General features: G+C 38.0%; 3 protein-coding genes across 4 annotated transcripts in view; 2 read left to right on the top strand and 1 right to left on the bottom strand.

Annotated features, from left to right (window-relative positions):
- Positions 1-23,063: 23,063 nt before the first annotated feature.
- Positions 23,064-44,680, top strand: sgsm3 (small G protein signaling modulator 3). The gene is made up of 21 exons (XM_086153195.1): positions 23,064-23,215; positions 28,267-28,367; positions 28,443-28,528; positions 28,617-28,680; positions 29,555-29,766; positions 29,844-29,951; positions 32,259-32,402; positions 34,558-34,753; positions 34,854-34,999; positions 37,783-38,016; positions 38,097-38,279; positions 39,182-39,337; positions 39,412-39,466; positions 39,563-39,612; positions 39,691-39,843; positions 39,972-40,042; positions 41,145-41,193; positions 42,296-42,381; positions 42,465-42,587; positions 43,026-43,086; positions 43,889-44,680. The coding sequence occupies exons 2-21, from the start codon at positions 28,361-28,363 to the stop codon at positions 43,970-43,972; spliced, it is 2,268 nt and encodes a 755-aa protein (XP_086009321.1). The 5' UTR covers positions 23,064-23,215; positions 28,267-28,360; the 3' UTR covers positions 43,973-44,680.
- A 538-nt stretch (positions 44,681-45,218) lies between these two features.
- Positions 45,219-58,157, bottom strand: gtpbp1 (GTP binding protein 1). 2 transcript variants are annotated; one of them, XM_086153196.1, is made up of 14 exons: positions 57,843-58,157; positions 55,748-55,859; positions 55,088-55,268; positions 54,813-54,996; positions 53,937-54,101; positions 53,566-53,689; positions 52,229-52,343; positions 51,982-52,126; positions 51,352-51,534; positions 49,552-49,687; positions 49,284-49,462; positions 47,831-47,986; positions 47,519-47,569; positions 45,219-46,555 (listed from the first exon to the last, which is right to left on the bottom strand). In XM_086153196.1, exons 1-14 carry the CDS (start codon positions 58,035-58,037, stop codon positions 46,442-46,444), a joined length of 2,040 nt encoding a protein of 679 aa, XP_086009322.1. In that variant the 5' UTR covers positions 58,038-58,157; the 3' UTR covers positions 45,219-46,441. The 2 variants fall into 2 exon arrangements, with proteins under 2 accessions (XP_086009322.1, XP_086009323.1); XM_086153197.1 differs by lacking the exon at positions 47,519-47,569 and having other exon boundaries at positions 57,843-58,156.
- A 9,573-nt stretch (positions 58,158-67,730) lies between these two features.
- lgals2a (lectin, galactoside-binding, soluble, 2a) overlaps positions 67,731-72,089 on the top strand; it is a 5,421-nt gene continuing 1,062 nt past the window's right edge. The window contains exons 1-3 of the mRNA XM_086153198.1: positions 67,731-67,880; positions 70,866-70,951; positions 71,028-71,196. Coding sequence (XP_086009324.1) covers positions 67,875-67,880; positions 70,866-70,951; positions 71,028-71,196 — 261 coding nt within the window. The 5' untranslated portion in view covers positions 67,731-67,874. The remainder of the gene's footprint in view (positions 67,881-70,865; positions 70,952-71,027; positions 71,197-72,089) is intronic.

Raw genomic sequence — 72,089 nt, 5'->3', positions numbered from 1 at the left:
GCAGTGTACATAGGGGGTAGTAAGTGTGTGTGTGTCTGTGTGTGTGTGTGTGTGTGTGTGTGTGTGTGTTTCGCAACGTATCCACAAGTGAAGTCCAACTGAAACCAGCTAGCATAGCGCTCGGAGTGTGTGTATAAATATATATCTATATCCTATATTTATTTATTATTTATTAAATTCGCTCTCTGCAATTATTAATTATTTAATAAGAATATTTCATTTATACAGATCTAGGATATGTTATTTATTTTTTATTCTTGCTATTATTGCTATTGCTATAATTATTATAATTGTTGTTCCCTTTATTTTATGAGCAATGTGTGTGTGTTTATAATATACCCAACAGTATGTGTATATATATATATATATACACAGTACATATACTTTCTATATATATACTATATGTGTATATACATAGTATATACTATATATACACATATAGTATATATATATACATACGGTATATATACTGTTTATATATAGTATATATACTGTATAGTATATTATAAACACACACACACGTTGCTCAAAAAATAAACGGAACAACAATAATAATAATAATAATAGTAGCAAGAATAAAAAATAAATTACATATATCATATGTTCATGTATATATATATATATATATACACAGTTGTTGACAAAAAAAAACAATATAGTGGACTCTTGCTACTTTGCGGTTCGGTTTTTGCGTCGTCGCTTCTTCGCTTTTCTTTCTTCGGTTCTCATGATTTATCGTTCTTTAGCGTTTTTTTTTGCAGTATTTGAATTTCTTTTCGGGCTGAAACAGCTAAAGTGTTTCGACATTTTAATAGCGACATACAGATAGACAGCAATACGGTCTTAATGCAGAGCATGCTAGCAGTCAGCCGTCAATGCACAATCTCTGCTGAGGCTCAACGGTTCACAGCCTCACCGCACGTTCTAGTATTTGAACAGTAAATGTGAAAATCCAGCAACGTTGAACAAAAAACAATCTATAACTGGTAAAGTGAGATGAAAAATACCGTGTATAGTGCAAATCACTGACCAATATAACAATTTAATCCTTTTTTTTCATTTTCCATTTTTCCCTTACATGATTGCCAAGTGAGGCACGGCCTCTCCTGCCTCCCCTGACTGCACGTCACTGCACATAGATAGCATATAGCACGCAATAGGTCGATGGTGGTTTGCCTCAATATTTAGCGATATGTATGAATATATATATATTTATATATATATATATATATATATATAATATATATATATATATATATATATATAATCGGTAGCATACATACAGATAGTAGGTTAACTTTTAGGCTAGGCTACCGTATGGCTATACAGTATGCTATGACGATTGGAGTTGACATAAAGGGGATCAGAGGAGTGAACGTATAGATATATATCATTTTAAAATGTATATTAATTCCCCAGTCCGTGTCCCCCCCCTTCTTTTCACCTTATTTCCCTGTCATAGCGCTCTGGTCTTTAGGGATTTACTCGGTTATTGATTCTAATTGCAAAGCAGCGAGTTGCATGAAAAAGGCTGCTCCTCGGATGATTCATTCGGTTAAACGCTTTCATGTAACAGGATTTATTTTTCTCCTGAGTAACATAGATACAGGGTATGAAGAATAAGCTACCGCAGTCTGAGTCAGTCTTTGGTTTTTCATAGCAACTTGAGTTAATTAATGACAACGGGTGTATTTGTATTGGATCGCCAACCTGTGCAAAAGTCTTATTATTTTAATCTCCAAAATTAAACATTCCATTAAAAGACCGCAGTCGAGCTTAGAGGAACTCAGGAAATACAAAGCTTGGGCTCCATCGCCGACATGAAAGAGTCGCTTATCAAAAAATTAAAAGGCGAGAGCACCGACAAACACACGGCTCCGACTGATCGCTTCGCTCTGTCATTTGAAATGCTGACACAAGAGTTTTTCTCATCTTCTGAGTCTTTCGCTTCTCTAAAACACACCAGATAGACTCGATCGGGATCGTTTTGAAGCCGATACTCCGAGCCCCGGACCTCGGGCAAGGACTCGGAGAAACCTACAGAATTGTATCCTCAATCTGTCAGTCATTCATGTTTTTAATCTTGTTCCGTCTTCCTTTTTTTTTTATCCTCCCGCTGTGATTCTGCGATTCTTACCTTCCTGCATCGCTTTCCCTTTTTTTTCCCACTTTGTTAGCATTTCCTATGTCTTCAACTGTGCTATCTCACTAGCGCCCCTTTCTTTTTTTTTTGTTTACATTTTTATTTAGTCTCTAGCTAAGGGAATTCTTTCTCTGGTGTCCTTTTTCATCTCACTGCATCTGAGATTTATACTTTTTCAAACAGGTGAGACTGTCAAGAGCAGCAATAGCAGCCAAACTTTAGTGCAACATCAGTTCTTATTTTACCCTCTACAGACTCTTAGCATCCTGAAGAGGAAGCATATTCACCAAACTATTTATCTGTGTGTGTGTGTGTGTGTGTGTGTGTGTGTGTGTGTGTGTGTGTGTGTGTGTGTGTGTGTGTGTGTGTGTGTGTGTGTGTGTGTGTGTGTGTGTGTGTGTGTGTGTGTGTGTGTGTGTGTGTGTGTGACCATTCATCAAGATCAGACCTTGGCATTCCACATCCGGCCTGTTTTGCTTTTTTTATCCGTCCCGCCGAACCATTTTCTTTGAATATTTATTATTCTAATATTATTTTATCATTATTTTTTATCTTAATATCTATTTCTTTTTTATTCAATGTTGAATTTAGAAATTTATGTTTGTTTCGCATTTTTAATACAAAATATAGTCATTATGGTCATTAATGATTTGAAAGTTGAAAATAAATGCCAAAAATATTTAAATATTTTTATTTTGTTCAATAAATATTTTCATTCAATGTTGAATTTAGAAATTTCCGTTTTTTTTCATTGTGCATTTTTAACACAAAATATGGTCATTATGGTCAATTAGGATGTGAAAGTTAAAATTAAACGCCAACAACATTCAAATATTTAAATTTTAATTTTGTTCAGTGAATATTTTCATTCAATGTTGAATTTAGAAATTTATGTTTGTTTAATTTCGCATTTTTAATACAAAATATGGTCATTAATGATTTGAAAGTTGAAAATAAATGCCAAAAATATTTAAATATTTTTATTTTGTTCAATAAATATTTTCATTCAATGTTGAATTGAGAAATTTCCGTTTTTTTTCATTTTGCATTTTTAATACAAAATATGGTCATTATGGTCATTAAGGATTTGAAAGTTAAAAATAAACGCCAAAAACGTTCAAATATTTAAATTTTAATTTTGTTCAATGAATATTTTCATTCAATATTGAATTTAGAAGTTTCCGTTTGTTTAATTTCGCATTTTTAATACAAAATATGGTCATTATGGTCATTAATGATTTGAAAGTTGAAAATAAATGCCAAAAATATTTAAATATTTTTATTTTTTTCAATAAATATTTTCCTTTAATGCTGAATTTAGAAATTTCCGTTTTTTTTCATTTTGCATTTTTAATACAAAATATGGTCATTATGTTCATTAATGATTTGAAAGTTGAAAATAAATGCCAAAAAAATTCAAATATTTAAATTTTCATTTTGTTCAGTTTACATGATACCCAGTTGGTCTGTGCATAAAAATTAAATAAGAAATGTGGCCCAACAGCAAAAATAATCGCCCACTTCTGATCAAGATGCTATTTATGTGTAGTGGAAGTTATACAGCGTAGCTATTCTTATTTTTATTTTTTTTTGTTATTTACTGCTTCCCCAGCATTTAAATACAATAAAAATATCAAATATTTATTTTTGTATAAGACATTTTTTGTGTATTGTATAACAGGAAGAAAAACACTGAGATTGTTTTCTTTTTTTTTTTTTAATTAGATGCTTATAAAAGCTCAGCAAACTTTTGTTTAAATTTTATCCCTCGGAAATCAAGCAATTATCGCGCGCGTCATTATCAATCTCATTATAGATTTTGATCTAGCGGAGAATCTCCTACTCATGTCTTGCATTAATTCCTCATCAAACAGTTCCAAACTGCTTTTACGTTTTTATAAAGTATATGAAAATTCGATCTATGCAAGACATTTTACAGGGAAGTCGAGCCGGCAAACCTGAGAAAATATGCCTCAGGCATGAAGTATAGCATTATTCATATCAGTGTCTTGCTGCCTCAGCACTCCTATTTAAAGTGAAGCTGAGAGACACTTTAAATTTCATTACTTCATGGTCGGTGCTAGACTTTCACCGGGCTGATGACTCATGGTAAAAAGGGATAAATCAAACTGCGTGTGTGTGTGTGTGTGTGTGTGTGAGTGTGTGTAGGGAGAAACAGAGGCTGCGAATTAGGAATGACCTGTGTTGAGAGGAAATAAACCTATATATTCAATCATTTTGTGCAAACATCTCTCACTTTTTGAGACACTAAGACCTAAATTTTTTTTTTTTTCATTTTATTTTCTAGTAGCTACAATAGTATCCATGTTTAGAAATTTTGATTTTTTTTTTTTTATTTGTTTCATACACATAAATGTATTTATTCTTTGTTTTTATTTTTTAAAATATTTATTACAGTTAATTGTTTGTGATGTATGCACATTTGAAAAAGAAAATAGCAAACCACAACCTGACGATTTGGCAAAAATAAATATTTGTAGTTTTTTTTATTTTTTTTATTTTTTTTTTATGCAATGTAGCTTTTACAGCGTATTAAATGCAAATTTTCACATTAAAAGCGAGTTAGCCGCAAAACCAAGCTTATGTTTAAAAAAAAAGGAATTTTAGTTATTTATTTTTTGTTGTTTTTTTTTTGTGGGGGCACGGCAAGGTGATGTCATCATGATCATAAGCAGATATTAAATATGGGGACATTAAAAACATAACAAGAGAGTGCAAGAAACCGCAAGTTTCAAACTATCTTTGCGAGAATATTCATTTCAGCTTTAAACACAAGTCTTAATAGAGTGATTTCTTATACAATTAAACCACTCAGGTATTATAATTCGCCACCATATTAGCACTGAATAACAAAACACAAACCCTTTCATTACTAACAACCTGACGATTTGGCAAAAATAAATATTTGTAGTTTTTTTTTTTTATTTATTTTTTATTTTTTGCAATGTAGCTTTTACAGCGTATTAAATGCAAATTTTTGCATTAAAAGCGAGTTAGGCACAAACCAAGCTTATGTTTAAAAAAAAAAAAAAAAAATTAATAATTTTTTTTGTTGTTTTTTTTTTTTTTTGTTGGGGGACAGCAAGGTGATGTCATCATGATCATAAGTAGACTTTAAATATGGGGACATTAAAAACATAACAAGAGAGTACAAGAAACCGCAAGTTTCAAACTATCTTTGCAAGAATATTCATTTCAGCTTTAAACACAAGTCTTAATAGAATGATTTCTTATACAATTAAACCACTCAGGTATTATAATTCACTACCATATTAGCACTGAGTGTCTGCAAGCCTCTTGTCTCTTTCTGCAGTCCGCTCACATTCTTGCAGCGTGGCAGGGAGGTGAGCCATCGGAGCAGAACATTGCACCACCCAGCTTATAATCAGCTGAAGAGGTGGCAGACAGCGCCGGTCAGCAGCTAAGAAAAGGGTGGAACCGGTTAAAATGCCGAAAGGGGGGCGGGAGACGTTGCATCACTGACCGGGGAAGACGGGCAATAGAGGTTTGCATCCAAGACGGGATGATGAGAACGATTGGGATGAAGATGGAGAGAAATGGGAGGAAGATAGTGCAGAGCGGAGAGGGAGACGCAGCAGGCGGCGATGCTATCCTTTCCTGAAATATTAATCAGGACTCAAACAGACAAACAGAGGTGCAGGATAAATGTAAAGATGGATATGCACATTTTTTTTTTTTTTAATGATAATATTAACAATTTTGGAATAATAAAATTCCAAAATGTGCTCAAGTATTTCTCAGCAAATTAAAAAAAAAAAAAAAAATAGAAAAAAAAGAAATAAAAAGACGGCTGCAGAAATGAAATGCGGGGGAAAAAAAAAAAAAAAAAACAATGTAATGACTTGCTGTCGTGTCACATATGTTTCAGTGTCACATCAGAAGCTGCGAGGCACGTTTCCATGGCGCCACATATGGTGCAGATACAGTGTTTTACAATCTACATACCGTGTACAAGCACATACATTATTTATTTTTGCACATCAAATAGAAGAAAAAGAAGAGTGCTGCATCCCCTGATCATTTTATGGATTAACACCTTGTCAAATGAATTAGCTATCTTCAAAAAAAACAATTGTTGATATGTTGTTTTTAAAACAGAGGTTGCTGTAGATACACTATAGCGTGCGCTTTAAAATGTTAAAATGTTATTTGCAAAAACGATATACATGGACTGCGTTTAAATCACATTTCTGTAAATGATGGCGTTTTTCTTTTTTGCTGTGAAGAAACACATTTGTGTTTGTTTTAAGTCACAAGTCAAGTTCCATTTAGCTCACATGAATATTACATAAAACAGACAAACAGTATGTTTATGTTTACATATATTTACAAATGGCACAAATGGATAAAACCATTGTTTCTATTTGTTGCACATTCAGGTAATTTCTCGTCAGTTATGCCATTCCTTACTTATTTATTCTTAATGATTATAATATTATAATTATTCATATTTTCATTATGCTTTTTTTATTGTAAATGACTTATTTTTCATGTTTTAACACCGAACACAAATTTAAAGTTTTTACCCAAATCACTTTGTCTGCCACAGTTGAATATCACATAAAATTAAGGAAAAAGTGTCTAAATATAATAATAATGATAATAATGGATTGTTATTATAAATAAATATAATGATAAATTTATCATTAGTAGTAGTAGCAGTAATAGTGGTAGTCATGATAATAATAATAATTATTATAATATTGTGATATATTATAAGTAATAATAACAGAGATAATAAAATTTATAATAAAAATATTGATTATTCTTATTATTATAAACACAAGAAACAGGGACATTCCAAAGTATTTATATTAGTATAAATTAATGTTTGATGTGTTAAAGAAGATCTGTTTTGAGACTATATGTATTCCCACAACATTAAATGTGTGATTCAACGTGTGTAATTTATCATCTAAATGTCAGTAGAGCTGTGACATTAGCGTTATAATTGGATGATTAAGAACCTCGGAAATTGCTTGTTTGTTTATATCTTTTCTCTTCATAATTAAAAAACAAAAGGTTGGGCTTTGCATAGAACATACCGAACATCCATCCCAAAAAATTCATCGTGTCAAGATTTCCAACACATATTCCACCTCGCTGTCTGAGACTCCGTCGGTGCAAATATTTTGACAGAAATATGTCTGAGATCTCAATAAATATTTTAAAATTACAATTTCACGTCAGCCGATGTCTCTGCAATGTTTCCTTCCTACAGACGAGGCGATCGTCGCCCCGCAGCGCTTTCACGTCAACAACTATCTTCGGCTTTAGCATTAGCATTTCGCTCTGTCCACTTTTGCAGCAGCTGGTGTTCCAGCTCCAGGATTTTTTCTTCTAGAAAAAAAAAAAAGTGTTCGATTTATTCTCTTTACCTGCCAGTCTTCCTCTCATTGTCCGAATGCTCAAGGCAAACATGACAGTTTGTAAACATACATTTCCATCCACTCTCTGCAGAAAGAGTGCAACAACGTCTGCAGAGCTACTTATGCCGGTGTCAAATCTTTATTTTTGCCGTGATCGCATCCTGCAGAGGCAAATATTCAACTGAAAAACAAAATGTCTTCTTATCCAGGTTGCAGATCCACCAGGACAGGACTTGGACCTGCACGGATGGAAGCTGCGGCAGCTCCAACCCCGAGGATTTGGAGCCTCGGATGAAGCCTCAGGCGGGTTCGATAGAGCATCACGTTACGGTTTTTGTCAAGAAAATGTATAAATGTTTTCGAATGCACATCGAGGTCCAAACTATTTGTCCCCTGAAATTCAGGCCCAGTTGCAGAAGAATTCCAGGGTGAAATAATGGGGAAAAAAAAAAACAAAAAAACATGGTTGGAATATTTGAATCAAAGGTAGTGAAATAAATTGGAAAAATGCAGCCAGCATGGGAAACACAAAATAAAAAAAAATAAAATAAAAAAAAACACCAAGCGGTGTGTATCTGATAGTATTAAAAAAAAAAAAGGCATTCAATAATGGAATTAAAATAATCTGGAAGCAGATCCTGACATTAAAATGGATCTGATACAAACCCATCTTCTATTCTAGATGATATATTTAAATAAAAATCTTCCAATGTGAGCTTAAAATACCTGCAAAATTAAAAAAAACATAGGGGTAGAGCATCATTCCAAGGATAATATTGGTATTAAAAAAATCTGGAATCGCTCGGAAGCAGATCCTTACATTAAAAAAAAGACCTGATACAAACCCATCTTGTTTTCTAGATTAAATGTCAAAGAAAAAACCTCTGATTTCCGTTTAAAAAACTTGCAAAATTAAAAAAACAAAAGGATAAACCATTATTGGTACGCCAATAATTGTATTAAAAAAATCTGGAATCACTCTAAAGCAGATCCTGACATTAAAACAAACCCATCTTCTTTTCTAGATTATACATGAAAAAAAATGTCAGTTTAAGACACATACAAAATATGTTAATTAAAAACATCCCGTGATGCTGCTAATTTGGCTGTTTATTCATATTAGCACGTCTGAACTGAGTCATAACAGCCCACCAGCAAACCACATATGACACTTCTTTTTAGTCCCATTGTTCCCCATATTTTTGACATTAATTCAGTAATTCTTTGCCTATAAATGTACATATATAAATATAACTATTATATATACTATTATATTATTACTATACTATTATACTATACTATTATATCTACTAATACAAACTATAATATATAACAGTTATGTAAAAAAACACAATAACAATAATAATAATAATAATAATAATAGCAATTATATTATTATTATTATTAATAGTAATAATAATATTATGATAAATATTGTGCTTTGTACCAAATTATTATTATTATTATTATTATTAATATTATTATTATTATTATTATAAATATCAATAGAGAGACAGTTAGAGGACAGAAGATAGCAAGATATCTACAAATAAATAGACAGCGGGGAGAACACCAAAAATAATAATAATAATAATTATGAATATGAATATAAATAGAGAGATGGATGACGATGATGATCAAGCTGTTAACATGTGCCTTAAAATAAGAATAAGAACAACTTTATGTATCCCGAAGGAAATTGTTGTGCCAGAGATTCAAGTAAAACATAACAATAATAAATAATAGTGAAAGATTGTATAAACAGTATAAAAAAGGGGGGAGAATAAGAAATACAAATAAAACTATAAAGTGTCTAAGTAACAATTTAAGGCTATAACGAGTCTTAAGGTATTGCGTACAATGATTTTGAGATTAAATCAGGATTCAAATCATGACAATCCACCTTTTAAAGACAAATATACTCAGACTACATAACACAGTTCATTAAAATACAAATACGTCAAAAAACTGTGCTTGTTATCAACTCTAAAACACTCGGCGTCTCATGAAGAAATGGGGAATTAATGAGAACAGCTTTGTTTTTCTTTTCGCCAGCTCTCATTGTAATTGCGCTCTTGTTGTAAAACGTTTTAAATCTGGAATTAATTCAGTTTAATTCATTTCATTTCATTTTAGTTGGCAAAGTGTTCCAGAGTTGACAACCCTTGACTGAGACATCGGACTGCTCAGATATATGAGATGAAAGATATATGATATACATATATATATATGATATATATCATATATGAGCATAACATACTTGAATAGGCAATGAAAACATAATAATTAAAAAAAATAAAAAAAATCTGAGTGCATAAAAATATATAGAGTAATATATGTATATATTTACCTCATATATAACAGGAAATAAAAGCAAAAATGTGGTATTTTGGTTACCCTTCACCACAACCTGCGGTTATTTTGTAAATATCGTATCTTTGGCTCGTGCCTTAAAAGAGGCTCCGGGGCTAAACGGTTAATTTATTGTTAATTAATTTGAGAAAACAAAGATTGATGAAACTTTTCAAAGTGAACTAACGGGTTGGTGTTTCGTCATTTATTAACCTGTTTGCAAGATTTTGGAAGGAAAACTTGGGAAAGAAAAACGAAAACCAAATTCTAATTATTATTCTTATTCTAATTATTAACACAGATACTGGATAGCTGGGAGACACAAAGAATGCGTTGCAAAAAGTCCAATGTTAATGTCATTTCCGGATTATTGAGCGCACCTGAATATAAGCCGCAACGGCTAAAAATAAGAAAATAAATATATGTATGTCTATAAGCCGCAGGTATAGCATGAGATATTTACACAGAAACAGTTTTTTTTACTTTGAATTAGATACTTGCCGGGAAAAAAATGCTATTTTCCAAAGAGTGCCTATCATGCTACTGATAAAAAATATGAAAAATAAATAACACAAGGAAAAGAATCGCTATCTTCTGCTAAAACATAAATCTGACAAAATGCATATAAAACATAAACTCTCCACATGCATAATATGCAGAATAGAAGTATCGTCATGTCAGTGAAACAATAATAGAAGTCATAAGTTGTCACACAAAGTCATTCAAATTAGTTGGATTGATATTGTGTCAAAGGTAATAAGTGACAATAATTTGTTCAGTTTCATCATTTCTGCGCATAAATACATGAGAATTCGATTATAGGTCGGGTTTATTTCTCTTGCCACAATTCGAGCAACAATTCTTATTTAATTTTTGTGCGTGGGCCAACTAGGTATCATGAAATTGAACAAAATGAAAATTGCAATTTAAATATTTACATTATTTGGCATTTAATTCAAATTTTAAAATCATTCACGATCATATAATTTTTATTTCATAACAGCTACATGTACAATATTTTTTCATACTCCTTATCTTTCACTTGTTACTTAAGACACTTTATAGTTTATTTGTATTTCTTATTCTCCTTTTTTTTTCTGTTTATACAATTTTCTGCTATTATTTATTATTGTTATATTTTTCTTGTAACTCTGGCACTACAATTTCCTTTGGGATAAATAAACTTGTTCTTATTCTTATTCTTATTCTTAATGTATTAACATTATTTTGAATTTAATCGTCCCTACAAAATTAAACAAAAGGGAGAAAAAAAGGCGTTTCTTAATTCAAGATTAATTGAAAAAATATTCAAAAAATATTCAAAAAATATTCAAAAAAATATTCAAAAAATATTCAAAAAATATTTAAAAAATATTCAAAAAATATTCAAAGAAAATTGTTTGGTGGGCTGGATAAAAAAGCAAAACGCGGCCGTAAACTTCCCAGGTCTGGCTTAGCCTGAAAGTTAACCTGCTGTTGGTGAAAAGCTACAAGTTAGCCTAGCCTAACGTTGATAATAGGGTTGGTATTATTGGTATAGATCTTTAATTAAACCATTATTCAAACCGCTAACCTTTTCCTTCCTTATACCTGTACTCTACTCACGCTCCTACAAGAATATTATTGACATTTGGTACGCTAACACTGCACCCGGCAGGTATACATCGACGTCGCAACTTCGAGATATTTCGTTCAATGAATATTGGTCAATGTCGTAACTCCGAGTTGTCGTGGATTGAAATACCCGGATACAGACGGTCCAGGTGTACATGCGGCACGCTTGTTTGATAGACGGGAATGTTTATTTTCTGTAAGGTAAGTACAAACACAAATAAGACCCATTTATCAACAGCAAGAGTGTTGACAGAAAGTAAACGGCAGCGACTCGGGCGATACGTATCGAGGCTCCGGGGGCCACCTTTCATTTCTATTATCGGTGATTTACTGCGAGCGAGCGTCTTCCTCCTCATGATTCTTATCAGCGCGAGCGAGTTGGAAGATCTCTATCACGCCGCAGCGACGACTGCCGAAGGTGCGGACATTTACGTCCGACGATATGATTTATCATCGTTTCATACGGTCGGAGCATACCGACGATCAATCGCAAGGGGGGGAAACCGGGAAGTCCGACGAAAAGGGTTCTGTTGACGCCGAGGTTCGCCCTAAATTATCCCAAAGGAATATTTGATGACAGACTAATTCATGGGGAATCTCCGTGCGGATCGTCTTATAATGTTAAAAGGGAGGAAAAAACAAATCTCCGAACCCCAAGTGATTAATTCCCTTGCTGGAAGATGAATGAATATGATTTTTAAGTTATACAAATGCTGCAAGATAGTTTTTAGTCCATGTTGAGCTGCATTTTGTAATAACAGTGCATTTTGTAATAACAGTGCATTTTGTAATAAACGTCCAAAATGTAATAACTTTTTCATTTCATTTTGTAATAACAGTGCATTTTGTATTAAAGCCGCATTTTGTAACAAACTGCCCCAACGCATTTTGTAATAAATTTTGCCGCATTATGTAATAAGTTATTACATATTGAGAAGATTATTACAAAATGCACTTGCAACTTTTTTATTTTCTAGGAAATGTAATAACATGGTGCATTATGTAATAACAATTCTAAAGCATAAGTTTGTTAATTGTATTTTATTTTTCTTAAAAGTATTTGTAAAAGCTAGGCCTATTATTAGCATCACTGTATTAGCCTAGTAGCAGTACTTAGCAATTACTATCAGTACACTATTCAAAGGTTGCATTAACAGAGAATATTCTATAAATTCCATGTTATTACATTTCCCAGAGAATAAAAAGTTGCAAGTGCATTTTGTAATAATCTTCTCAAAATATAATAACTTATTACATAATGCGGCAACATTTATACCAAAATGCGTTGGGGCAGTTTGTTACAAAATGCGGCAGTTTATTACAAAATGAAATGAAAAAGTTATTACATTTTGGACGTTTATTACAAAATGCACTGTTATTACAAAATGCGGCTCAACAGGCTTGACTTGCTCATGAACTGAGGTCACGTGTCATTGCTAATCCACAGGGTTCAACATGTTGTGGGTCCACCTTTTGCAGCTAGAACAGCTTCAACTCTTCTAGCAAGGCCGTCCACAAGATCCAGGAGTGACTTTATGGACATTTTTGAGCGTTCTTCCAGATTTGTGATGTTGGACAAGAAGGCGTATAATTGACCCCAAAGGTCTTCTATGGGTTTGAGGTCAGGACTCTGTGCAGGACAGTCAGACTCTGTTATGGATCTTGCTTTGTGCACTGGTGCACAGTCATGTTGGAAAAGGAAGGGTCCAACTCCAAACTGTTCCCGTGGAATTGTCCAAAATGTCTCGGTATGCTGATGCTTTCGGAGTTCCTTTCTGAGGGGAAAATGTCTCGGTATGCTGATGCTTTCGGAGTTCCTTTCTGAGGGGAAAATGTCTCGGTATGCTGATGCTTTCGGAGTTCCTTTCTGAGGGGAAAATGTCTCGGTATGCTGATGCTTTCGGAGTTCCTTTCTGAGGGGAAAATGTCTCGGTATGCTGATGCTTTCGGAGTTCCTTTCACCGGAACTGAGGGGCCAAAAACAAGCCCACACCATAATCCCCCTTCTCAGACTAGTACCGTTGTCCTGGCGACTACCGAACCCGGACTCGTCCATCGGATTCCCAGATGTAGAAGCGTCTCCGCCGCTCTAGAGTCCGGTGTTGACTTGCTTTACGCTTGGCATTGCCCTTCAGATGCGGTGGAAAGCCATTCTATGAAGCTCTCTGCGCGCTCTTCTTCAACTCATCCCAAGGCCAAGTGGAGTTTGAAGGTCCGCGGCGAGTCGCCGACCTCTTAGCACGAACCGCCTCAGCATCCGCCCACCACCTCGCTCCCTCACCTTACTCTTTGGCCGAGTTGCCGTGGTTCCCAAACGTTTCCATGTTCTTGTAACGCGGCTGACGGTTGACGGTGGAATATTTCAGAGCGACTGGATTTGTTGCACATCCTATCACAGCTCCACGCTGGAATTCGACTCGTTCTTTCACAAATGTTTGAAAAACTGCACATCTGAGGTGCTTGATTTCACACACCTGTGGCCGTGGATGTGATCGGAACACCCGATTCCCATGATTTGGATAGATGAGCCAATACTTTTGGCCATATTGTGTATATTTATTGAGATATTTTTACCCGGTGCATTTTCTATTCAGGTGCGCTCAGTCGTCCAGAACTGATGGCGGATGTGGGCTGACATATTTTTCTGAGCAGTTAATTTATAGGAGTCGGAAAAGACGGTCTGTTTTCAAACTTTTCAGAAACTCGAACTTGAAAATGATAACGTAACCTTTAACTCAGGGATTTGTATGAAATCTTTAAATCTTATTTAGCTCTATTTTCCAATCCTTCCATCACTACATGGTTCCCGGGCCGTTTTTGTGTTTTTTTCTTTCAATTCGCGAGTCGTTCCTGCCAAACATTTTCTGTTTGCGCGAATTTTAATGCGGTTTGGTTAAATTGACTTTGCATGATTGCTTTTCTGTTTTTCCGCCTGTCTCGCGCAATGATTTTCATTCTCTGTTTGATATCATTTTATTTTCTTATTTGTTTCGCCCGTCTATTTTGGACGAACATTAAACGACGGCAAATTCACAAGTTCGTATAATGATTGGAGGGCGATCGGAACCCGGGAGTAGCGCAAGTAATCATCGTCGGCCGGTAGAAAAATAAATGAATAATTGAAGAGCGAAATAAACGAGGAATTCAGAAACAGTCGATGAGTCAAATTTCAGTCAAATTTCGCGATCGAGAGAATTTCCTCGAATCAGAAATCAACTCCATCGTTTGACTGAAAAAGACTTGGAGTAGGACGACGGCACGCTGAATATCTCAGAATAAATCCAAGGATAAAACTGTGCATTTGGATTTGCGTCGCCAGACTCGCCGACGTGTCCATTTAGTCGTTTACCTTCATTTATCTTCATTGACCGGTCGCTTTGCTTTGTAACATTCGATTCCAGCCATTGTCGTCGCTGGGAGGTCGTATGAATGCACGACTACGAGTAAGTTTACGGAGCCGCGCTTTTATCCTCTTAAACTGCACTTAGTGATAAATATGAATCACATAAATGTGCATTAACACTCGCAGATGTGAAGATGTACATCACCATCCCTGCATACATGTCATCTCTGGAAAACAGATATATAATAGCGGTGCTCGCGGCTCTTCTGCATTTGTATCTTAGTCGCCGACGATTTAAGAATATTTTCATCCGTCGGACAACGAGGCGTCACTTTGGGATAACGATCCGCAAATAGATCAAAACGCGACGTATCGAGGAGAGATTCTTCTCAAAGTTCACGACCTCAGGATGAATGATTGACATTTTTTTGGACGCTTCTTTTGCGTCGTCTTAAAAGTCTTATCAGGTGTTTCGGTCTATTTGCAGACCCTTTTCTGAATGTGTTGTGAACCATTTGCCGCACATATTGTTTCTGTTCTCGTATATATGTATACAGATGTGTGTGTACGCATATTTGCATACACACACACTGTATGGACAAAAATAGTAGCTTGACTCGCATATGAATGCTATAATTCCTAATCCACAGGGTTCAACATGTCGTGGGTCCACCTTTTGCAGCTGAAACAGCTTCAACTCTTCTAGAAAGGCTGTTCAAAAAGATCCAGGAGCGACTTTATGGATATTTTTGAGCGTTTTTCCGGGTTTGTGATGCTGGACGAGAAGCCCTTTCGTTCACCCCAAAGGTGCTCTATGGGGTTGAGGTCGGGATTCTGTCGCCCGAGTCGCTGCCGTTTACTTTCTGTCAACACTCTTGCTGTTGATAAATGGGTCTTATTTGTGTTTGTACTTACCTTACAGAAAATAAACATTCCCGTCTATCAAACAAGCGTGCCGCATGTACACCTGCACCGTCTGTATACCGGCATTTCAATCGATGACAACTCGGAGTTACGACATTGACCAATATTCATCGAACGGTAATATCTCGAAGTTGCGACATCGATGTATACCTGCCGGGTGCAGTGTTAGCGTACCAAATGTCGATAATATTCTTGCAGGAGCGTGAGTAGAGTACAGGTATAAGGAAGGAAAAGGTTAACGCTTTGAATAATGGTTTAATTAAAGATCTATACCAATAATACCAACCCTATTATCAACGTTAGGCTAGGCTAACTTGTCGCTTTTCACCAACAGCAGGTTAACTTTCAGGCTAAGCCAGACCTGGGAAGTTTACGGACACGTCTTGCTTTTTTATGCAGCCCACCAAACTATTTTCTTCGAATATTTTTTGAGTATATTTTTGAATATTTTTTTGAATATTTTTTTCAAAATTTTTCAATCAATCTTGAATTTAGAAACGCCTTATTTTTTCCCTTTTGTTTCATTTTGTAGGGATGATTACATAGAAAATAATATCAATGCATTAGGAATAAGAATAAGAATAAGAACAACTTTATTTATCCCGAAGGAAATTGTAGTGCCAGAGTTTCAAGTAGAACATAACAATAATAAATAATAGTAGGAAATTGTATTAACAGTAAAAATAAAATGGGGGAGAATAAGAAATACACATAAAACTATAAAGTGTAAAAGTCAATGCTATAAAGTGTTTTAAGGTCTTAAGTGCAAAGATTTGAAGAAGATTTATGGATCTTGCTTTGTGCACTGGTGCACAGTCATGTTGGAAAAGGAAAGGTCCAACTCCAAACTGTTCCCGTGGAATCGTCCAAAATGTCTCGGTATGCTGATGCTTTCGGAGTTCCTTTCCAAGGGGAAAATGTCTCGGTATGCTGATGCTTTCGGAGTTCCTTTCCGAGGGGAAAATGTCTCGGTATGCTGATGCTTTCGGAGTTCCTTTCCGAGGGGAAAATGTCTCGGTATGCTGATGCTTTCGGAGTTCCTTTCACCGGAACTGAGGGGCCAAAAACAAGCCCACACCATAATCCCCCTTCTCAGACTAGTACCGTTGTCCTGGCGACTACCGAACCCGGTGTTGTCCATTGGATTCCCAGATGCAGAAGCGTCTCCGCCGCTTTAGAGTCCAGTGTTGACTTGCTTTATGCTTGGTATTGCCCTTCGGATGCGGAGGAAAGCCATTCTATGAAGCTCTCTGCGCGCTCTTCTTCAACTCATCCCAAGGCCAAGTGGAGTTTGAAGGTCGGCGGCCGAGTTGCCGTCGCTCCCAAACGCTTCCGTGTTCTTATAACGCAGGAATATTTCGGAGCGACTGGTTTTGTTGCACATCCTATCACAGCTCCACGCTGGAATTCGACCCGTTCTTTCACAAATATTTGCAAAAACTGCACGTCTAAGGTGCTTGATTTCACACACCTGTGGCCGTGGAAGTGATCGGAACATCCGATTCCCATGATTTGGATGGATGAGCGAATACTTTTAGCCATGTTGTGTATGTATAACATACATGTCACTTTGAGATAGAAAACTATCAGCTAGAATGAAAGGAAAGGTGGAAAAAACAGGAGGCGGATGAAGATGCTGAGGTTCAAATCAGACCAAAAGTTGTTTTGAAATCATAACAAATCCCTCGCCATCAGTTTATATCCGTCATTTGGTTGTTAGTAGCAGCGTAAACCAACAATTGGACTCTTTATTGCTTGAAAATAGTTTTATATAACGCACCCATTTCTTTCAACGGCATATTTATCAAATACTCGGTTGAAGGTGAAGTATGCAAAGAGAAGATGGGAATAAAAACATAGCAATGTGACATCCGGTCACACATTTCCCAAGATAATAGTACGCAGAAATGATTATTTTGCATGAGCTGCGTGCAAGTACACAATATCACAATCTGTTGGCAGTGAAGCGTTAAAAAAAAAAAAAAAAAAAAAAAAAATGGCCTTGCCTAAAAAGCAGTTCCAGTCGTGCACTGCCAAAACACAAACCTAAGTACATATAAAACAATATAAAAATTTCTTCTCTTTTCCGAATCATTTTTGGGGTGATTTTTTTTTTTTTTTGGCAATTGAAGGGAATTTAAGACAAAACCAACTCAATGAACGCGATCCTTTCTTCATTCCATGTCTTAACATAAGATATTTACACAGAAACCTTTTTTCTTTACAACTTTTAATCGAATACATACCGGTAACATCCATAAATACATACTGGAAATGTTTTTTTCCCAACCAATGCCAGATGAAAAGATGAATAATAAATAACACAAGGAAATGTCCCTCCATTTTCTATAATTTTCTATCGATCGTTTTCTATCGCTATGCTGGTCTTCCTCCTGCGCACCAAAACTGTTAAAGTCGTCTTCTTCGGCGTTGGGATTTATGAAGCTCATTCGACCCCCAAAAACTGCATAAATTAGACACATTTTTGTTTAATGCTCAGTGTTTGAATCGTGTGGAAAAATTAGTCTGCAAATTGGGGTCGTTTTTTAAGTCTTTTTTTTTTTTTTTAATTTCATTTTTTTTTTTTCATTTTGGTAATTTCCAGTATTTGTGTTGTTTTCATTGTTGATTTTACATTACATATAATGAAGGAATTGTGTTTAAAAAAAACAAAACTCAACTTTTTTTTTTTTTTTTGCAAACCTCCTGCAAAAAAAAAAAAAAAAGGCAAGATTTTTTGCTGATATTAATTTACTTTATTTTTTAATTGCTTAAAAGCACTATTTCAAGAACCCCTACTGTTTTGGGGTTTCCTGCTTTCCAGTATTTGTGTTGTTTTTTGTTTTTTTTTCCATTGATTTTAAGTTACACAGAATGAATGAATTGTGATTTTAAAAAAAAAATCAACTATTTATTTTATTTTTTAATTGCTAAAAAAATTATTTCAAGAGCCCCTACTAATTGATTGTGTTTTTAAATAAATTTTGACATTCTTTTTTTTTTCTTTGCAAACCTCCTGCAAAAAAAAGTCAAGATTTTTTGCTGATATTTATTTATTTTATTTTCTAATTGCTTAAATTTTTTGCAAACCTCCTGCAAAAAAAAAAATCAAGATTTTTTTGTTGCTATTTATTCATTTTATTTTTTAATCAATTTTTTTTTTTTGTAAACCTGCGAAAAAAAGGTCAAGATTTTTTGCTGATATTTATTTTATTTTTTAATTGCTAAAAAAATTATTTCAAGAGCCCCTACTAATGAATTGTGTTTTTAAATAAATTTTGACATTCTTTTTATTTTCTTTGCAAACCTCCTGCAAAAAAAAGTCAAGATTTTTTGCTGATATTTATTTATTTTATTTTCTAATTGCTTAAATTTTTTGCAAACCTCTGGCAAAAAAAAAAAAAAAAAATCTATATTTTTTGTTGCTATTTATTTATTTTATTTTTTAATCAATTTTTTTTTTTTTTTTTTGCAAACCTGCGAAAAAAAGGTCAAGATTTTTTGCTGATATTTATTTCTTTCATTTTTCAATTGCTTAAAAAATTATTTCAAGACCCCCTCCATCACTGACTTGTTTCTGTGAACAAAACGTGATAAGCGTGATTGCTTCCCCTTCTCCCCAAAATATCATACAAACAATTTTTTTTTTCATGCCCTTCAAAAAGTCACTTTTTAACGCTTTACACTCCCACTGCATTGTGGCTCTTCCCAATATCCAGATGAAGTGAATAAAGAATGAACCGTCGTCCCTCTGAGGGATGACCTGCTGAAAGTTGCATGCGTGTATTAATCTGATAGTTTACAATGGCTTTTGCTTCACATTTTCATGCATGTCTAACTTAATCTGGAGTTACACACACATACATACGCATGCACTGACAGCAGCGCGCCGAGGTTAACAACATTATACACAATGCCATAAATAGAAGAAGGCAGGAAGGATGTTGGAAGGATTTATATCCCAACCATTAATCTATGTCTATCACTAAGATAAATAATGGCCGGCCTCCCACCGACCAAATGGCGAGAACAGATGGACATTGAAGTGACAAAATCGCTATACAAACAGTATATTACCAATATCGACTGCACAGCAGGGAAATCCACGGCACAAAAAGTGTTACAAATATAAATACTATTTGGATGCAGGCCGTTTCCAGTTTATTACTCTAAGCTCCGGATGCTGCAAACACAAATAGAGGTGGAAATGACACCACGCTGCAGCGCCGTTGTTTTATTTATAAGGATTAGGATCATGTTTTTGTTGGTTTCTTTCTTTCTGTCTCTCAAGGTAAATATAAAATGATTATTTCTTGAATCAAATTAGCACCGAATGCCTGGAACGTCATTACTCAATGATTTAGTTTCGGGATTAAAACGTGCATCTTATAGGTTTATATCATATGTATAGTGAATAGTAAGGGTCATGTGATCTGTAGTCTTTTTCTGCTGATTGTACATTATATGTTTAAATGTTTTCACGATGCACAAAAAGATGATATAGTCTTATTTGTATTATTCTTAATGTTGCCTCATTCTTGACACTTCCACCTTTTCAACCGCTTCAAACGGGTATTTTCTAATTCTGCGGTTTTATGGGTTTTTAAAATGACCGCTTTAATTTCCATTTTACACCCGCATTACGCCGGAAACTTTGATTTATGTTTTTTTTTTTTTTTTTATTATCTTGTCCGTTGTAGCATCTAAATCAGTCGTACAAAACAGATGCAAAAAGGTCCATATATGAAGACAGCAAATCAAATTTAATCAAGCTGACGGTAAAATGTCTATAAACGCTCGCAGTGTGAGCACATTGAACGCTCCTGCTGTTGTATCGTAACATGCAATGGTCCGACGAATGTGTGTGTGTGTGTGTGTTTTTGTAGCCGCGTGATGCACAATCCCCCACCTGATCTGACATTCATAAATGATAAAACAAGTGACAACAGAAACGGGAAAAATAAACCTATTTCAAAGAACGTTGATGTGCGTCTTTCTTTCGCTGACTTAGTCTTAACACCGTTGCCCCGATTGTAAGTCATTAAACCGAGAGGCGCGTTTCAAAACAGAGAGAAATCCATAAATACGATCTTCGTTGGAAAACAGCAAATCGGTCGCCGCGGCGAGTCGTAGCCCTTTTCCTTCGATCCCCTTCGTTATGATGGGAACGTTCCTGCGAGATTCGAAGAACAGCTGCGTGAAAACCGCCTGCGATCCAGGGCTTGGCTTACTCCGTCCCCGCCTTAAACACATAAATGATGCAAATGATCCTAAAGGCATGAGGCTCATCACGGAGGTCACATTAACCTGTGCACTCTTGTGTTGCAGAAAGAGTGCTTCATGTATTTATGATGTGAGAAGACAGACATACTGTGTGCAGACTAGATCGTGTTGTGGCTCGGTGAATACATTTAGCGTTGCATTTATAACGATTTATATTAGGAGTGATCCGAAAACATGTTACGTACGACAAAGTGAAGAAACCGTGCACGCCGAACGAGAACACGTGAACCGACTTGACACCTGTGGGAGGGAACGCGGTGCAACAGCGACACCTAGTGGCCGGAGGCGGTACTGCAGGACTGCAGCAAGTTGAATCGACGTGAACAAGTGTCAGATCCCGAAACAGCAGTCTCGTCAAATTCGATCAGAACGGCGTAAATACTTGATTAAATCGATGCAAATCCACGCGTGTGTGCAGGGGGGTTCACACGAATCGTAATTGTGTCTATTTTCATTCCCATCCTGCACATACATCCTCCTCCTCCTCCTCCTCCTCCTTCTTCTTCTTATTATTTCCTCACCACCACGCCAGCTCAGTTTCTCTCCTTCCACCTTGTTTATTGCTCATTCTTGATATTTTTCTTCGTGGCATCAGCCTTCGCCACGGCCCCCTTGGCGTCATGGCAACCGCATTGTAAGACTACTTTAACAGTGCGCATCATTCTACGGGAGCTGACGAAGGTGGATGAGGTGGGGCTGTGGAGGAGGATGGGGAAGGAAGTGACAAACCGAGCCACACCCACGTGTAGTGGCGTGGAAGATGCGGCCGGCAAAGCCGCAGGCAGGGTTGGCTTTAGGCTGCAGCATTTCTAATGATGTGACTCACTGTGGCACGGTGCGGTAGATGAGCATCCGAGCAATGCAAGGGGGAGAGAATGACCAACCAGCATGGGAGTGAAAAGGGCAAGAGCCAAGAAAGAGACTCTGGAAAGACATGGCAATTCATCTGCATTTTATGTGCCAGTGAGAAGTCGTGCAAAATGATCAAAATGTTGTGTCCAACTTTTTGAATTCATCTGGGACTACAGCAGTGGCGTTCATAAAGCGTTTATTAACCCACACAGACCACCTGCGCTCTTCTATATCCTGTGTAAAAAACATATTTTTAACAACATCAGTTTGCACTTGGTGGCTCCAGAATGCATTTATTAGGTAAACAGTTACAATTAAGGTTGGCTTATGATGAAGAACAACACCTCAATGAATGTGTCTAGAAAATACATACTTGTGTTATTAATTTAACCACACCACACATGGACGTAAATGTGTCTTGCACTGTAACTCCTCATAATAAAACCTTCGACGACGGAACTGCAGAATCAAGCCTTTATGTATGGAGGAAACCTAAATTATGATATATTGTCTCTCCCCATTTTCTCTCTCTCTCTGTGCATGGGGTGCAATGTGGGGGAAATATTAAAGGGATCCCCTCCCTTTCTTTCTATATAAATACTTCTTGCATCCACATAGACGCAAGAGACATCTTGCGGTGAAGAGTGTAAAAGCATTATAGTGTAACATTAATAATTAGTGAAACGTCATTGGACTACATTCAAGATCTGCACAAGTAGCTTGTGGGTTTGTCATCGTGACCGAATAAGATTCCCTGTTGTGTTTTTTTGTTTTGTTTTTGCTGCAAAACGAAGCGTGAATGAACTACGGCGGGGATGACGTCATGCTCGATATGCCTACCGGGTTATTAATTTGATCAGATTTTTATCATCACGTCTCATAAAGATAAGTCTTTTACAAGTAAATCGTGTGAATTTACCAAAGATAAGAATTAACTTATATCACGGAGGCTGTTTGAGCCACAATTAGAAACCAAAGTGACTGAAAGGCAAGGAAAAAAATTGAATGAATGAAACGCGTGTAAAAAAAAAAAAAACCGAACGTATTGCTGACGTCATCGGTTGCTACGCGGAAGGATATATTCGCCGAGTGTAGTTCCGGGTCTGGAACTACTTCTCTCAAAGGAACAGGGAAAACCCTTGGGCGGAAGGATACAGCGAAGCCACTCGTCGCTAACAGGTGCACAAAACGCGGAATCCACACACACAAGACGCATAATAACTCCTTGGAAAAACTAACAACACGTTTGCTAAAACAAAACAAGCCTTTTGACTTCGTCTGACTCATGTCACGGTAAGTTTAGCACACGGGTTCTTGAACGATCTACCGCTCTAATTGCTAGCTCTATGCTAATGCTAGCTTGCTTAATGGCTAACAGCTGACAACTCCGGAGTAGATGGGATCCATCGGGAGGATGTGAGGAACTCCGGATTTTTAATTTGATTTTTTGTTTAACATTTTGCATTTGATGTAGCGAAATTTGTCTGCCAATTTTAATGACACGCTGTACTGTCATTTTAAAAGCACTGCTCGTTTTATAGTCTTTAGATTGCAGTTGACGACAGCAGGAGGTTTGACGTAACGTTTGGGAACATTTACGTGACAGACACATGACGTATTTACAAAAAGGACACAATATGATAAACATTTTATGTTGTTAATATAAGAAATGTAAGTTGGGGAAACCAGCATCTACAGCTGTTATCACACCTGACAATTTTAAAGTATCTTAAAATACATTTTCATAGATAGCTGCATTACAGATAGCTGCATCCTTTCTGCACGCAAATTCATGAGCAACAATATGAAAACAAATATGTTTAAATTTGTGATACACTTTACATCAGCGTTGTTATTTATGAGTCATATCTGAATATCTAAATCACAGGACCTGCATCTATCAAGCAAACATGTCATGACATTCTATTTATATATTGTACATTAAATAGAGAAATCCTATGCTAAAGAGTGTGTGTGTATGTAAATGTATGTACTCATAGAAAACTGCAAAAATTACCATTGTCACCATCATGATACAGCTCACCCCAGCGCCAGATGTAAGTGTGTGTGTCGCGTGGCAGTGTGTCAGACAGATAGAGGGAAAATAACACGTTTCCAAAGTGGACACTGGCCTGCCCATTATCTTTCAGCCAAAGCTAACTTGGCAGGAACTGATTCAGTAATTCTATCAAATATAAGACCGTGATGGTGGGTGTTTTTCGCAAGATGAGAACATGAGTCATCAATGTTGTGGTTACTGTGAGAAACAACTGGAGGAGGTGTTGCAGGAGGAGGGGGGGGGGGGGGGGGGGGGTTGCTGTGTCTTTTTGGCCAAAGAACTGAGGAGCATGCTTGGTTAGCATGGAAATAATAATCCCATTCAAACACAGTTGGCACTTGTTTAGCAGGATGTAGATTTTTTTTTTTTTTTCTGCAGGGTATTACTCAGTGTGTGTGTGTGTGTGTGTGTGTGTGTAAACACAGGCGAACACGGCCGCACCTCAGCGATGTTGGAACTGTTCCTTTATCAGTTCGGCTAAGGCTGAATCAGCAAAAATATTTTTTGTGCGGAAAAATGCTAGGGGGAAAAAAAAAAAAGTGTTTAAAGCACTCTAATGTATGATTGACCCCTTCCACTTAATTCCAATAAATAGGTCTTTACTAGCATTTTTATTTTGTATTTAAAAGGTGTGTATCCACATTGAAAGAGCCTTTTGTTATCCCGGACTGCGTGTGCTTGACAAATACTCACATGTTGATGGGAAACAAGACAGATTTATACATTATCAGGTCGAGACAGGAACTTGACACTCACACACTTCCCATGACCCTGCTGTCGAATGCCGGAGAAGATGTTTTCATATTTGGAAACATAAATTGGAAAAGTGTCCCTGTTTGATTACACCCGGGGCATCTCAATGTGGAATTTATGTGCATTTTATGCACATATGCATTTTATGTGCATTTATGTGCATTTTCTCTGGGTTTTCTAGTTACCTCCTCCAGTCCAAAATAAAACACAGAAGGGAAAATGAAAACTGTGAATCGTCAAATATACGAATGAGATCCTGGCGATAGACTAAGCAGTCTGGACGATGAAAGTATGAATGACTTTGGAAACATTTAGACCTATAGAGTAAAACAGTTTATGCTCGAGAAGTATTTGACGGGGGAGTTGAGGACGCTTTGAACACGATATGATCCCGATGAGTCGCAGACACACTCACCTGCTCGCCATCTGAGGTTAAGCAGGCTTAATTCGTCTCTGCAGCGATTCGTAGACTCGGGCGATATCTGATATTTACGGTTGAAATTTACTGCCCGGCTACCGATATGTGTGACAGGCCTTCTTGGCAAGTGATTAAACTTGTTGTCAGGAAGTAGCTCCAAAAATCCAAGGTTTCCCCTGAGCTGCACAGAGCTTCCCTGGAGGTACTTGGCCATCCTCCAGACCTCAAATTGATTTCTCATCTCTTTAAGTCCTAAATCCCCTTTCACATGCTGCTGGCCTGCTGTTGACTCAAGCATTTCAGCAGGGTATTTTGCTTGTGAGCCTCCTTCCCAGGTTATGGTTGTTATGTTTGTCTGCCTTCCTGTGACAGTCGCTGTGTGGCTCTCTGCTTCTTATTTCAGCTCAGTCAATATCATTTTTTTTGAAAATCATATATCCAATCAAGTTCTGAGTCAAAAAGAAAATTGAAAACATAATCGCAGGGCATACAAGGCGCTTATTTTGACCGAAACTTGGTCTATTCCTTGAACCAGGGAATGAGCAATTTCAAATCTAATAATCAAAATTATAGCGAGGCTTATACTGGCTATGGCCACACAAATATAAATACATTATAGGTATGACATCACCGTACCATACACATTTCAGTAAATTTCAATACACCATAATTGACCAAATCTTCTACAATGATCTACCCTTTAAAAAAATGGATCATGAACTGTAATAATAATATTCATCATTTTAAAATGTATTTGAAAATCATTTAAAAAACAATTATCAAGAGTTATTGAAACACATTGAACGACAAGAGTTGTGGGTCAGAAAAAGCTGTTATTTATTTGAGACGGCGTCTAAAAGAAAGCAAGAAATAACCTGAGATCAGCAAAACAAAAAATAGGTATTGAAATTAGGAGTACCCAAATATCTAAAAACTACCTTTAAATGTGCAAGATTTGTCACAACTTTTCACTTCCTGTTTCATTTCTAAATCCGATGTTAATCATAACAACATCTCCAGAACACAAGGTTCTCACACTTTATTCACTTAGCCGTGCATCTTTTTCTCTTAGACTGAATGATTTTTTTTTTTATTTGATGCAGGTTCCAAAAAAATTGGTTTTAATGCAAGAAACATTGTCATGTATTTCTTTATCGATATTTATCGCTCCATCTTAACAATAACCGGAACCTCAATATATTAACAACAAGCTGACTTGCATATTGAATAAAGCTAAAAACTGAACCAACGCTGGTTCTAGGAAGAACTTCCTCCTCGCTGACATCTGAATATGTTCCTCTCTGGGAGTCCTGGTGGGTAAAGAGCTTCTTTCTGGAAATAAAAATGCACCTTAATAGGAACCTGAAGCCAAAATGCCAGGATGTTATTAGATTCTCTCCTCCTGCACTGTGGCTTTCTTTATGTTTGAGCTGTGACTGTAATTGAATGGGTGTAACAGATAATGACAGGGTTTATTATGTGTTTGTTTTTCTTTTCCTGCGTGCTGCATGTCAATTTGAGTATCTGGATCTCCACTATTTGTCTTTGCGTTGCGGAGGCTCTGGTGTTGGCCGATGTTCTCCATGAGTATCTGGATGCGTTGCATCATTTGGGAGGAACTAATAATCAAAAATATACTATTTTGTTGTAAGATATTTTCGTTATAAGATAAACTTTATTGATCCCCATAGGGGAAATTCCTTTGCCACGGCAGCGTAACTGTTATGATGTCAAAAAAAAACATCAAATAAATATGAATATAAATAGAGAGACAGTAAGAAGACAGAAGATAGCAAGACATCCAGGAATAAATAGATAAAAAAACAAACATCAGGGATAATAATGGGACAACATAAAGGAACAGTAAGGGTGAAAAATACACAACCAGAACTAAACAACAATATAAATAGAGTGACAATAGCAATGACAAGAATAAAATAAGTAAACAAAAATAGGCAGGATGTGGGACCAACAAGGATAAGGAAGACAGCAATTTATTGTTAATGTGGACCCCGAGGTCCTTGTAGGATTATATATTATATATAATCTATTTTCTCTCTTATCCTTGTCTGTCCCAGCCCGCACACATTCTGCCTATTTTTATTTATTTTATTCATTGCTGTTTATTTTTTTTTCACGGTTTATATTGCTGCACAGTTCTAGTTTTGTATTTTTCACCCTCACTGTTCCTTGATGTTGCCCATTGTCATGCCCCGATGTTGTTATTGTCTAGTTATCTGCTGTCTATTTATACGTGCATTATTTTTTTGTTTGTTTTGATCTGGGATCTATATTTATATTCATATTTATTTCCTTTTTTTTTCCCTCTTGTGTGACAAAGGAATTTCCCCTATGGGGATCAATAACGTTTATCTTATCTTTTAATCGACCAAAGACCCAGAAGTGGTTTCATCAGGTTTGCTTGAATTATGATCGGTTTTGTACAAAAGTTCCTATCAAGCCTTTATCACGGTTGTTAGTGATGATATTTTTCGGCTGGCAAGTAAGTGATTGATGAAAATATTATACATGCACTCACGATTAGCCAATAGAGCTAATATGGTAATATTGTTTATCAATCACTCACATAGCCTTATCTGGAGGAAAGTCATGTGATAGCGGATAAGTGACCGATATTAAATTGTTGATAAGAGAGCCACGGAGACACAGAAATATAAATTACAAGTTTGACCAAGAGTGGAAAGCATAAAGTCACACTGTGAAAGCCAAGTGAGATAATTAACCTGCGGTGTGACTGCAATCACATGGCCATGAGAGGAGTCACACCATCTTCCCTGGAGGTCCATCCCTCGTATCACTGCACAACTTTTTCGTCTTCTCACACTTGCACGAGGGAACGTAGACGGGTCTTGACTCTTGTTATTTTTTTTAAGGTACTTTTTTTTTTTAAGATAGCGAGAGCAGGGTGATGACTCGCGTTCGGGACTTAATCGGCTGGATTTATTAAACGCAACCATTTGCCGGGGGCCGATGGAGCAAACATGGTAAATCATGCTGCGTATTTATCCCCTTGCTTTGCAATGAAGAGTTCCCTTCATTTACTGTTTTTCCTAACCGACACCGGCAGTTTCAATACCGGTCTCTTTCTGTTAGTATTTCTGCAGAGCGGGTTTGTCCTTCCGACCTTTCCCGTCCAGAGTGACGGCTCGCTTTAGATAAACAAGACGTCACTTGACCGCCGAGGGCCATGTCAGGTAAGGAAAAGCTAATCATTTAAACGGCGGGGGTCGTTATATTTGCAATCGTTTTCAATTTGTTGTATTCGACAGGTACTTATACGCCGGCCCCCGGAGGGCCCTTCTCAGCTCTGACCCCCAGCATGTGGCCCCAGGACATATTAGCCAAGTATCATCAAGTGAGGATTATTTTATTAGAATACTACATTCCATTTTTTTTTTTTTCTTGTTTTTTTTGAGATAAAAACGATCATCTTCCCCGTACAGAAAGACACAACAGAACAACTGGAGCTCCAGTACGATGAGTTTGGCTTCAGAGTTGATAGTGAAGGTAAGCTTTCTTATTTTCCTCCCCCAACAAAGCTTCCAAATACCCTCAGGCAGGGAAAAAAAACTCAAAAGTAAACATATTCGCGCACAGTGGCTGCATGTGACCTCACTATTTTTTACTTTGGCTGAATTTACGCTTTGTATTTTTTGTTCAGATGAAGCAAGATGATCCATTTTATAAGCGTTCACAGTTTGGACTTGATTTTCTGCTGAACACACACAATAATGATATCAGCATCATTGTACAACGTGTGTGTGTGTGTGTGTACTCTTTGGGAGTTCCTATTTACGACATACATACAAGCAGACCTTGTTTAAGATTGAACAGTATATTCATTTACGGCCTCCACAGGAGGTCTTTCCTACCTGAGGCTGTCAGACTTTTTAATTCCTCTTCCCTCAGTCGCAGGGAATCTTCGAATCTTTGTAGTTAACAGTTAAGACAATTTATATTTCATTGTATTTCTTATTCTTCCTCCTTTCTACCATTATCTGTTACTGTTATGTTTTTACTTGAAACTCTGGCACAACAATTTCCTTCGGGATAAATAAAGTTGTTCTCATCTCATTTATTTTCCAATTTATCGACATGGACTCACTGAATGTTTCTCTTTGACTTCGAATAAGACTTTCCTTAGCTTAGCAGAAATATGGATACATTGAAAAACTTGTGATATTCTCTAATCTAACACAACTGTTCTGTTTCTTAATGCCATCGTTTATTCGATTCTTGGCACTCAAATGAAGGAAAAGGCCCACTGGCTTTTTTTTTTTTTTTTTTTTTTTCCCCTCTGTGATTCAGGATGCAAATTAATGTTGATATTATGACAGCAAAGATCTTTTTTTTTTTTTTTTTTTTTTTTTTCCCTTCTCAGACGGCGTGGAGCCCAGGCCTTGGCCGGGCACCGAAGGCTCCCCCCAGCGGGAAAATCCTCAGCAGAGATTACGCTGGCAAGCCCACTTGGAGTTCACACACAATCACACGGTGGGCGACCTGACCTGGGACCTCATCGCTCCGGCCTTCCCGCGCTCCGAACGCCTGCGTTCCCTGGTGCTCGGCGGCATTCCCCACAGCATGAGGCCGCAGGTGCGACGCCCGTCTAACACGATTTAAAAAAAAAAACAAAACAAAACTATGAAATAAACCAAAACTGCATCTACTAGTTATGGATGCGTCTGTCCGGAGCGCTGCAGAAGAAGAGGACGTCCGAGATCTCCTACAAAGAAATCATCAAGAACAGCTCAAATGATGACACCACCACAGCCAAACAGGTAAAAATCACACATCACACGTGTGTGTTTGCTGTGTTTGTAGACTCACATGACACTGCAGTTAAAATACACCCACTGTTGCGATGTTCCTAAATTTAAGATAAGGTAAGATACATTAAGATGAACTGTATTGGTCTCCATAGGGGATTTTTTTTTTTTTGTCACAGCAGCATATAAAATATGAAAATAAATAGATATGAAAATAAATAAATATGAAAATATATACTGCTCAAAAAAATAAAGGGAACACTTGAACAACACAATGTAACTCCAAGTCAATCCCACTTGTGTGAAATCATAGTGTCCACTCAGGAAGCAACACACATTGATTTGGACTTGTTTTAAGGACATTACATCAAAGTTGGATCAGCCTGGAGTTTGTTTTTACACTTTAATTTGGAGTGTGATTCCTAATCCAGACCTCCATGGGTTGATACAATTGATTTCCATTGATCATTTTTGTGGGATTTTGTTGTCAGCACATTCAACTGTGTAAAGAGCAAAGTATTTCATAAGAATATTTCATTCATTTAGATCTAAGATGTGTTTTTTAAGTGTTCCCTTTATTTTTTTGAGCAGTGTATATGAAATAAATATGAAAATAAATATGAAAATATAAATAGAAAATTGCAAAATAGCAACAAAAAAAAAAACGGTGAAAAATTGACAACCAAAACTAAAAACGACAACATCGACAGAGTGACAATAGCAATGATATGAATAAATAAACAAAAATAAGCAAAACGCGTCGGGTGGGATGAAGCGATGAAGCGATGAAGCGATGAACCGTCGCGCCGCCCGTCAGCTCCTGTCCCAGGAGGTGGGAAGGATTGTCCAGGATAGCTCCCGGTTTGTCCTTTGGTAGAAGGTCTTGAGGAGCTACAAACGCCAAGCGACCTCGGTCTGTCGAGTGCATCAGTGTGTGTGTCCAGTTTATTGTTCATGTGGACCTGGAGATACTTGGAGGAGTCCACTATCTCCACCTCCTCACCCTGGATGGTGATCGGTATCTTTCTCCTCCCATTCTTCCCCAAGTCCACAACCTCCTCCTTGGTCTTGGAGACGTTGCTCCACTCCACAAACCCGCGATCAGACCTCTGAGGTCCTCGTCGTCATGGTTGATTCATCTAATAAGAGTCATCGGAGAACTTCTGGAGGCGGCAGGAACCGGAGTTGTACCGCAAGTTGATACAACTCCGGTTCCTGACGATTAGCTGAATTTATCAAGAATTCTAGATCATAGCTTGCTGACATATAAGCCCCTGACATCAAATAAATAAATAAATAAATGTTAATAATAACATAATAAGGATGAAATGTATGTATGTACGTACGTATGTATGTATCCATATGTATATGTGTGTGTGTGTACCCATATATATATGTTTATGTGTGTATATATCTATGTGTGTGTATGTAAGTATGTACGTATGTATGTATCCATATGTATATGTGTCGGTGTGTGTGTGTACCCATATATATATGTTTATGTGTGTATATATCTATGTGTGTGTATGTATGTATCCATATGTATATGTGTGTGTATATATGTACACTGCTCAAAAAAATAAAGGGAACACTTAAAAAACACATCTTAGATCTAAATGAATGAAATGTTCTTATGAAATACTTTGCTCTTTACACAGTTGAATGTGCTGACAACAAAATCCCACAAAAATGATCAATGGAAATCAATTGTATCAACCCATGGAGGTCTGGATTAGGAATCACACTCCAAATTTAAGTGTAAAAACAAACTCCAGGCTGATCCAACTTTGATGTAATGTCCTTAAAACAAGTCCAAATGAATGTGTGTTGCTTCCTGAGTGGACACTATGATTTCACACAAGTGGGATTGACTTGGAGTTACATTGTGTTGTTCAAGTGTTCCCTTTATTTTTTTGAGCAGTATATATATGTTTGTGTATGTATGCTTGTATGTGTGTGTATGTGTATATGTATGTATGTATGTATCCATATATATGTATATGTGTGTGTGTGTGTGTGTGTGTATATTTATATATATGTGTATGTATGCCTGTGTGTGTGTGTATGTATGTATGTATGTACGTATCCATATGTATATGTGTGTGTGTATATATATATATGTATGCCTGTGTGTATATGTGTGTATGTATGTAGTTCTGAGATGGCTATTTGGTTGAGTGGTCGCTTCTGACCTCCGGCACTTCTTAAGCGCCTGCCAAATGACTATAACGCAATATAAATAAAAGCATATTTTTTTCCAGAACCGCTTCCATTTTTGCTCCAATAATACTCCGTTTCTCGCCGATCTCTCACCGTCAGATAGAGAAGGACCTTTTGCGGACCATGCCGACCAACGTGTGTTTCAGCAGCCTGACCAGCGTGGGGGTGCCGAGGCTGCGGCGGGTGCTGAGAGCTCTGGCCTGGCTTTACCCCGACATCGGGTACTGCCAGGGCACCGGCATGGTGAGTCGCTGGGATATCGATCCCCATCGGGGAAATTCCGTCGTCACAGCAGCGCGACAGATTAGAAGTGTCAAATATACTGCTCAAAAAAATAAAGGGAACACTTGAACAACACAATGTAACTCCAAGTCAATCACACTTGTGTGAAATCATAGTGTCCACTCAGGAAGCAACACAGATTCATTTGGACTTGTTTTAAGGACATTACATCAAAGTTGGATCAGCCTGGAGTTTGTTTTTACACTTTAATTTGGAGTGTGATTCCTAATCCAGACCTCCATGGGTTGATACAATTGATTTCCATTGATCATTTTTGTGTGATTTTGTTGTCAGCACATTCAACTGTGTAAAGAGCAAAGTATTTCATAAGAATATTTCATTCATTTAGATCGAGGATGTGTTTTTTAAGTGTTCCCTTTATTTTTTGGAGCAGTGTATAAACATTACGAACGGACGTTTGAGTGGGTTTGGTTTGCAACTCCCAACTGTAAGGAGTGCAATTTAAGCGGCGGAAGACTTTACATAAGATAAGAACAACTTATTAATCCCGAAGGAAATTGTCGTGCCAGAGTTACAGAAAATATAACAGTAATAAATAATAAAAAGAAAAAGGCAGAATTAGAAATAAAAATAAACTATAAACTATAAAGTGTCTCAGTGAAACTACAAAGTGTCTTAGTAAACAAGTGATAAAACTATAAAGTGTCTCAGTGAAACTATAAAGCGTCTTAGTAAACAAGTGATAAAACTATAAGTGTCTTAGTAACAAGTGAGGTAAGGAGTGCACAATAGTATGATAAAAGGAAAAATTTAATTTTTTTGAGCAGTGTATATATGAGTATAGATATAAATAGAGCTACAAAAACAACAGCGACGTCATATAGGAAGACATTTGGCACTAACAGCAACGATGTATCCATATTTATCGAATATCTTCTGTAAAAATGTATACCGTAATTTCCGATCGCTATCTCCGGCTTCCTCCTGCGCACTAAAACCGTCAAAGTCGTCCTTATCTGTGTCAGAGTTGAACGGACTCAGAATTTCCCGGTCATTTCGTCGACCCCATGTGACGAAGATAAATGTTTTAGCGGCGTGAAGCTCTTCCCCCCCCCCCCCCCCCCCCAAAAAAAATCCATACATTAGCCGCATCTTTGTTTAAGCAACTGTTCAAAGCTTACGGTACTTATTTTTACGCAAGTCTACGGTACTGTCTTTAATTTAATCACATTTGGACCTGTTTTTAGTTTATCTACTGTTTTTTTTAATCTGTACTGCCAATTGTACTTGTCTTTAGTTCTATCCACCCCCTTGTACTTTTTAATTTGATCTCATTTTATTGTTGTGCTGTGCTCTGCTTTGCTTGTAAACTTGTCAACCCTGGAAATGAGGAAGACCTCAGTGGTCTTACAAGTATAAATAAAGGTTATTATTATTATTATTATTTACTCCCTTCATCTAAATCACATAAATTCATCTTACTGATCGCAAAATGATTGGAAAACTGCATGATTAAATTGGCGTACGGTCTACTTTTTACAATCTGCAACACTTCACCTCAGACAGAGCGAGGGAATCATTGGAAAATGAGCAGGAAATGAATCCTACATTCTCACAAAGCAGCTGGATTGATAGCTATCGATTGAAAATTGGTGGGAAAGCTGTTAAAATAAATGGAACGATTAATAATAGCGTTACAAAAGTCATCTTCAGCGGCAGGGAATCTTCAAAGAACTTAAAACACTTTATAGCCTTGACTTTGACACTTTATAGTTTTATTTGTATTTCTTACCCCCCCCCCAACTTTTTTTTTTTTTTTACTGTTTATACAATTTCCTACTATTATTTATTATTGTTATGTTTTACTTGAAACTCTGGCACAACAATTTTCCTTGGGGATAAATAAAGTTCATCTCATTTATTTTCAAATTTATCAACCTGGACTCGCTGAATGTTTCTCTTTGACTTTGAATAATAAATGGGGATAAATAAAGTTATTCTTATTTTTAAGGCAGGTTAACATGTTGATCATCATCATCATCTATCTTTCTGTTTATATTTATATTCATATTCATCATTCATTTAACTTATTCTTATTTATATTGAAATGTGAAAACATTGCCACCGAATATCAGGTCTGTGTTTTCGTCCCCAGGTGGTTTCCTGCCTTTTGCTGTTTTTAGAGGAGGAGGACGTGCTCTGGATGATGTGCGCCCTGATCGAAGACCTCCTTCCGCCGTCGTACTTCTCCTCCACCCTGCTGGGCGTCCAGACGGACCAGCGAGTGCTTCGCCAGCTCATCGTTCAGTTCCTGCCGGCCCTGGACCGCCTCTTGCAGGAGCACGACATCGGTAGGTGACGTCATCCAAGCCGCCTCCTGATGGTTTTTATTTTTATTTTTTTTTTTTTTGCATTTGCAAAACGTTGACCTTTTCTCCTTTTCGACCCCAGAGTTGTCCCTCATCACGCTCCACTGGTTCCTCACCTCCTTCGCCAGCGTGGTGGACATCCGTCTGCTGCTCAGGATCTGGGACCTCCTCTTCTACCAGGGTTCGCTGGTGCTCTTTCAGGTCACGCTGGGCATGCTCAAGATCAAGGTATCGAAAGCCAAATATTTCTAAATATATTTCATCCAGAGCCGGATAGTATTTTTAATAAATGAAATATGTCTTACTTTTAATGCGACCTCCGGCGCCGCATGGATTTATGTTATTAAAATTATGCAATTTTATCGTAGCATATTAGCCGCAAATGTAAATTCTGCTATCTATGCGGCCTTGAATGCACGGTAAACATCCTCTTTTTTTTTTTTTTTTTTTCTTTTCGTCATCTTTTCCGTTACGAGGGTCGACGCGGATAAACTAGTCGGCTTATCTGATCAAATTTATTTCTTCACCTTTACAATGACCTTTACAATGACCTTCATAAATGAAATATGTCTTACTTTTAATGCGGCCTCCGGCGCTGCAGGGATTTGTTCCGAGCGCCGCTTTATGTTATTAAAATTACGCAATTTTATCGTAGCATATTAGCTGCAAATGTAAATTCTGCTATCTACGCAGCCTGGAATGCACGGTAAACATCCTCTTTTTTTTTATTATTGCCATCTTTTGCGTTACGAGGGTTGACGCGAATAAACTAGTCGGCTTATCTGATCAAATTTATTTCTTCACCTTGACAATGACCTTCATAAATGAAATATATTTTAATTTTTAATGCGAACTCTGGCGCTGCATGGATTTGTTCCGAGCGCCGCTTTATGTTATTAAAATTACGCAATTTTATCGTAGCATATTAGCTGCAAATGTAAATTCTGCTATCTACGCAGCCTGGAATGCACGGTAAACATCCTCTTTTTTTTTATTATTGCCATCTTTTGCGTTACGAGGGTTGACGCGAATAAACTAGTCTGCTTATCTGATCAAATTTATTTCTTCACCTTGACAATGACCTTCATAAATGAAATATATTTTAATTTTTAATGCGAACTCTGGCGCTGCATGGATTTGTTCCGAGCGCCGCTTTATGTTATTAAAATTACGCAATTTTATCGTAGCATATTAGCTGCAAATGTAAATTCTGCTATCTACGCAGCCTGGAATGCACGGTAAACATCCTGTTTTTTTTTTTGTTTTTTTTTTTCTTATTGCCATCTTTTGCGTTACGAGGGTTGACGCGAATAAACTAGTCGGCTTATCTGATCAAATTTATTTCTTCACCTTGACAATGACCTTCATAAATGAAATATATTTTAATTTTTAATGCGAACTCTGGCGCTGCATGGATTTGTTCCAAGTGCCGCTTTATGTTTGAGCGTTTCATCGATGCAATTTTATTGTTGCATATTAGCTGCAAATGTAAATTCTGCTATCTACGCAGCCTGGAATGCACGGTAATCATCCTCTTTTTTTTTTTTTTTTTTTTTTTCTTTTCACCATCTTTTCCGTTACAAGGGTTGACACGGATAAACTAGTCAACTTATCTGATCTAATTTATTTCTTCACCTCCACAATGACCCGGACGTGCTCCGAAGCCATCGCCTCTCGACCAGGCCGACAGTTTATCTTCAAAACTAATTTTCTACCTACTTTAAAATGACACAGTATTGGGAAGAATATAACAAGAATCAAAATTTTAGGTTCACAGATATTTGCAAAACCCGTTCTTTCCGGAAGTGCGAGCATTGTTGGTGACCTTTAGGACGTTGGAGGTGAAGGAGGGAGTGAATAGCGATGTCATAACGTGACATAATCCTGGTGACAATCCTGTTATGTTTTGCTTGAAACTCTGGCACAAAAATTTCCTTCGGGATAAATAAAGTCGTTCTTATCTTATCTTAAATCCAGGTTAAGCCCTGACTCTTCCTCCTCGTGTGCAGGATAAGAAATAAAGAGAATAGATCAGGGGTCGGCGACCTCCGCCTCTTTCGTCCTTAAGTTATAAGTATTTAATTGAAGTGTATTTTATTTGTGTTAGCTCATTACATTACATTACATTACATTTGGCAGATGCTTTTATCCAAAGCGACTTACAATAGAGGACATTAGGACTGCAAATAACACTTGCATCCTTTTTTTTTTTTTTTTTTTTTTTAATTTCAGTTCTAAATTGGAAGGTGATTGCGATTTTTGTAATATTAAAATAAAATAATATTTATTATTTTTCGACACTCGCGGAAGCCGGTTAACACATCAAAACGCCGTCAGTTTGTGGAGAATTTGTCGGTTCACCCGTTATTTTTTTCAAGAATTAGATCAATAAAATGTAATTTTCTCTGTAGCATTTGGTGCATTTCATTTGCAACACGCTATAGTTGTTATATAGTTATAGTCGCGGAAGCCGGTAAAGTCCCGATGTGCAGACGCTGTGCGCAGAAGTTCAGGAGCAGAAGTCCCATAAACCAGGTAAAATAAATATTTATGAAGATATTTTGCAAATATTTATTTTTTATTGTTTACTGACACAGTGATTTTTTTTCCCGATTTATTTTAAAAATTCAGGTCAAGGCTCCGCTACACGCTCTGAAAGCCCAAAATGAGTTCATTGCATTAATAAAATGTGATTTTCTCCGTAATACTTTGTGAATTTCAGAAGCAACAGACTTGTTTATACAAAATGTAAATGTAAGAAAAAGCAATATATGTAGAGTGGTACCTTTATTTTAGACGTCAAAAAGTAATTGTGGCTCCCGGTGTTTTCTTTTCCGTGGAAACCGGGTCCAAATGGCCCTTTGGGTGTTCGAAATATTCCCCAACCTTTGCGTAAATCGTCCGGTTTCTTCTTCTAAGGGTCAAAGGTCATCACAGCGCCGTCGTTCCCCCGCTTTTCTTTGAAGGTGCATTCGGAGTGAATCCTCGCGAATCTCACTTTTCCGCCTCAGGAAGAAGAGCTGGTGTCTTCGGAGAACTCCGCCTCCATCTTCAACACTCTGTCGGACCTGCCCAGCCAGCTGAGAGACGGGCCGGCGGTCCTGGGGGAGGCCATGAGGCTGGCGGGGTCCCTGTCCCAGGAGACCCTGGAGGCCCACCGACACAAACACCTGGCCTACATTCTGAACGAACAAGCCCAGCTCAGCAGCGGAACCAACACGCCGCTCAACTCGAACCTCAACAAGGTCTGCGGATTTTTTTTTTTTTTTTTTTTTTTTAAAAAGGGCGTGCATTTGATTTTTAACGCCCCGGCGTGCATCCGCAGGCGGTGAGGAGACAGTCGCTGCGTAGAAAGTCCACGCTGAGCTCCCTGCTGTTCGGGGAGGACGAAGCCGAGGCTCTGAAGTCCAAGAACATCAAGCAGACGGAGTTGGTGGCGGCGCTACGGGAGGCCATAACTCGCACCGCCGAGCACTTCCACTGTCTCGACCCTCGTCACTCCACCGCCGTGAGTTAACGCGGCACGCCGTGGATTCGCTAAAAAAAATAGAACCCGAGTGAACTAGACATTTTGCACGTGGGTTTTTCCGTCAGGTGTGTTTTTTTTAAGTGGGCGGATTTCGAAGTGAACGTTTGCGATGCTTCTCAACTCACCGGAATGACTTCCCGCGGCGAGATAATAATAATAATAATAATAACGAACGAACGTTCCATTTCACGACTTGTCGTAAAATTCTCGTCGTAAAAAGACAAATCCGTGTTTCCTTTCTTCACTAGGCTTCCGACTCGATTCTGGAGAATAAGATCCACTGAAAAATCGTTTCGGGACATTAAACAAGGAGAGCCTCCCTGTTTTCCATAAAGCACATGCCATCAACTAATAGAATTGAAAAAAAATATGTACATTTTGAAAAATTACTTAAATGATTTTACGTGAACGATATCTCATTACATATTAAGGACATGTTTTCGTAAAAACTAAAAAAAAAAAAAAAACTAAATTAAACTTCCGGCGCTGTCTTGGGCAGCTTTCTACTTTTTTTAAATTTTTTTATTCTATTTAACTCTTCTTGCCTTTTTTTTTTTTTTTCCCAACAATTTCCTTCGTGTTGTTCTTATTCTTAGTAAAAGTTTAGATTAAGATCAGATGTCGAATATGCCTTTTGGATACCGGCGACTGGGGCAAACAAATACGAAATAAAGGTTAGGCAAACAAGCGGGCCGCGAATTCAATCCTGTAGTTTTAACACCTTCTCGGTTATTTGTTTTTTGCGGCGAACGACCCGACTTTCCACTCAAGAAAAAAGAAAAATTAAAATCGACGCGTCGCGATTTGCGCGTTAAACGCTTTTAAGGTTTAGCGTCTCATCCCGGGTTTCATTTTTGAAAGCTCTCGATTGGTCTGCTCAGGAGCTGACGCCGGACTACTCCATGGAGAGCCACCAGCGGGACCACGAGAACTTTCTGGTCGGGTCCCGGAACAGGCGCCGGCGGGCGAAGGCCCTGCTGGACTTCGAGCGTCACGACGACGACGAACTCGGATTCAGGAAGAACGACATCATCACCGTAAGTCGGGGACCGACGCGACTCGCCCGTCGTCGCGCAGAGACGCTAAACGGCGATTCTTATTTCTCCGGCAGATCGTCTCGCAGAGGGACGAACACTGTTGGGTCGGCGAGCTCAACGGGCTCAGAGGTCTGGCCTTCCTCACTTTAACGCGCATCCGTTTGTTTCCCCCCCCCCCCCCCCCGCCGGCTCATCGTACAACACCTCCCGCTTCTTTTTAAACAGGTTGGTTCCCCGCTAAGTTTGTGGAGATACTGGACGAAAGGAGCAAAGAGGTACAAACCAGTTTTCGCCGACGTATCGATGCGTTTTCCCCCCCGAAATGAGAGTGGATCTCTCTCTCCGTCCTCCAGTATTCTTTAGCAGGTGATGATTCGGTAACGGAGGCGGTGACGGATCTGGCCAGAGGGACGCTTTGTCCGGCGCTAAAGGCCATCTTTCAGCACGGCCTCAAAAAACCCTCAATCCTCGGGGGTCCCTGTCACCCCTGGTTATTCATAGAGGAGGTAGGAGAGGTTGTTTTTTTTTTTTTTTTTTTTTTTGTTTATTATTCAAATTAAATGCGGCGCTACAACCTTCACATGCATGCACTCGCCGTCCTCTTGTTTTTTTTTTTTTTTGTTTATTCTCGCAGGCGGCCAGCAGAGAGGTGGAGAGGGACTTCAACTCTGTCTACTCTCGACTGGTCCTGTGCAAAACCTACAGGTAAAACACACCAGGCGTCTTCAGCCAAGTTACAACAGATGCCGCCGACTAAAAGTGCTTTATCACTTTTATACACGGTCATTCTTTGACTTACGGGTTTCATGCATTACGTAACTCATACCTCGATTTGCTCGTACATCAAATTAAATTTGCCCGTTTAAAAAGATTAGAAACGCTATTAATCCGCTCCAGCCCCCCCCCCCCCCCTGTTTTTAAATGCTTTTAAATAAAAAATGAATAAAAAATAAATAAATGCAAATATAGATAAACATAATAACAGGGACTGTGAATAAATATTACATTGCATTTGGCAGACGCTTTTATCCAAAGCGACTTACAATAGAGGACATAAGAACTGCAAATACACTTGCAAATACACGATGCACAGGAAATATACAGAACAGTAAGCTTGGGTTAGTGAGTTTTTTGTTTTGTTTTTTTTTTAAATAATATTTTTTTTTTTTTTACTGTTTATACAATTTCCTACTATTATTTATTATTGTTATGTTTTACTAACTCGTCGCTTAACACGCTCAACGCTGCAATGCATTGCTAAATTTAACTCGCACATTCAGGCCCATCCAAAAATCTGTTTATTACTTGTAATTTTTTGCTTGTGCTGATCATAGTAAATTAAAACGATGAAAATAACGCAACTTAACCTACATCAGACGCGGGCATTTTACGGCCTGCTTTTTTTCTTTGAATATTTATATAATAAATCGATGAATATTATAAATAAATATAGTTTTGAATTTTCTTTGATTATTTAAACAAGTATTTTCAATCAATATTGAATTTAGAATCTCATTTTTTTTCACCTCTTGTTTGACTGATTACATTCAAATAATGTCGGTACATTTATACCATCATTCGTGATTTTAAAGTCGAAATTAAATGCAGAATAAAAATTCTAAAATATTTATGACACACTTTATTGCGAGACTTAATCCAGTGACAAACTGAATGCCCGTCGTCTTTTTTCGAACTTTCAAACTGGCTTAAAAATGACTCTTCCAAATCCCCACAAATGATTTCCTGCGTCACGGTATCTCACCAACATCTCCTCCGTAAAACACCATTTTCTTGAATCATTTGCCAGGTTGGATGAAGATGGGAAAGTTCTTACACCAGAGGAGCTGCTTTACAGGGTAAGAACATATTCAGTCGGCATTTGGACCGATATTCACGTCACATTGCGCATCCTTGGTTGACAAATACAATATGTGTTCTTATGTTCCGAAAAAAAAAGACATTAGTTTTCGGTGGACGTCTTGTTTATGATTCTTTTAATCAGAAAGAGCATCTGACTGGCCATGTATCTAAAGCTTGAATCTTCTTGTACTTCTTGTACACTACAATTTTTCCTTTTATCATACTATTGTGCACTCCTTACCTCACTTGTTACTAAGACACTTATAGTTTTATCACTTGTTTACTAAGACGCTTTATAGTTTCACTGAGACACTTTATAGTTTATTTTTATTTCTAATTCTGCCTTTTTCTTTTTATTATTTATTACTGTTATATTTTCTGTAACTCTGGCACAACAATTTCCTTCGGGATTAATAAAGTTGTTCTATCTTATCTTAAAGTCTTCCGCCGCTTAAATTGCACTCCTTACAGTTGGGAGTTGCAAACCAAACCCACTCAAACGTCCGTTCGTAATGTTTATACACTGCTCAAAAAAATAAAGGGAACACTTAAAAAACACATCCTAGATCTAAATGAATGAAATATTCTTATGAAATACTTTGCTCTTTACACAGTTGAATGTGCTGACAACAAAATCCCACAAAAATGATCAATGGAAATCAATCGTATCAACCCATGGAGGTCTGGATTAGGAATCACACTCCAAATTAAAGAGTAAAAACAAACTCCAGGCTGATCCAACTTTGATGTAATGTCCTTAAAACAAGTCCAAATGAATGTGTGTTGCTTCCTGAGTGGACACTATGATTTCACACAAGTGTGATTGACTTGGAGTTACATTGTGTTGTTCAAGTGTTCCCTTTATTTTTTTGAGCAGTGTATTATACTTTGAATAATTCTTACGCTCTTTCTATCAGCGCACATCCAGACGGACAGCAAAGTAGGAATTTCACTGTTCAGGGAAACCCGTTTCTACACTGCATGTGACACTTGATGGTTTGTTTGTGTGTTTGTATATGTTATGTTTATGATGACGCGTAAATGTATCCGTAACATGGAAAGCCGGGGGTCTGTTGTCGCCACGGCGTTGTATTTCAGGCGGTGCAATCGGTCAACATGAGCCACGATTCAGCTCACGCTCAAATGGATGTCAAGTTCAGGTCCCTCGTCTGCGTCGGCCTCAAGTGAGAACCTCCGGGCCGCCGAATCCTCGCCGGTTTTCGAAAAAAAAACCTCTTCCCAGCGCTCTCTCTCTCTCCCTCTGCAGCGAGCAGGTGCTGCACTTGTGGCTGGAGGTGTTGTGCTCGAGCATCTCCGCCGTGGAGAAGTGGTATCACCCGTGGTCGTTCCTTCGCAGCCCCGGATGGGTGCAGATCAAGTGTGAGCTCAGGTATTGGACACACACACACGGAAAAATAACTAAATATGAATTTGGTTCATGCAGACGTGTCATCTTGATTATTCCGATTTTTTAATTTTTTTTTATTTTTTTTTTTTTTTTTTAATTTTTCCCCCATATATTTAGGTTCACTCAAAATGTAATAACCCTCAATATCAAAGTAACCCAAAAATAATCATCGCACAGACGTCGACTTCATGCTTAACCTTCAAGCATCTTTCATAGGAGGAGGGAAAAAAAAAAAAAAAAACGCCGGGGAAAGCTACGCTACACATAATCAGGGATGACGCTTCCAAAAAATACGCGGCTGTATCTTGTTTAGCTCATAAAAAGAGGATAAAAGCAAGACAGGAAAGGAAATGGAGACAAATCCGAGCGTTTAGTGAGTTTAATGGAACGGCGATTGTGTGTGTGTTTTTGTTTCCACAGGGTTCTTTCAAAGTTTGCCTTCAGTCTCTCCCAAGACTGCGAGCTGCCTGAAAAGAAAGAGGTGAGCGAAAGGCGGTGACTTTGCGTTAAATATAAGCCGGTAATCCTGTGGATTCATGCTGGGGAGAAAAACCGTACTTGCTTTTTACAGAAATCAACTGTTCTGAAAGCTGAAGTTGTGGATGTGCTGGTTCAGCATCACCTGTTTAGTTGGGATCTTAATGTTAGATGTTATCCCTTCTGATCCCCTTTTTAGTCCTTTTTTTTAATTTCACAAAATGCATATTAGTGACCGTCGATGCTTAGAAAACTAGTGATTAAAAAAGTAGCCAGACATGGTTACACAAATAGTGCAACACAGTAGAAAAACGGAGGCAAATTCTTGAACATCTAAATTGAATTCAGCTTTATTCTATTACTTGACCGAGTTTTAAAGGGAAATATAGTAAAGTTGCACTCGGATGATGTTTCACAAAACAGTGAGCGTTGAAATGGAGTATCATGATATTGTTCTTACTATGTGAAATGTCCAGATATACATTATGTACGGCAGCCATTGCAATTTTTTTCCTGGGTTGCGCTTTGGTTTGTTTCAAGATTCGCCTTTGCCTTTTTTGTAAATGTTGCTGTTTTTTTTATATCCGGAGCTGTTTGTTTTCACCTGAGTGAACTTCTAAATTTTTGGTCAAATAAATTTGCAACTGTTTGATTCCATTATGGCCAAGTATTCAAAGAATGTTTATTGAAATAGCAAAGAAAATAACCGCTTGAATTGATTTTTTTTTTTTTTTTTTTTTTCTTTTACGCCTAATATTTGTTCCTTTATGTTAAAAAAAAAAAATAAATGTTTTTTTCTCTTGCAGGAGAAGGAGCAGAGACCACTGAAAGAGGGAGTGCAGGATATGTTGGTGAAACATCACCTCTTCAGTTGGGACATTGATGGCTAGACGTGCTCTGCGGGGGCAAAAAACAACCAAAACAAAACAAAAAAAAAAAAAAAAAGACGACGACGACAACAAAAGAAAACTCAAAACCTCCCTTCCCAAACGCCCGTGTCCGATTTCTTCATGTTTCAAACGGACCGGATCTTAAGACAGTGATATCCGCTAGTTTGTGAGTATTTCACAGACCCTCCGTCACTTTGCCTTTTCAATGCTGGACTCCTGTAACTCGCTGAGCGTTACGTCATCCTGCAGGGCGACCTGATCCTTTGCGATCATCAAGAAATCTAAATTGACGCTGTTATAAAGGTAAAAACGTCCGTACTTGTCGTCGTCGTCGGACAAGATCACTTTTCACTTTTTCACCACACCAGCAGTTTCGGTGGTTTACGGCGAGCTGGCTGTGTGTTTGTGAGACAAACTGTCCAGAAAGTAAAGGATCCCTTTACCAATAAAAACTGTCGACTTCCTAAACATTAAGACCAAAACATTCCCAAATGTTCACAGAATATTTTTGGAGAAAATTATTCTTGTCTTATTCACCTGAGTTACACTAAATATTTAGTTTAAACAGTAATGTTGCACATACCAAGAAGAGCCTTTTTTCCAAAGGAACGAGTTACGATTGTGGGTTTGTGAGCAACCTGGATTTGTTTGACTAAATGTAAATGTTGGACAATCTAAATAAATATTACATAGATATATAATATGTAACTTTATTTGTACAGTTTTTTTTTGTTTTTTTTCCAAAAATTTTCTGTAATATCAGAGTTTAATGTGGGATTGATGACCAACAACTTTTACTTGTGATCCTAAACGGCTTGTACGTGATCACCATGTATCTCCCCGTAGATATTTACTCACCCTGGACGCTTCTAGTTAACCACCGAGGATTAATGGGGAGTTTGTACTTTCCGACGGGGGTAAGCTGAGCTTAACATTTTCATGTGTCATTTTTTTGCGGTTTCTTTAAGGCGAAATACATGTGGCACGCACACAAGCAGAGCAGTCAATTTAGTTGCTGGTTTTGCATGATAAATCTTATTATAGCCCACTGTTAATTATATTAGAACTCAAATTTTTTGACTCTAAAAGTCTAAACAACACCATAACACGCATACTGTGTATGTATACACACGCTAAATAGAGCAGCTGATAGTCCTTCTTGTCATGTTTTAAAAAAAAAAAAAAAATGGCCGGCGCCCGTTTATGTAGCTTGCGGAAAATGCGAATACAAACAAAGACGCACAAGTTCAGTAAAGCCTGTTTATTGGCGGTCGGTTTTAGTGGAAAGTGTTTTTAAATGTCACAACATGGTCGATGACGCACAAGTAGCACTGCATGTCTTACAATCATGAGCGACGGGATGACGCGCTGTTTTTTTGTGTCCGTCCGACGACTACTGTTCTAAAAGTTTCGGATGTAACCATAAAGAGATGAGAGGAACTATTGAGTAACAGTGCAAGTGAGGCCGTCGAACGATTTAAAGAACATCCAAGAGTGAATTTTTGCATGTTTGCCCAATAAATAACACACAATTATAAAATGTAACAGCATATTATTTTCCATACATCTAGTATCACTATGTGCCCTCTGCTACATTCATTTGTGATTTGCATACATTTCATACAATGGCGGCTTTCCAATCAGGGCACAACTAACAGCTAATTTACATATGCAGTATAAATAGAACACTGACTGTTTTTCATTGCAAATACAAGGAATGCATGGTGGAGTTTCACTCATAGCTGCGCATTTTTACTGGACCCTTGTTTGGGTTTAACCTCCCTCTCTACTGGTCGCCCACGGAAACCGGGCATAAAACCGGTCGAATGTTCCGTGTGAAGCGTTTCCAAAACAAAACAAACAAAAAAAAGAAATCGAAAAACAAAGGTTTTTCAAATCCGCTGCTCTTTTAAACCATTTCTGGTTTTTAATTTGTCACGGCACGGTGGAATAGTTTTGATTTCCGACCGTAAAAGCCGACACACAAATCCTTGAAAATTACCTTTGACATTCAAAGAAACTGCATTAGTAACTGCGAAGGTTGCGATTTCATCTCAAAATCGGGAAGTTGTGTTTTATGCTTCAGTCCGAGGTCAAGTTGAGAGGAAAAAATTGGAAGTCCAAATTGCAATTTCTGAAACGACTTTTATTAAATTAACACGAAAATATAAATTTTAATCGCGGGGGGGGCTTTTGTGCTATATAAAGGTCCTGTTACTTTATTTAAGTACCGGGGGGAAGAAATCTACTTTAAAAGCGGCTGACCCGTGATTCGGACCCTTCAAAAGAGTTAAGGACAGCTGACATTAAAAACGCAAGGCGCGGGGGTTTCCTCTCAAATACAAACCGCACGGCCCGATATAAAAAGTCCTGCTCTACGACACGTTTTGGATGGGATGAAGACACTTCCGAGTAACAGTAGAGAGGGAGGTCAGCGAGGGGGTGGTAAAGGAGGGGTGCAGGGGTCGCTCAGTAACCTCCTACACCCGATGTTGAGGGAACAGCTGCAGAGTTGGTGCTGTTCTGGCCTTTTCCTTTGTGCCTCTGGCCTCCCCTTCTCCGCCCGCCTCCTCCAGACTTTGGCTAAAGCGGACAAATGATAAGCATCAATGAGTGCATTGAATAGTTTCCTGTTACGATGCAAAAAAAAAAAAAAAAAAAAAAAAAAAAAAAAAACTCGAAATAATCAAGCCGAAACGCATCAACATGTTTTTTTTTTTTTTGGAAACTAATTGTAGCTTTAATTAGTACGACTAAAGAAGCACTAAATAACCCGCAATCGTCACCCTCTTGAAATAAAAGCCCAAGTTATTTTTTTACAAAAATTTTTTTTTTTTTTTTTTTTTGCTTAAATCATCTCCTCATGATGCCGACCACCTCTGGCAAAATTGCCAACATCATTCAATCTTCAATCTTTGTAGTTACAGCTAACAGTTAAGACAATTGATATTTCATTGTATTTCTTATTCCTCCTCCTTTCTACTATTATCTATTACTGTTAGGTTTTTTACTTGAAACTCCGGCACAACAATTTCCTTTGGGATTAATAAAGTTGTTCTCATCCTCAGTTAAAGTGATTGTGCCATTTTACCCCTTTAGTAGAAATTGCCTATATCAAGAGTGTGTCAAATAATTCCTTTTTTTTTTTTTTTGTTTCCAAAAAAATTCTGAGATGACTTAGGCGATTATTTTAAGAGGGTGACGAAATTCAATCTCATAAGCTGTTGTGCTGAACCACACGACCAGCGAGGCCAAAAAAAAAAAAACAAAGACAAAAAAAAAAAATCATTAACATCCTCAAAGCAGTCACTTTTTAGTTCGGTATAAAGATTACAAATCAGCCCAGAAGACATGCAACGGATTCCGAAACGTAATCTTTGCTTATTTTATTCGATTTTCCCTGGAGTCAAACATTTTATAGAAACTATTCCTTTACTAGCTTGCAGACTTGGTTCCACGCTGACAAGCAAGATGTTGGGTTTTCCAACCTAAGCAGGGAAAAAAGCTGGTCATCACCGTTCAGGTTCTCCCGTCGTCCCATTTTACCTTGTTCTCTTTGTTGCCCTCCTTTAACTGAGGGTCTTCATCGCCCTCACCCTTACGAGTCCGGTCATGCGAGCAAAGGCGAAGGAGAAAGTGTGAGAGTTGTGTCGCGTGATGGGAAAGAAAGCAAATGGCGGGAGGTGGATTTGAGAAACGAGGGGAAAATAAGGGAAGTTACAGAGAAGTTAGTGAAGTAGAAAAAAAAAAAAAAAAAAGTAGCACAATCAAAAAGGTGATTAGTGTTGTGACCCCTTTTTTTAACCTCACGCACGTTTTTTTTTTTTTTTTGTGTGTTTACGTCGGTGTGCGTCTCACCATTTGTGTCGGATTGGCCGTCTGTGTTTGCGTCGTCGGGTCGTCGCCGGTCGCCGCGGTACCGTCCTCTTTTCTGAGCGGCGCCTTTTTCGTGGATTGCATTTTGATTTGTGGCGGTTTAGAATTTGAGGGCATGTTATTGGTGGATTGCAGGAGCTGAAGAGCAGGGGAAAAAAAAAACAAAAAACATTGAGTCAGTAGTGAGCAGAATGAACCTTTTCTTGCAGATGTGGGTACAGTACGGGTCAAAGCACGTTTCCAATTTTTCCTTATTGCCAAAAAAGTGTCGTAGATGCGGATATAGCTGAGGTATGCGGTATAGGTATGAGGTATGCTGAGGTATGCTGAGGTATGCTGAGGTATGCGGTATAGCTGAAGTATGTTAGACTGGTGCAGGACATGTATGCTCGCTGTGAGACACTGGTACGGTGTGCTGTAGGGATAACAGAGAAGTTCAAGGTGGAGGTGGGACTCCATCAGGGATCAGCTCTGAGCCCCTTCTTGTTCGCAATGGTGATGGATAGGCTGATAGATGAGGTTAGACAGGAATCCCCATAGACCATGATGTTTGCAGATGACATTGTGATCTGTAGTGAGAGCAGACAACAGGTCGAGGAAAATCTAGAGAGGTGGAGGTATGCTCTGGAAAGGAGAGGACTGAAAGTTAGTCGCAGCAAGACAGAATATATGTGTGTGAATGAGGGGAACTCGGGTGGAACGGTGAGGCTACAGGGAGTGGAGATCAAGAAGCTGGAGGATTTCAGGTACTTGGGGTCAACAGTCCAGAGCAACGGAGAGTGCGGAAAAGAGGTGAAGAGACGGGTCCAAGCAGGTTGGAATGGGTGGAGAAAAGTGTCAGGGGTACGAAGAGATAGAAGAACATCAGCCAGAATAAAAGGAAAGGTGTACAAGACAGTGGTGAGACCAGCGATGATGTTTGGACTAGAAACTGTTCCAATGACCAAAAGACAGCAGGCAGAACGAGAGGTTGCAGAGATGAAGATGTTGAGGTTCTCTTTGGGAGTGACCAGGATGGAGAGGATCAGGAATGAGTCTATCAGAGGGACGGCACATGTTAGATGTTTTGGAGAGAAGGTCAGAGAAGCCAGACTGAGATGGTCGGGTCATGGACAGAGGAGGGATGGAGAATATATTGGTAGACGGATGCTGGAATTGGAGCTGCCAGGCAAGAGGTCTGGAGGAAGAGCAAAGAGAAGATTTATGGACGTAGTGAGAGAAGATATGAAGGTAGTTGGTGTGAGAGAGGAGGATCCAGAGAATAGAGTTAGATGGAGAAAGTTGACTCGCTGTGGCGACACCTGAAGGGAAAAGCCGAAAGAAGAAGATGCGGATATAGCTGACCGCTAGGTGGCGGTGCATCGGTGCATTTTGTACAAATTTGACCTTTTATGAGGGAATCTTTAGCATTGTAGCGTCGGATCTTCCTCGGTACCTTGGTGATGGTCCCCACGGCCTTGGTGCGTCCCTCCCTGAACACCAGTCTCTGGTCGCAATGTAGGTATTCGGGGGTCTTGATGAAGCGGAAGTGGACCGAGGCCTTGTCGCCTGTCCGTAAACAGTCTCTGTTCATGGACAAGATGGTTGCCGTCTGCCTTATGCTGCCGCAGTGAACTGCGTGGCGAGTTGGGGGAAGAGAGAATACCTGGAATGTGGTTTCGGTTATATTAAATCTGGGGCGAAACTCGGGGACGCTCACCCACCCATGGCTTGGTATCGGGGGGATATCGTCGTGGGGTGATGCAGCACCAGGATCTCGGCCTCAAACTCCCACGTGGCCTGCGGGCTGAGTCTCGGGGAAACCATCACCATGCCTTTCCTTATAGATGAACGTTTGATCTTAAAAAAACAGTAAGAGTGGAAAGATAAAGTCAATATTAATTAACCCTCGTGCGATCTTAACATTGTGTTTACTCCCCTTGTCCTACGGGTCATAAATGACCCATAAGACAATCTTTGTAGCCTAGTGGTGTACAGCCCACATGGAAACATAAACAAAAAGAAGTATCACTTTGCCTAATTATGGGGTCTCTTTAGGAAAATTCAAAAATTTTTAATTTTTAATTTAAATTTTTTTTTAAATTTTAAAATTTTAAAATTTCAAGTTGGAAAAAAATAGGTTAAGGTGTTTTTTTCTACAGCTAAACATGGTAGTGGATCACTTTTGACCCGCAAGACAACACAAGAGTTAAATGAGGGCAGGAAACATTACTGTAACCCATAGATGTGAAACCCTTCTGCCGTTTCATCATAAAAAAAAATTTTATTTAAATTTTTAAAAAAAAAATTAAATTTCAAGTTGGAAAAAAATAGCTTAAGGTGTTTTTTTCTACAGCTAAACATGGTAGTGGATCACTTTTGACCCGCAAGACAACACAAGAGTTAAATGAGGGCAGGAAACATTACTGTACCCGATAGATGTGAAACCCTTCTGCCGTTTCATTATAAAAAAAAATTTATTTAAATTTAAAAAAAAAAAAATTAAATTTCAAGTTGGAAAAAAATAGGTTAAGGTGTTTTTTCTACAGCTAAACATGGTAGTGGATCACTTTTGACCCGCAAGACAACACAAGAGTTAAATGAGGGCAGGAAACATTACTGTACCCGATAGATGTGAAACCCTTCTGCCGTTTCATCATAAAAAAAATTTCATTTAAATTTTTTTAAACATTTTAAAATTTCAAGTTGGAAAAAAATAGGTTAAGGTGTTTTTTTCTACAGCTAAACATGGTAGTGGATCACTTTTGACCCGCAAGACAACACAAGAGTTAAATGAGGGCAGGAAACATTACTGTACCCGATAGATGTGAAACCCTTCTGCCGTTTCATCATAAAAAAAATTTCATTTAAATTTTTTTAAAAATTTTAAAATTTTAAAATTTCAAGTTGGAAAAAAATAGGTTAAGGTGTTTTTTTCTACAGCTAAACATGGTAGTGGATCACTTTTGACCCGCAAGACAACACAAGAGTTAAATGAGGGCAGGAAACATTACTGTAACCCATAGATGTGAAACCCTTCTGCCGTTTCATCATAAAAAATTCACTTCTAGAAAAAAAAAAAAAGTTTTTTTTTTTCTACCTCACTATTTTCTACGACATATATTCCAAACTTTTGTATATTTTGAAATAACTTTAAAAATAAGTCATTTTGCAAAGCATATCAGTCACCAGGGATTATCCATTACATTACATTACATTACATTTGGCAGATGCTTTTATCTAAAGCGACTTACAATAGAGGACATAAGGACTGCAAATAACACTCTTGATTTTTTTTTTTTTTTTTTTTTTTAGGAAAATTGTCATTTTTCAAGAAAAAACAAATGAATAAACTGAAAAGAAACATTTTACTAAAATATAATTTTGCAGAGATAAGTCATTGTTGGGTACAAATAGGAGTAATGACCGTGATCATTATGAACCAAAAAGGACTAAAAGGGTCCAGAGGGTAAATAAAATACATGGACTACAGCTAAAACATTACATCTTGTTGTGTCCCTTACTTTTTTGAGAGCAAACGACGCGGTCTGGCCTCCTCTGACCTCCTTCACGGGCATTCGCTTGCGATGGATTGATTTGACTGCGATGGAGATGAAGGAGCCCAGAGGGTCCGGTCCCAGCAGCATGGTGTCGTTCAGACGGATCAGTCCACGTAAAGTAGTTCCCGACACAACTGTTCCCACTCCCTGATAGAAACATGCAGAACACACAGCTGTTTGTACAAAACCAAGTCGTGCTCAGGTATAATGCATAAAATATATACTTTATAATTCAACATGATTACAAAGTTTCATGAATCAGTGTGCTGGAGAATTTAAGCTGCAACTCTGATTATTGTATATTATTTCACTTTCTTATGAATGTGGAATTTTTTTCTAACATTCTTTTTAACACAATTGTCAGTTGTGGCGTAGGAGAAAAGTTTGTTTATGCTTTTATTTGAATACAAAGGTTTTGAAAGTCGGGATAAAAATTTTTCAATTCCGCGAAAATGAACCGCTCCTAATTTTTGTATCGATTTAAGGTAAAATGTAGGGTCATTTCTTTTGTCTTAATATTGGTGATTCCTGCTTTATTTTTTTATTTTTTTTAATTTCTTTTCAATAATTTCTTCAGATTGTCATGGTAAGTACCGGCACAGAGTAAGTGTCGTCTATCTGAAACTCTGCAGGCTGGTCGTCTCTGTAGGACGTCCTGGAGGACAGCAGGTTCAGGAACATCTTGAGCAGGTCCATGTTTTCTCCCGTCACATTAGAGATCTGAAAAATGGGACACATCCTGCAAAAATCACACACACACACACACACACACACACACACGCGCAGGTTATATAGGAGCGCGTTCACTCTTAATTCAACCTGTGCAGACCAGAGTTGTTACCTCTCGGAGCTAAAGTTGGAGGCTGTGACTATGACGTCGTCCTTGTTCTGGACCAGGACGGGAATCTTCCTGCAGCCAGGAGACTTCAGTAACCTCTGAAGCAGCTTTAACGTCTCTGTTTGGATGGAAACCACAACAACAAGAGCTACAACGGGATGACGGAGGGTGAGCGTTACTCAATTGATGGTAACACGTGCTGCTGCCACTGCAGGATGCACCAAGTTTTAATAATTCTATTTAAGCTGTGACTTTTTATGATGAATCGTGCTTTAATATGATCGGACCTGATGCTAAAATTTAATTAAAATTAACAATGCAATTGGATACATTTCAGTGCAGTGATATTGTAGTAACTTGTAAAACATTGCAGAAGTGATTAACAATATTCGGCATGATTGACTGAAAATGTCGCTTGTTCTCAGAATGAATGACAAAGCTAGAAATGATGTAACAATTTGTGCAAAAGTCCCTTTTTATTTCAAATAGTTTTTGAAAAAAATAACCAACACATTGAGATAGGAAGGAATATGGATACAAGATTGGGGTTCAAAATTTAAAAAAAGTGTGTGTGTGTATACATGTATGTGTGTATACATATATGTGCGTGTGTGTATATACATATATGTGTGTATGTACTGTATATCTGTGTGTATGTATATATATATATATATATATATATATATATATATATGTGTGTGTGTAGATATAGATATGTGTGTGTAGATATAATAGGTATGTGTATAAATGTGTGGGTGTATATGCATGTGTGTGTGTCTGTATGTATGTCTATATACATATATGTGTGTATGTACTGTATAGGTGCGTGTATATGCGTATATGCATATGTGTGTGTATGTATGTATGTGTGTGTAGATATATAGATATGTGTATATATGTGTGTGTATATATGTCTATATACATATGTATATGTACTGTATATGTGTGTATATGTCTATATACGTGTGTGTGTGTGTAGATATGATAGATATGTGTATATATATGTGTGTGCGTGTGTGTATCTATATGTGTATATGTGTGTGTATATGTCGATATACATATATGTGTGTATGCACTGTACGTGTGTGTATATACATATATGTATGTGTGTGTGTGTGTGTACGTATGAACCATTTCATCCAAAACACACATGAATGTGAAAATGCTGTAACAGAGGTCGTGTTTTGGATTTTACCATTTCAACAGGCAGAAACAGTATCTGCTGTCCTGTTGAGCTCGTGTTCCAGCCACGCAGTTCCATAGGGAGGGAACAGGGATCGGCTGAGCACATCTCAAGCAAAGGTTTAAAATAAGAGGGACGGCGTGGGGGGACGACTTACCCTGCAGAATGTTGGATGGACACATGTCTATTTTTGTCACCACGACAAACACGGGTACATTGAGGGCCAGGGCCAGACCCAGGTGCTCTTTGGTCATCCCCACTATTCCTGCGTTACTGCCCACCTGACAGAAAACGGCAAAGAGATCGCGGATTTCACTTCTACCAATTACAAAATATGTCTAAAAAGGCATTTGCTACACGGACACCAGATGGCATGGCTTGGGTTATTATTATCCATCATATTAGTTAACCAATAGTTTTTATCTGAAGTGTCACATTTCACGACGTGTTCACATTTTAGTGCGGACGGAAACTCAGCACACTAATCTCCTTCTGCTCGGCAGCCGTTCCCCGAACCCCCTTTCTCACCATGAGCATGCAGAAGTCGGGCAGGTGTCCGGTCATCCCGAAGACGGTGGTCTTGAGGTATTTCTCATGTCCGGCCAGGTCTATAAACGTAATTACTTTGGAGGACTTCTCGCAGATTTTGGTCCAGTCCAGACTTCCTCCGTGACTGTCTGGTTTGTTCACCACCTGGGGGAACCCGAAGACAGAGACCGAAGTTACATCCACAGAATCTCTGACCCGCAACACACACATATACGCCCTCCCTTCGTTTTTGTACTATATGTTGTCCTCGTGCCTGTAAAAGCTCGGGTTTGGAAAAGCGAAACGCAACAAAGCAAGTATAAAAGCCTATTTAAGAAGTTTAAGAATGGGCAGAAGTCAGTAGTAAACACAGAGATACTGTGAACTTGTGTACAATCCTCTGTACGCTTTCTCCTGCATACTGAAAACTAGAGAAGAGTGATACATTTTAAGTCTTAATCCATTATAAAGCCTGCATGTTTTGCACAGATACGGACGTGTGGGAGGAAAAAAAAAAAAAAGATTTGTCGGTGCTCCGAAGCTTTAGAAGCAACTAGAATATAATTACAGCGAAGAAAGCGATCTGACGTCCTGCCTCGCGTCTCCCACACCGACCGCATTTTCACGATAGTAACTCTTTTCATAAGAGCTGCTTTGAAATTTTGAGGCCGTAAACAGCATTGATAAAATATTGCGATATAATTCCTTCTATACCATATCGTGGGGAGTTAACATGAAATTTGAAAATGGAAAATAAAGGGGGACCCAATGGACAAATATGGCGCCCATCGTCCCCATCCCCAATAACATATTAATTTACCCGTATATCCATTTTAGCTCTTATCTCGTCTTGCGCTTGAAGAGTCCAAACCTCACCTGTCCTTCCTGGTCGAACCCCAGGATGTCGTTGCCGACGCTGCTGGTACGGCCGCTCTCCATCTCGTGCTTGTGCCTGAAGAGCTTCTGGCGGGCGAAGCCCCTCCCGTTGTCCAGCTCTCCGTGAGTTAACACGCCCAGCAGGGTGCTCTTACCAGCATCCACGTTCCCCACGACTGCGACCCTGGTGGACGGAACAACACCAATAACAACCGGCGAAAACGAAAGACGCTAATTATGACGACGATGACGAAGCTACATCTGCGGACGCTCACCTGACCTCCAGGAAGTCGAGCTCACCCACGCGCCGCCGGATCAGGTAGTCCCGAACCAAGCCGGCAGCCTCGGTGCGCTCTCTGAGGGGGATGAGGTCGGAGTCCAGCTGCTCGCACAAGGATTGCACGGTGGCCACCGAGGCCTCCATGTCCTTCTCATCCAGACCCCAGTCGCCGCCATCTGAATACACCGGAAAACAAGGTGACGAGACGCAGCGAATTGAGGAAAGTAAGAAAAAAAAAAAAAAAACATTTAATATCACGGGCGGTTAAATCATATTTTTTACAGAAGGAGTACCAAACCCTGCAATAACATGGAGGCCGATAAGTGAAACCGGGGATTCGACTTTTGTCTGATGCTTTCGGGTGTGTTCTTGTACATTTCCTGGTAAATTCTTGCTCATAATGGCAAAGTCGTGGTTAATGTCTTGCACATTCTACATGATGGCTGGGTTTATTTTCTTGGTGACGTGTTGGATAACGGCATAAATGTATTTCGAATCCGTTCAAATCAATCCTGCAAATGTAATGACGGACTAAAGGAATTGTCAAAAACTCAATTTACGGCAAAGTGATGAAATGAAACTGAAAAATCTCTTCCTATTCGCAGCTCGAACAGTATATCACTGTACCTTTGGCTTGCAATTGTCCCAGTCTCACCTGAACCCATCCCGACCACATAGATGGTCTCTCCGCAGCCCTCCTCCATCCGGTCCCGCAGCTGGTTCAATAACGAGTCATACTGCTCTTCATTTGGACTCACCAGCGCCAGCTGTTCAGTGGATAGACGGAGTCGGCGGTGAGGAAGGGGCGAGCAGATTAGCAAAAGTTGAAGTTACGATCAGGGGCGAAATAATGCAACGTCACACGACGTACGGTTCCTGAAATATAATGATGTTCTCACTCGAGCTGAAATTTTGAGCCTAAAACTCAAAACACAAAAGGAGGGGAATGTTTCCCCACTTTTCTTGAACGGGGTGCTGTCGACGCTGACGTAACTCAAAGATTTAAGACTCATTATGTTACCGGTAGCCTTAATTGCTTGTGTACGTTTTAGCAAGAATGTGTTTGGATTTCTGTTTCAGCTATGAGAACAACTCCCTAAATACACAAAAGGAATGAGGTGTCAAGGTTGGCCCAACCCACAGAGACAGATGTCTGTCTTCCCATGAATCGCCTCAGTGGGAACATGCACCAACCCTTTGCAGGTATGCATAGAAATACAAATAAAAACCTAAGAGAAGTTATCTGATTATGGCGCAAAAAAAAAAAAAATCAAGCGCATTACTTTCCAGACTTCATTCACATAAGTAGTATTTAATGGCCTCTAATTATATAAATATATTAAACAATAACAATTTTCAAAAATCGACAAAAGAAAATATTCAATGTGTGTCGACCCACGCGTTGAGGATGTGAGAAGATATCACATTAAAATACTGGTTAATTCGTGTTAAACCGCTCAGTCGATGAAGTCAATCGATACAATTGAACGGAGGCAAAGGTCCAGATCTGTTAAACTGTTTATGGGACTTCCAAATCTGCAGTTACAAATCCTTTGACCTATGTGGTCACAAACTCGATGTCACCACAATTGCATCATACTCCACTTTTTACTTATTACATTAGTATAAACCCATGTTGCATCGCTCACACTTTCTCATCAATCGATACAGCTGAACTCTGAAAGATGTCATGTTTTTAGATTTTACTCAGCAAATCTATTGTTCACAAACAAACTTTTCTTGGTGTTTAGCCCTCAATATCAGTTTTATTAGAATGAATTTATCCTTTTACCTGAAATCCCTTCTACGTATTTATTACTAACTGACATCTGACTTACAAGCTGATAAAATGGGAAATATTTGTAATCATTATGTTCAGATTCTATTCATTGGTCATTGTTGTTATCATCTCTCCTGTGGTATTTTATGAATTGCAGCAATTGTACGATGCATTGTTTGTGTTTCACTGAAACAGGAAAGTACATTTATAAAAAGTGACGTGAGTCGACAAATGTTTCTCTTTATCAACAAAACAAATGGATACGTAGCTCTGTATTGTACAACCGCATTATTAAGTTGGTCCATATTTTCCGAGGCCAGCTAATATTTTGCTCTACATTTACAAACTTGAAATGTTACTCTACATTGACAAACCATGTTATTGTGACAGGTTTCCATCTAATATGTCTTCCTCTACATTGACAATCAACATGCATGTGTTGCTTTACATCTAGCCACATGCCACATCTAGTCATTAATTGACAAACCCCACAAATGTGTCGCTCTGCATGAAACAAAACATTTAACGTGCAGCTCAGTCTCCGCAATATTTGTATACAAATATAAGGTTGCCACATGAATGGGATGCTGTGTGTTGCAGCAGCTGGTGTCAAGTGAAGAGTGTCATCCTGCTCCGTTAGCCCGGCTAATGCTAACTGCTAATGCTAGCTGCTAATGTTGCTATTACCACTAGCTGCTAATGTTGCTATGACCACTAGCTGCTAATGTTGTTAGCAAGTACCGCTGCCCTGGGACCGGGAGAAAACGTCAGCGTCGTCAAACAATTTTTAGTGACTTTAGCTCTCCTTGACTGTATTTTTCTTAATACAGTGACGTTAACATTTTTATCACGTTCTCTACTTCACCCACGGGGATTTCAGTCATCGCAACACAGTTGTTTCATTCATTCATTCGCTTCCAGACGCTGCGAAATAAGATAACAGAGAATACGATCCGAGGCCTAGCCGTACCTTACTAGTAAAGTCGACCCTCCGATCCTCGGACTCGCCATTGAGCATGTCCCCGTCCTCGGAGCACTCGTCCCCGGCTTCTTCGCCGCATCCCCCCCGGTCCGGAGCGAATATGCTCGCCGGGACAAGAGCATCAGCTAGCGGTAGGGAACCCGGGTTTATCCCCGGTTCGTGCGAAGCGGCTATCGATGCCATTTCTCGGGCGACTGTCGCGGTTTTTAAATATTTTTTTCGAGCTCTTTCGGGTCCTTGTGATGACGGTAAATGAATACAGTTGTCTTTTCAGTGCGACCCCCCCCCCCTCTGGCTCGCTAACGGCAGATAACAGCCCCAAACACGGACACACTGTGTGACCTCACCTCGGCTAACATTACAAAAACACACCGGCGATTCGAGCCGGGTTAAGTTACGATTGTTTATAAATGAAACTGTAAGGGCCTTGTTAATAGTAATTTGAAAGGTGTGGGTTCACACTGTGCACAACGGCCAATTGTATGACAGTAAACATTGCATATTTAAGTGTTGGACCAATAGTGGGAAGGGGGTCGTTCATAACATTATTCCTGCAGCGGAACCTGTCAGTGCGGGGGAGGAATCTGTCCGTACCGGTGCAACAACAGGGCAACGGTTGTTGATGCAACTGTTATCTAAAAAATGCAACAATAGATGTCACTCTTTTTGACCTCATCTATTAGTATTCTCTCGTATTTGTAGTCTCTGCAGTAATAACAATGTTTATTATTATTACTATTATTTTTACATGATTGTTCGTAGAATGGAAATAAGAAAATAGCCAAGGAGTAGTACAAAAAAAAGCTACAAGTAATTTCAGTTTTGCATCCGTGCTACCATCATTTATATACATCAGTACATGAACATTCACACATCATTGTTATTATGATTATTATTAGGAGCAGTAGCAACAGTAGAAGTAGTAGTTGTTGTAGTATTGTTATAACACTACATAACACTACAACAATACGACTACTACTAATAATAATAATAATTATATGATATATAATATTAATTATATAATATAATATAATTATAATAATCTATCTGTCTATCTGTCTATCTGTCTATCTATCATTTATATACATCAGTCATGAACATTTAACATCATTGCTATTATCATTATTATTATGAGCAGTAGAAGCCGTAGTAGTAGTTGTTGTAGTATTGTTATAACACTACAACAATACTACTACTACTACTACTACTACTACTACTACTTCTACTACTACTACTAATAATAATAATAATAATTGCTATTATCACTCTATTTATATTGTCATTTAGTTTTGGTTACTTACTGTTCCATTCAGGTGTCCATTCTTATCCCTGATGTTGTTGCTGTTGTTGTTCTCCCTGCTTTATTTGTGGATTTTTTTTTTTCTATTCATATTTATGCTCATATTTATTTTTGACACTACAACTGTTATGCTGCTGTGACAAAAGAATTTCCCGAATGGGTATCAATGGATCTAGTCTTAACGTCATAATAACAATAGTAATTAATAACAATAACAGTAATAATGAATGGGCGGCACAGTGATTAGCGCTTCAGCCTCACAGCATGAAGGAATTGGTGTCAGAATTGAACAGCCTCAGAATTTCACAGTCATTTCATTGGTCTGATGTGACGCAGCAAAATATTTTGGTGGCATGAAGCTTGTTAGTCTAAAAAAAATCCCAAAATTAAGCCGCATATTTGTTTAAACTTGGCGCAGTGTTTAGCGCTTCAGCCTCACAGCACGAAGGACCCTGGTTGGATTGCAACAAGGGGACTTTTTGGTCCTCCGGTTTCCTCCCACAGTCCAAAAACATTGGAAAAACACCAGTCCAGGGTGTACCCTGCCTCTTGCCCGCGACCCTTAATAAGATCTTATTTGTCTCTAACATTATTACACGTAAACCTGAGCACAATATCCTTAATAACAAACCTATAACAAAGGATAACTTTACTCACATGTATTAACATAACAGTGCTGGCCGGTTTATTGAAGTAGCTTTCACAAAGTGGGATGATTGTTGGCGTTATTTGGCACGTTTTTGCTGAAAAACTCTTTATCGGCTCATCAGCGTAATAGGGGTGTAATGTTTTTAGGTGACACCTTCATTTATTTGGCTTTAGGCTGGAGGCTGCCAACATTTTTAGGCACAGTAAACACACCGGTCTTTCCTCTTCTCCCACTGTACTCACGGTTAAGCCAAGCGCTACATGCACTTTGTCACATTTCCTCGTTTTTGCTTTCGGGTGACTTTCGTTTGTCTCATTATCTCCATCTCGCACCGCCTTTCTTATCAACCCTCTGATATATTTTTCCATGGCGTCTCTGGAGGGTTTGTTCACTGCACTTCATATCTCTTGCTCTGTGCTGTGTGCATGTGTGCTCGGTGCAAAAAAACACCCAGACCATAGAGCTAATACTACATCATAAGCGTGTTCTCCGAGGTCACACTCCCACGACTTGAGAAGCAATGCATTATTGTCATCATTGTGGTTGTATATTAGCTCAGATGATTTTTAGCAGTAAAGAAGCAAACAATAGCCAATGAGTACAACAAAAAGCTATCTGTCGTTTAATTATGGTGATAATAGAAATAATAATTTATTAACTCAGATAATTATAGGTAGCATTTAAAGAAGCGAACAACACCTATTGATTATAATAAATAGCAAAAAGTATATACTTTGGCAGGCAGGAATGTTTGGTTCTTAAGATGACTGTTCTAACTCCCTGCGTCATGCTGCCCCTGAGCGCCCCATTATTATAATTATTATTATTATTATTATTATTATTATTATTATTACCATTATTATTGTTGTTGTTCTTGTCATATCAAATCAAGTATTATTATTATCATTATTATTATTATTATTAACTATTAACTAACACTACTTATTCAAAATATCAGCTGTTGTCAGCTGAAAGTAAATAATTTATTTTTTTAATCAGTTTTATTTAAATCTCACTGATCTGTCATGTAAGGATATGTTAAAGATGTGTCTATGTTTGCATGTGATGATGTCCCTAACTTTGTTGTCAGGCCGATGTATGACATCACTTTCTGCAATGACATCAGTGTCGAGATATAACTTTGTTTTTTTTTCTTCAAAAGCTGGTTGCAGAAGAAGGAAGATCTATAAAAACAGCATTCTTTAGCGATCATGTGTTAGCACTTCCAGGCATTAGGATACAGGAATGACAATCTGCTTTACAAAGTATTGCTGATCAAACTGAGGTGGAATGTTCCCAGTTCTTTGTGGGTTTCCAGTTCATTCAGTTCAGAAAAAGCAGACAAATAAGCCAAACTGGCATTTAAAAGGCAAAAAAAGCATACCGAACCATCGGCAGGCGATGCTTTATTTAAATATTAAATCTATGATGATGTGCTTCTAAAGTGCTTCATCCTGTTCCCCCACTTAACACTCTCACCCCGCGGAAATATCCCAACACATCGTCACCTGAGTATTTGCTCTACGTTCTTTGAAAGCGATTCACAGAAAAAAAAAAACAAACAAAAAAAACGGTGAGACAATGGGTCATTATGGCGATTATTACATTACATTACATTACATTACATTTGGCAGATGCTTTTATCCAAAGCGACTTACAATAGAGGACATAAGCACCGCATATAACACTTGCAAATACAAGATGCACAGGAAATATACAGAACAGAAAGCTGGGGTTCGTTTGTTTTTTTATTTTTTTTTATTTAAGACAAAGATGTACACATACGTACACACACACACACACACACACTGCATAGCCTAACTTGGTGCCTAACCTGATCTGGGGCATCAGCGCAGTAAAAAGTCCTGAAAGAGAAAAGTTTTTACCTGTTTCTTGAAGGTTGAGAGAGATGATGCTAGTCTTGTTGCTTCCGGAAGTTTGTTCCTCCACTGAGGTAGTAGAACTGAGAACAGTTTTGCCTGAGATCGCTTAGAGCGAGCAGAAGGTACTGCTAGTAGGTTTGTATTAGAGCAGTGGTTCTTAACCTTGTTGGAGGTACTGAACCCCACCTGTTTTACATGCGCATTCACCGAACCCTTCTTTATTGGATGGAGGATCGTTTCGTCGATGGGTACAAAGAACAGGCGGAGTAGCCTTTTCATGGAATCTGGCTCCCTTCACCTTGAATTCAGCAAGCGCTATGTTCTTGTAGTTCCCGTCTCCATGCAACTGAAGGAAGCCTTCCCTTAGTTTTGCCGGTGCCGGACTAGAATTGCTCATCTTGTCTTTGCAAATCATGCGGTCAGGACATCGATTCCAATCACGTTCCGTCATACATGTGAATCCGTATTGTACGTGTTCTTCCGACCGCTTTCTTTTTTTGCCCGACATAATTAGTATGAAGGGATTCAAATATTAAGAAATCACATGACGTACCATCACGACAGTCACAAGTTACTACAACTGATCGCGCCAAAATCCCCGCAGCACGGATAGGCCGAGCTATGTAGCGTGATCACCTGCGGCCGGTGATGTCATCACCAATGTGTGTCTTGACCTCCGCCGAACCCCTGAGACTGACTCACCGAACCCCTGGGGTTCGATCGAACCCAGATTAAGAACCACTGTATTAGAGGAACGCAGCTCTCTGCCGGGAACATAAGGTCTTACCACTTGGTTCAGATATGCTGGACCTGTTCCTGAGGTGGTTTTGAAGGCCAGGGTCAGGACCTTGTGCTTGATCCTGGCAGCTACTGGTAGCCAGTGCAACTGGATGAACAGAGGTGTAACATGAGGCCTTTTGGGTTGAGTGAATACCAACCGTGCTGCAGCATTCTGTACCACCTGCAGTGGTTTTCAAGTTCTGTTTATAAACAACATATTTTGGTCGAGGCTTTTTGCTAGCGTATAGTCAGGTCAATATGTGTTTGATCCCCCTGTGATTTTGCAAGTTCTCCCACTTAGAAATCATGTAGGGGTCTAAAATTCTCATCGTTGGTGCATTTCACAACGTACGATATTTTTTTAACAATTTATTTGTAAATTCCAGGGTTGAATAAATATTTGACCTCTTGCTTATCAGCCAGATTTCTGTTCCTCTGTTTTGAAAGAGTCCAACTCCGCTCTGCTCATCATTCTAATTGAGTAGCACCTATTTGAGGTTGTTCGCTTTCTTAAAGACACCTCTGCAGCCAACATGAGTAAAACCAAAGAGCTGTCAAAAGTCACAAGAGACAAAATTGTTGACCTTCACAAAGCAATTACCAGGAAGCCGGGCGAACCGTTGGAGCCATTGTCGTAAAATGGAAGAGACTGTCAGAGTCCCTTGGACTTGGGCTTCACGGAAGATGCGAAGACAGGCGAAGAATCAGCCCAGAACCGCACGGGAGGAGCTGGTCAACAACCCGAAGGGAGCCGGAGCCACCGTTTCCAAGGAGACGCCATGTGTTGTGAGATGTTGTCCAAAAACTTCCTTCCCTCAGCATTGAAGACGGGCCGTGGCTGGTCTTCCAACGTGACAATGACCTAAAACATACGTCCAGGAAACCCGAGGAAACCCGAGGCGCTCCACAAAAACGAGATCCAAAAACGATCTGTTTGGATCTCTTTGTGCAAACTACAGGGACTGTTTGACCGCTGTAATTCTTAACAAAGGCTTCTGTACCAAATATTAAAATTGTTTCACTCAAGGGACCCTGTCATTTACAAATAAATTGTTCATAAATCATACAATGTGATTTCCGATATATATATATATATGTATTTTTAGATTCTGTCTCTACCAGTTGAAATGCACCGACGATGAACAATTTAAACCCCTGTGGGAGAACTTGCAAAATCACAGGGGGATCAGATACTTATTGACCTGTTCTGTGAGATCACAATCTGATCAGATTCCGATTTTTTTTATTTTATTTTTATTTTCTATTGATTACCGATGGTAAATTGTAAATTTGTTACAGCAGCAGCTCCTACTGAAACGGTACAGGATAAGAAAATGCAAGCGTCAATAATAAGACAAAAAAGTAAGTGTATATACATGTTAATCTATAGTTTTGGGTTGTTGCACTATATTAGCATTGGATATGATTTACTGCATTGAAAGATTTTTTTTATTGCACATAATGAGTTGCCTGATACTCAACGTACAGTTTGATGACTTTCACTTTTTGACGCATTCAATGTGACGGCTGGTCGACCTGTTAGCATTCGCTACCATTAGCCTGCAGCGCCCGCGGACGATAGCGCCACCACACACTCATCGAACATTGTAAGCGTCGTCCTGCAGATGTTGAAGGACCTCGACCACCTCAGAAATTCGAGGCTCTTCTGGCCCGTCTTGTAAAGTGTGTCAATATTCTTTCCCCGTTCCAGTTTATTGTCAGTATTGATCCCCAGATACTTGTTATCCTCCACAAAAAAAACATGTCTCTCCCGTGATGATACGTCTTGTGATTTCTTTACTTAATATTTTAAATCCCTCGGACGAATATGTACACTTTGGATTCACGTTTAAAACAAAACGGGATGGTAGTCGGCGTCGTAACTGCATGGTTATCCATGCCAAGTTGAGCAATTCTAGTCAGGCACCGGCAAAACACCGGTAAACTTTGTTTACTAAGACACTTTATAGTTTCACTGAGACACTTTATAGTTTAAAGTTTATTTCTAATTCTGCCTTTTCTTTTTAATATTTATTACTGTTATATTTTCTGTAACTCTGGCACAACAATTTCCTTCGGGATTAATAAAGTTGTTCTTATCTTATCTTAACTAAGGGAACACTTCCTTATTCCTGCTTATTTGTTAATATCTTTTTGTGTAAAAATCAAGTTTTGCTGGTTTTGTTCTTCAAACACAGGAATGTTGATGCACGGTTGATTTCGTGCTCGTGAGTTGTGCTGCACGCCGTAAAGGTGTGGGTGGAGGTGTACGCATGTATGCATCCGGCACGTCAACACATTGCAAGTTGGACATTGTTTCGGCCAATGAGGAGACGTTCTGAATAGTGTTTGGGCGGTCGTTGGGTCATTGTCGGTGTTTGTAGATCATCTCACCTCTGTCTCCTCCACCTTTCCTTTCCTTCAGGCTGATGTTCTTCTATCTCTTCGTACCTTCTGACTCTTTTTCTCCACCCATTCCACCCTTCTTCACCTCTTTTCCACTCACTCCTCCGCTCTGGACTGTTGACCCCGAGTACCTGGACTCCTCAAACATCTCGATCTCCACTCCTCGTAGCCTCACCGATTCGTCCGGGTTCCTCTCGTTCACACACACATATACACTCCGTCTTGCTGCGCGAACCTTCGTTTCTACATTTTCAGGAATTCAGCCTCTGAAATCCTTATTTTGCCGGTTTATCCTTATTTTGCAGGTTTTCTCATCGACCACTAGAGGGCAGTGAACATCAGTCACTCACCTCATCCAGCTCAACATATTTATCTCAAATATAAATTGTCAAGTTTATTTCTACGGCGCACATTCATAACCCCTTTTTTAGTTTTTTATTCTGGCTTAAAATCTATATATTTTTAAATTGCATTCATAAAAATGCTCAACTACTAGAATCATATCGTTTTTAATTGGCACGCTCACAGCATGTACTGGTTTTAATCAAAATAAAGAGGCACAGTTTGTGGATATTTATTTAATGCGGATTGTATGAAGGGTGATATGAAAAGAAACGAGTTTAAAGTGCAGAAGAACGACAAAAAAAAAACAACACAGTAACAAACATCAGCATCTTGGAAGTAACTACTATTACCACAAATTTAAATAATAATAACAAAATCAGAAACACTTATATATATTCTTTTTATTGTTATTATTGTCCATATCGTTATGGACCCTATCGCCATCAACGGTTTGGAAATGTGTGTGTTTTATTCCTGATAAGTCTAAAGTGATCTTTGTAAGTGTGTGTGTGTGTGTGTGTGTGTGTGTGTGTGTGTGTGTGTCTCCCAGCTGTTGAAAGCTCTCTTTGTCAATAGACCTCCTGACTGTCTTGAGACTGAGACTTTAGGCCTAAAAAACATATCAGATACTATTTTTCTGTCCTTTGAGCCGTTAATGCAAGAACAGTACTTCCCAGTCACAAGACACAAAACACATTTCTCAACATAAAATCAGGAAATATCTCCATGTGTGTATGTTTTCCTCTGTATTGCAGAAACCACGGGGAGCTGGGACGGACTTGGGGTGAAAAAAAAAAAAAAAAAAAAAGGTGACGACATGACTTCCAGTCGGTCGGAACAGGTGGAGAAAAGCGTCCGGGGTAATTTGTGATTAAATAAAAAGCATCAACCAGAATGAAAAGAAAGGTATTTTCGGATCCTGCTGACGAAGCCATCGGAGGAGATATTTAGGCTTAAATCAGCATTTCCTTCATGACTAATGCTTGAACTTGAATTTAAAGCTGTTTTAATCCCTTTTTTGCTCTTGTAAGTTGGACAAACATACACAGAAATTAATTCACACAACAACCCTCCTTTCTTTCTTTGTCCTCTCGGCATCTTCAGCGAGATAATAGATGATTTAAAGGTTTTTTTTTTTTGGTTTATTTTGAAATGTTTCTACAACTCCGTCGCTGTCAGACACATTATTCCACTGCCTTCAATTCAAATTTTATTTGAATTTGTTTCACTCTCTCTGCTTTTCCTCACCCTACTGTTCTTTTAGAATATAATTCAAAATGTCAAAATTGTGTCAGCAATTCCTATTCCTTCCTAAAAAAAAAGGATAGTCACATTGCATCTGACTCAATATACATGCTTGACTCTCTCTGTTGCAAAATAACTTGTCTATTTAAAAAAAAGACCAACTTCGTTTACCTACGTTTGGCCTCCATCATATATTTGTGCTGATATTATAACTTTTATGAAACTGAAATATATTAAAAAGTCAGTGTGTTTAGATGATGAAACCATCGTGATAGGAATCAGATGGAAATGCCGATTTTTAATCGGGGTTTTCCGTCCCCGAAAAGTCACATTTCATACTTGAAACACAGAAAGTATGAAATATTAAACATGGGATTTTTTTCAACTCTAAAACTTTGAATGTGACCGTGATGTCCTACTGATTTTAAGGCACAAAATGATGTATTATCCTAAAAATCATGGCTTTAGGCCATGGTATGATGAAAGTGCAGCCTGTAGTTAATGTAAAAAAACAATCTAAGACACTCAATGAAAATATTGTGTAAAAACTGAAGTTTTGCTCTGATCAGACTTTTTTTTTCCTTTTTAAATCACAATATATCTGTGAAGATGTGATCAAAAAATTCTATTCCTCAAATCCATTTAGATTTCATCCCCTCTGAGGTATGGAGGTGTGTGTTTGTGTGTGTGTTGATTCAATATCAACATGCAACATCACTCATGTAATAGAGGAATAAATATGTTTGCTTTGCTAAAAGTTAAACTATCTATTAAATCCCAGCTGTTGCAGAAGACAATCTTTGCTCTGTTAATCTGCGTCCATTCAGAGAACAGCTGCTTTTTCATGAGCTAGTGTGTCATTTTACATTTGTGCCTGTGAGAGTGACCATTATAAAGCTTTTATTTACATAAAAAAAGAAGGATAAGCAGTCTTAAAAGCTACGTTTCAACTGTTCTTATTGCTGTAAGTCTCTCTGGATAAGGATAGTTTCCCTTCTGACTGCACAGTCCAGCTGACATTTGATCCTGCGCTGTTTCCTGGGCTTTCAGCTGCGCCAAATATTTAGACGTTTCCATGGCAACAAATTCATTTCTACTTCTGCCTCGGTATCACCCCCCCCAGGCAAGCGTACACGTCGGTGCTGAGCTTCAATGTCACAATTGTCTAGAAATAGTCCCTTTTTAGGAAAATGTACAATTACATGTTGAGTAGTTTTAAATGTGAGGTGTGTTACTGTCCTAGGAATTCCCTGGCGGACAGACAGCGAGGGATTGCACCGACTGGCTACTGGAAACATCAGTCGGAGCGAAGGACCGCCCCGGTTCTATAAACTGTCAGGGTGCAGTAAGTCCACGCCTGGCGACGCTCTCTCTTCTCCTCTGCGGTGACTCTGCAACAAATCTGCAGCAAAATGTCTGTAAGTATCTTTTATGAATTTCACAATTTGACCTCCGTCCATTTCTTTGCTCTTCGTTTCTCGATGAGTTACTTTGACACCCAAACGCGAGGCCTCACACTTGTATGACGTTTAAAGCTGGCAGCTGTTCCACATTTATCAAGCGTCCCTGAATGGAGAAGTAACATATTCACTTTGTTAAAACAAAACCGCTGTTTATATTTGTTTTGTTTTCTTTTTAATCCCCATATTTCACACACGCGAGGTATCGTCTTTTATGGTCAAACTATTCAAGTCATGCATATCTCTCAGCTCTCTTGGAATAACTTCATTTTCTTTTTTTTTTTTTCTCTTATCACATCGCAGTTGGATGCTTGGAAGGACAAAATGCCCATTGTGCTGTCTTGTAGAAGTAGATTTTAGTAAATTCGTCGCGATATATTTGCTTTTCTCCAGCTGCAGGGCAAACCATGTGTTCAGGGAGGGGCTCTTGAATATTTAGAATACAATAGTCATTAAACGGAGGCTAGAATAGGTATTATTATACACTTATCTCAAGCTGTTTTATGTAATTCTGTGAAAACAAATTGCCCTGCAAAAAATCTATGTCTGTATTATTGTTGCGGTATCTTCAAAATCTTTCAAATGATTTTTTGAAATTTTCAGCGAATATCAATAAATAGGGTCGCAACCCGATCTGGTCATCTATAAAATTTCTATTTTCCCCCTCCGAGTATTTGCGCTTGTTCATTTTCCTCCAACAGCCCGACGCTCACATCCTCTAAATACATAAATAAAGAAAAAATAAACTTATAATCGCAAAGTCACACTTGGATATTCTCACGTCTCGATATTACATAATATGACACGCCGTCCTGATCAGATATGCATGAAAGAAATGAGTTTTTAATGACCGCAAATACAGACATGTTATATTTCAAGACATAAATATTACATAAGCAATCTTAATCAGATGTGCATTTTCAATGACGGACCCATTTTCGCTGATATTTCATTGCACTTGAAATGAAACCAAAAAAACAATATATAACTAATAAAAACACCTGTTTCCTCGACACACCGTAGTCTAAAATTGCGATCAAAGTTCCAGTATTTTATTTTTTATTTCTTATTTGCGATCAGCAAGCGTGAAATGTAAATCCTCAAACGACATCTCATTTTCACGCAAATTTTTCCCCATCGTGGAAAATTGCCAAAACCTCTTGCCACATGTACAGTCGCTACCGGGTTCTGCAGCGTTCGGCCTTCTTTACAAGCGAGGATCGCGCTCAGGAAAATCTTACTCTTTTCGAGGCGAGATATCTCAGCCTCGGCCAAATCTGGGGTTGGAACGGCGAGCGGAAAAGGTTGGAATCTCCTCCAACTTAAATCTGAAACACATGTTTCTCTTCAATAGCATCTGGCACCATTTAAGTGTTTAAGACAATTCATATTTCATTGTATTTCTAGTTAAGACAATTCATATTTCATTGTGTTTCAGTTAAAAAAAAAAAGTTAGTTATCTATCTATTGATCTATCTGTCTATCCACTGTATAAGTAAATTACATAAATGCAAGAAAAAAATAAAATAAAAATAAATGAAATTAAGTAGAATAAAATAAAGTAGTCAGCAATCCTGCTATATAAATAAATGACATAAATGCAGGAATAAAATAAAATATCTATCTATCTATCTATCTATCTATCTATCTATCTATCTATCTATCTATCTATCTATCTATCTATCTATCTATCTAATTCATATTTTATTGTATTTCTAGTTAAGACAATTCATATTTCATTGTGTTTTAGTTAAAAAAAAAAGTTAGTTATCTATCTATTGATCTATCTGTCTATCCACTGTATAAGTAAATTACATAAATGCAAGAAAAAAATAAAATAAAAATAAATGAAATTAAGTAGAATAAAATACAGTAGTCAGCAATCCTGCTATATAAATAAATGACATAAATGCAGGGATAAAATAAAATATCTATCTATCTATCTATCTATCTATCTATCTATCTATCTATCTATCTATCTATCTATCTATCTATCTATCTATCTATCTATCTATCTATCTATCTATCTATCTATCTATCTATCTATCTATCTATCTATCTATCTAATTCATATTTCATTGTATTTCTAGTTAAGATAATTCATATTTCATTGTATTTCTTATTCTTCCTCCTTTCTACTATTATCTATTACTGTTCTGTTTTTTACTTGAAACTCTGGCACAACAATTTCCTTCGGGATTTATAAAGTTATTCTCATCTCATCTCATTTATACTTGTATATTCTCCAGTTCCATCCATTTATTGCTATCTTTTAATTATACTGATAATTCGTTAGTCGTCTGCAGATAACAATGATCCACTTCTGCTTCATTAGTTGTGAAAAAAAATAAAAAAATAAAATTGATTTTATTCTTTAATACCGCATTTATACTGCACATTCTTTCCACACGCGCTTCTGATAAGATAAGATAAGATAAGATAAGATAAGATAAAATAAGATAAGAACAACTTTATTAATCCCGAACGAAATTGTTGTGCCAGAGTTACAGAAAATATAACAGTAATAAATAATAAAAAGAAAAGGGCAGAATTAGAAATAAAAATAAACTATAAACTATAAAGTGTCTCAGTGAAACTATAAAGTGTCTTAGTAAACAAGTGATAAAACTATAAGTGTCTTAGTAACAAGTGAGGTAAGGAGTGCACAATAGTATGATAAAAGGAAAAATTGTAGTGTAGCTGTTATGAAATGAAATATTGCACAGTTCTGAATATTGCACAGTGAAATGAAATATTGCACGGTTTTTTTTTTTGTTTTGTTTTTTAGCTTAAAAATAGGTTTTTATGGTTGCCGGTGAGACGCTAACTGCTATGCGTTGTGTTTTAACTAATGTTTTCGCTAATGTTTTCACATTTAGTAACTTTTTTTTTTCCATAAATTCACCGCTAACAGTTTTTATTTCTTCTTTTTCCGTAAAAAAGAAACAAGGTATGATCGTGAACAACATGTCCTTCAAGGTTGGACAAACCATGACGCTCGTCGGGGTCCCCAAAGCAGATGCTTCCAAGTGAGTAATTAATCACCGTTTTAATGCAAACACGCCAAGATAATAACATTTTTTTTTCCTCTTTCTCGTGCTGCAGTTTCGCGTTGAACATCGGCGTCGGCGAGGATTTCGTCCTGCACATGAATCCTCGTTTTAACGCGCACGGGGACGAGAACACGGTGGTCTACAACTCTTTCCAGGCGGGCAGCTGGGGTGAGGAGCATCGCGAGGGGGGCTTCCCTTTCCAGCAGGGGGAGGAGTTTAAGGTGAGAGTTCACTTTTTTTTTTTTTTTTTTTTTTTTTTCCCACAATAACTTATTCAGATATTAAATTCAACAATGATGAGACTTTTTTTTTTTTTTTTTTTTTTTTTTTTTTTCACCTACTTTTAATGTTTTGGATCGTTTCGCATGAAGTTTTATTCTTCGGTGAATCCGCGTGATTGCAGGCGAACAGTAAGAGACGTAGGAAAAAATAAATACTGCAGTGAGGTTAAAAAATAAAATAAAATCAACACAATGCAGCTCTAAGTTACTTGTTGTGTAATCAAAGTGTCCGCTGGACTTGTTTTTAAGGACATTTCATCAACGTTGGATCAGCCTAGAATGTGTTTTTACACTTTTATCCAAATCCAGACCTCCGTGGGTTCATACATTTGATTTCCATGTATTATTTTTGTGTGATTTTCTTGTCAGCGGCGCTCAAATATGTAAAGTATTTAATACGAATATTTAATTCATTCAGATCGAGGATGTGTTATTTTTATGTTTCCTTTATGTTTTGAGCAGTGTAATGATAATAATAGAAAAATAAAATAATAGTAGCATAAATTAATAATGACAATTATAACAATAACAAAAATAATAGTAATAATAACAATAACAATGATAATGACAAAAATAATAACGGTAACAATAATAATAATACTAGTGGTAATAATAATAGCCAATGAACATAACACTTTATTAATAAAGACACTAATGATAATATCGATAATGATAACAGAAATGATAATTATAATACAAAATAATACAATAACAATGCAATACAATAATAATATAATATTAAAAATAACAATAACAATAATAATAACAACAAAAAAATAATGACATTGATAATAATAATAGTATAACATCATAATAACACTAATAACAAAACA

Source organism: Fistularia commersonii, chromosome 10, assembly GCF_037954325.1.
Source record: "Fistularia commersonii isolate RoL2024-O1a breed Wild chromosome 10, RoL_Fcom_v1.0, whole genome shotgun sequence".
NCBI lineage: Eukaryota > Metazoa > Chordata > Actinopteri > Syngnathiformes > Fistulariidae > Fistularia > Fistularia commersonii.
Note: the sequence above shows the minus strand (reverse complement) of the source record. Positions and strands in the feature narration are given on the sequence as shown.

Excerpts from the sequence above, each read along its gene's own strand:
- gtpbp1 (XM_086153196.1), bottom strand. The coding sequence starts at position 58,037 with ATGGCATCGATAGCCGCTTCGCACGAACCGGGGATAAACCCGGGTTCC. Across the intron at positions 53,690-53,936 it reads CCGACTTCTGCATGCTCATG|GTGGGCAGTAACGCAGGAAT; the intron begins GTGAGAAAGGGG and ends GTTTTCTGTCAG. Across the intron at positions 46,556-47,518 it reads AGGGCAACAAAGAGAACAAG|CCAAAGTCTGGAGGAGGCGG; the intron begins GTAAAATGGGAC and ends TGTCCGCTTTAG.
- sgsm3 (XM_086153195.1), top strand. Across the intron at positions 38,017-38,096 it reads TCAACTCGAACCTCAACAAG|GCGGTGAGGAGACAGTCGCT; the intron begins GTCTGCGGATTT and ends GTGCATCCGCAG. Across the intron at positions 39,613-39,690 it reads TGGACGAAAGGAGCAAAGAG|TATTCTTTAGCAGGTGATGA; the intron begins GTACAAACCAGT and ends TCCGTCCTCCAG.